We start from the raw sequence: 72,089 nt of genomic DNA, 5'->3' as shown, positions 1-72,089 counted from the left end.
CTTGCTTTTTCAATGCAAGAAACGTATGCATACCCAGAGACCAAGAATTTCCACAAGCTGCATTTTATCAAATAAAACGTTTGTACAAATATAAAGACTTTTGGATTTCGGGGTGAAGTTTCCTACTCCTACCCATATAACATTGCAAAAGAGATCAAGTTTGACTTTGAAAGCAACAGCATTTTTCTCCCATTTTGTGTAATATCTAATTTGATTCTTTGTCATTTTTTTTCTATTTGAGAAAGAAGGAAAGAAAGAAAGAAAGAAAGAAAGAAAGAAAGAAAGAAAGAAAAAGAAATCACAGTGGAAGAAAGTCAGACCAGAGATTATATTAGGCTGAAGCAAATGGTATTCACCTTTTATAGTCCCTATGTTTTATAATGAAGATACTTCATTGAAACAATGATGCATACTTCAAGGGTTCCCTGGAGAGCAGTGAATCCTGTTTGGAGAGATTCATGAATATGTGCATTAGCACAATCCAACTGGAACTTGCCCTTAAAAACGAACCACAAGAGAAGCTGATCAGTTTCTGCTTATGTATATAATCAGAAGGTTATCATATTATCTCCCTCTCCACGGGAAAAGCAGATGCGTGTTTTTCTACCACCTTAAGATGAGAAATGCCAAAAGAAACAACAATTTTCCCCCCTGTGTGATGTTCATTATGTGAAACCCCATAGAGACCTTTTAATACCGGGTAAAAAGAGCAGAAAATGAATACCGGCTCAATTTTTCAAAATGAACTTTAGTTGTTGCATAAGACGAATTGTAGAACACACCTTCAAAATACCCATTTCTGCTTGAATTTGCTGAAGGTCATTAACAAATCTGCGTTGAGTTCAAATATTGCTAGAAATTGCGTGTATGAGACAACTTTCAGGGTCAAACCTCCCACAAAGGTACATGACACTCTGTGTTTTAAGGATGAATGACGGGCATATGGCAGATTTTGAAGGAATAGTTTGTTGAAAGTACCACGAATTCCATGAAAGATACTAACCAGCAGCTGGTGACCAAGGTTCAATAAAAATGGCAGACCGCCACTAAGTTAGCAACAATGATAAAGAGTATCCAGGTATATGTGCACATTTATCTTTGGGGTTTTTAAGAGTATTTAAAAATGCGGGGAAAGCCCCCAAACTTTGATCATCTTGTAGAAACAATAGAGAAAAAATTGTTGTTACCTAAAGACGGAATGCTGTTAAATTATCATCTTCTATGCTGTGCCAAGCAGAGATATCATTAGCAAACGGAGATAAATTTGAAGTTTTTCTCCAGATTTGGGGGAAATGTTACTTAGAGAAGACCTTTCGTAATTTTTTTTAACGTTTATTTATTTTTGAGACAGAGAGAGACAGAGCATGAACGGGGGAGGGTCAGAGAGAGAGGGAGACACAGAATCTGAAACAGGCTCCAGGCTCTGAGCTGTCAGCACAGAGCCCGACGCGGGGCTCGAACTCACGGACCGTGAGATCATGACCTGGGCTGAAGTCGGCCGCTTAACCAACTGAGCCACCCAGGCGCCCCTGTAGTTTTTAATGGTGGTTATTCCTACTTTAAGTTCTGTGTTTTAAGCTCACCCATCACCCATGCCAGTGTTTGCAGCATGTTGTACAAACATACAGCAGAGTAGTAACTGTCTCAAAAAGAAGAGTACAATCATATCAATGTTAAAAACTACTTAATTCCTGCCTGGCAATTTCTTTTTTAACTTGTCAGTTAGTCATTACTTAGGCATCTGGTGATGAATTGCCAGAGATGGTTTCCATTTATCATTTCTAGCCCCTGTGTTCGTGGAGAAAACAGTATTTGGACATGTCCAGTATTGTCCTCAAATCTCTGGATTCAAAGCTTCCTGGACACCTTCAGCTCTCCAAATGTGATTTGAGAGTCTGCGTCGTTCTCAGTGTGCAGCATAGGGCTGAGGGAACATTGTCAGTTTGAGAGGGTACACTGGTGTAGTCATGCATTTAAATTATTTCTAACTTTTCACCAGAAGTCGTATTCATGTTTTGGAAAATTAGTACTTAGCCAGGCTCCAAGGAAAGAAGCATTTGATTTAGTAATAGTTCAAATAATGCAGTAAAAATGTCTCTCTGTGCATTTGAACTGGCCCTGGTGGCCTGATTCAGTATTTTGCCCATTTTCTTGGCTTTTCGAGCTTCACACACACAAAAAGAAATTGTACAAAACACTTAGCACTATTTTTTCATGGCTGGTAATGGGGCTTTCACTGCACAAAGGCGAGGAAAAATTATTTGGAAAGGTGAACAGGTTTTTAGAAAAACTGAAAAACTCTCCTCATATGCTTTAGACTCGGCTTTCTGTCCCTTGCCTGCATGTTTTAAATCTAGTCACTAGAATCCCTGAAAGAATTATGCTTCCTAATGTTAAATGCTGGATATGATCATCCACCACGGCCTTAAAAAAGCAAATTTCGTAAAGAATGATGTTAAAAGAAAGACTGCTGTTTACCTACAGTTTTCCTTTTGTGCCTATGCATATACAATCTATTTATATCTATCTACCTCTCTATTCCCAAACTACCTCGGAATTCACATATGCAGCGCAGGAAATGTGGCTTTGAGCTCCTTTTGCAAATAGGTCCTATCATAGGCTCTCAGAAGTTTTATCTTGTCCAAAAAGGCAGTTTTCACCAGCGACACAGCCATCTGTTTAGTGAAAACAGCTAGCTAGTGAATTGCAGCTTCTGTGTGTGTGTGTGTGTGTGTGTGTGTGTGTGTGTGGGCGAGGTGGTGGTGAGGGAGTAGGAGGTCAAAGGGTAAATTCCAATTGCTGTGACATATTTTTATGAGCTGAATCATACCCAGCTTTTAGCCTTGAAAGGGGAAGAGGATCTTAGAAAGGGAAGTAACATGAATGGGCAGGTCAGGAAAATCCTCAAGAAGTGCTCTTCCAAATTAGCAGTTAATTGCTCCCCAACCTGCCATATTCATCCATTTGAATTTTATTTTATTGTCCCAAGATTTGAAAGGATCCGTTTCTCTTGAATGAATCCCAGGAAAACTGGGATTGCAAAAGACGAAGTTCTCTTGGAGAATTTACTTCCCTTTTATACCTTTGGTATTTTTCTCCTTGTTGGAGGGGTGAGGGGTGAAGCATCCTTGAAAGTCAGAGAGGAGGAGGAGACTATGCAGGGAGTTCGTTCCCAGCCCAGGGCTGACAAAGCATTGCTGCAGCAGGAAGGAAAATGCTAACCAGAGCGGGGAGAAAAGACAGGAGGGGCCCCAGGAACCAAGCTTTGTTAGAAGCATTAACTACCCCACCCCAGCCTCCTTTCCCTGCGCCCTTGCTCTCTGGCAAATGTGGAGGCTATTTTCTGCTTTTTACAAGAGGTATTGCCAGGAGAAAAACAGAAAAAAAAAAAAAAATGGTGGGGGGGGAGGTGGGGACGCTGATGCTGAAATCAAGGAGGAAACGGCAGAAGGGTCAGGGGCAACAGTCAAGGCAGCAGCAGCTGCCGCGGCCGGCCCCGCACCGGCCATCGCCGTCCCGGCGGCGCGGCGACAGCCCGAGTGGCAACAGCTGTGGGGAGGCCCGGCTTCGCGCCCGCGCCGCCCGCACCGGGGCTCGGGGTGGGGGGTCCCTATCGCTCCCATCTTCTGAGCAAGCACATTCCTCTCATTCCTTCACTGCGTCAGCTGACCGGCTGCTCCCTCCCTTGCTCTGGGCACTGGCGAGGCCGGTTTTGCTTCTCCGCGATGCCCGAGACTGACACCCGGTTTCTTCTGGTGGGTGTCCCTGCGGTCTCACGAGGGACTTCGCTGAGCCGGTGGGACCCGGGCCTCTCCCGCAGCCGGCTCCCCGCAGGCTCCGCACCCCCTGGGGCATTTCATTGGTGAGGCTGCCAGGGACGAAACAGGATCTTGATTTTCAAAGTTGATGGGGAGACCCCCAGCACAACTTGCGAGGGTGCCCAGCTCCAAGGCGTTGAACGAAGAGGAACAAATTAGGCAATTTCAGTAATATCAGAGACAGCATTCTGACCCTTTTTGTTGTAAAAGGAACATAAATGTAGCTACAGATTGAATGAAGTTATAGGCCATAAAAGGGCAGGAGAGAAAAAGGAAGAGATAATAGGCACTGTCCATTTGAGCCTGTTACACTTACTGTTTGTTTCAAATCTATTCAGACAGTGTTGGTGGCAGATACATAGTTTACCGGCGGTAATAAACGAGGGAAGGAGTGGAGATAAATACCACGGAGCGTCGCGGTGCGTTTAGAGTAGTGACAATTGCTGTTTATTTGCTTTGCATTTATGAAAATGACACAGGGCAAGGTTATATGTGAGACACATCTTTATATTATTTTTTCTCATTTTTGGAAGTCTGGGTGAGTGGAAGCATGCCAGTTCATTTTCCTTATTTAGATAAACTAAACCAAAAAATCAATAAACCTTTTTGAGGATGGATTTCTGCCTTCTATTAAACACTCGAGCAAAACTAATTGTACATTTTTGGGGCATTTTTAGCCAATCTGTTTGTCTTCATGAAGCGTACCCATAGGATCATTATATGCTGCCTAAAAGTTTAAAGTATTTCACATATATGAACTTTAACTCTGCCACGTAATAACGTGTTTCTTTATACACTTGGGAAGTTACCCATTGAAGACTTCAGGCACACTGTTCATGTGATGGAGAATTAAAGAAATTTATTTTGTGTTTTTAAATAGAAGCTCCTTATGGGCAAAACTGGGGATTTCTCCATAGTCTGGAAAGTACCAGACTCACAATTAGCCTGAGGTTAGGTGCATTTTCTTTTGCAAAGAACAAATAAGCCAAACTTCAAATTTCAACTTGTATACTTATGGTAAGTGGTTTCAACTAAATGGAGAAAGGACTTTTTTTTTTTTTTTTTTTTTTTGAGTGAAAGAACTTAGTGCCTTAAATTAGAAGATATAATTATTTGATGTGGAGACAAAAGTATATAAAAGTATATAATTACCTATTTTGAAATTTTAAAATGCATTACATTTTTTTGTTGTTATTTGAAATGGAGTGGAATAATTACAAGTAAGCTCACATTTGTCACATAAATGAATGTGATCAAAATATCCATTTGTATTACAAAAACAATTATACTACATTTAGATAACTTATTTTACATAAATTTCAAGAACATGACATAGCATTTTACAAATACCTGAAAAGAATTTTCTTAAGGACAACTAAGAGAAATGACTATCAGAATACTATTTCTCTATGTGGAATTGAGGGAACGTTTTTCAAAATGATATGTGAGATTACATGAAAACTAGCATTCCATTAAGAATATTCCTTAAGTAGCTTTAAAGAGAGAAAGAAAGATGAAGCGTTACTATTTCTGTGGGGAGCTGAGTTAAATAGAATTTTTATGACTCTGATTTCATTTGAACATTTTATATTTTTATAGTGTGGTTTTCGGATTTTGATGTATTTTTTGATGTGCTACTTAATCTGTACTTGGGGGTTTGTTCTCCATTGGCTCTTTTAAGTAGAGAAAAATCAATGATTTCTTCATTCATAGATTGATCCTGATTTGTTTGTTATATTATCGTATCACTGATCTTTTCTAGACACAGTGATATTGCATGATATTTCTATTTCAGTATTTTTATAAAATAATATAAAATGAGGAGCAGATTTCACATAATAAAAACAAACTTTTGCACCACGTATTATTAAAAAAAAAGTGTCATTTAAAATGTACACTGAAATTGCATTTTATTTCTTTATAGTCAAACAAAAGCTCTCTGAATGAAGATTCAGGGATTTCTTCGGCTTTGTCTAAATTCAAAGTGCCCTCTACTGTCAGAAACGTGTACTGCTCAGGAAGGGAAAATTTGACAAGTCTGAAATCCAAATCTAGAGAGTGAGAGACAGATGGAAGACAACCAGGATAGGTAACAGCACCGCCACTCAGCCCTGGGGCAATTCAATTTGGAATGTTCCATCAGTCAATAGGCTCCCATTCCAAGTTAAAAGTTACATTTACATTATTTGTAATTTTACAACTGTTGCTTCATATTTCTTTTCTTTTTTCTTCACTTTGGTTTTAAAACTGAAATTGCACTTTGGTGCCATTGCCTGCTTTACTAGAATGATCTGAACAATGTATGTTATGACCGCCAGACTAAACTTTAAAACTACCCATGCCCCCGCTATTTTTATTCTACTCTTGGGGAACATTATTTAGAGGTTCTTCTCATATTTTTCTGTTACAATATTTTCACTTTGGTTGTGGATTATGTATACTTAGAAAGGCAAAATATTTATCATGACTCTGACAGAATAGAGCTAAGTAATCAGTTGAACCAGACTTTTAAAAATCATGCAAATAAAGGGTTGCCCATTTTGTTCACTGTTAAGAAGGTGTTTAAACATTATCAAGACAGTTGTAGCATGCTCTGTGTGTTTGTGTAAGCTTATTATAATCTTTCAATTAAATTCAGTGACCCAAAGAAAATTTCGCTATAAGAAATTCAGGCTATTCCATAATGTTAAGTTGTGTTTTATAATATACTGCAAAGCAGTGAAACTTGAGGTATGTGATAAATATAGGTGAAAAATGTTAGAAATCATTACTGAGATGCTTTATTAAAGCTATAGATGGTATTACAATATATTTAAAAGGAGAGTATTCTGATTGAATTTACTATTTTTTTAAATGAAATCAATAATTTGAAGTTAAAGAGGCATTGCCATCATTGAGAGATGGGGAAGCTCACAATTTAAGTGTCCAATCTGTAGAACAGACCTTGGTTAACCAGCTCTTTGAAGTATTTGGTCTATATTTCAAGCTGTAGCAAACTAGAGATTTAGATAATTTGGGGGAGGATTTTGTATAAAAATCAACAGCTACCACTTTTCTGTCAAATCCATTTAGAAATAGCTTTTCAGTGTTTAATCAAACACTAAGGATTTTAAGAGTGACTGTTGGTGGAGAAAGCCAGAGAGCTACTGTTTCCAGTAGAACGGGCCTCAGGCAGCAGCCCTGTTTCCAGTGTTTTCTTTCTCTGTGCTTCTCATCTGGTTTCTGACTTTGCCACATCCCAGATGTCCATGCTGCCTTCTGGGAGTAAGAAGGACATTTAACTAGCACGTATCATTGATGTTTTCCTGATATATGGAAGGTTATATCTATCAGGAATATTTGGGTGCCACAAACAAACGAATGAACAAATGACTAAATGAACACAGGAATAAAAAGAGAGGCAGAATTCATCCCCAAGAAGTGCTTCTCCGGGGTTAGAACTTAGAGGTGATTCAGAGAAGGACAAGGACTTGAGGGCAAATCTCTTAACCCAAGTGTGTACTTAAACCTAGTTTTTGTGGAATACCATTTCTCTTAATCAGTGCTCAGTTATTTTCTACTCCTTGGAAAAGAACTGCATTTGTAATATTAATCCTAAATCCTATAAAATGTGCCCACATAAAAAAGTCAAATGCTATGATATACTAGATGACCAACTAAATGTTCCATGCCTCTGTTTCCTTTGCTTTTTAGAATCAACTCCCCTCTTCTGAATTCAATTTCAGAAGGTCATTGAATTTCTAGGTAACCTAATCTAATCTGATAAATAATGGATCCCTTTTCTTTGGCGGAAGTACTATTCATCATTAGGAGTCAGTTGAGGAAAACTTTAAATTAAGGGACTTGACATCCTTTAGCCAATGATGAGCTAAAGTAGACACGTGGAACTCTTTCTTCTGGCAAAATGGATTTGGAAGTAAATGTGACAAAGAGAAACAAACAAACAAACACACATTGGCTCCCTGAAGAGATTGCTCTTTATTTCCTAGTTGGAACCTGGACGCTGCTCCTTTTCTTGACTTTTTAATTTTTTTTATGTCATTATTATTATTTAGCCTGGTTGTTCAACTGTCTCATTGTGCTCTATGGGCTGCACAACATCCTTCTGATAAACTCCATTTCCCTGCAAGGTGGCCAGTCAGCTTCTTTTCTTTGCAGCCAGTCTAATTGAGACGACTCACATCTTTCTCAGTGAGCAACTCAGATTCATAGTGATATTTACGGACATTTCACAAACTTTCATTTCATGATCTGGAAGCTTGGGTGCATAGGGAACTTAGCCAATGTCGCATAGCATGTTTGTGCAAGAGACTGGGACTCAGTCCCAAGCCTCCTGACAGCTACAGCACTCTACTGAAGCACTGACTGATCACTTCCAGGTTCATGATCTGCTGGATTTTATATATGGCTTTGTTGACAGAAATTCTCATCTTTCACATCCTTATAATCTAATACTGAGAGCATTGGTTTAGGTACAGAAGTAAAAGCAGCGTAGGTAGTGGAGATTAAACAGTTTTGGGAAATGGAATATTATGACAAATTGAAATATTTGTAGTATATGTAGGGCTCTAATGTTACACAGTGTGGTACAAGGATTATCCTCCCTAAGAAAAAAAAGTAAAATCGAGTGCATTGAAACAGTGGACAGAACATGTTTGGATTGTATATGTTTATGTAACTGTATAAATAACAACTGTCTATTTCCAATTTGGTAAGATGCACGGTGAAACCCTTCTCTTTTTCTTATGAGAAATATTACAGACAGAAGCAAATATAAATTGTGGAAAATAGTCTTTCTTTAACACATCAGTAGTGACAAAGCATGCCACAAGCATTTAATAAAGGGATTATTGTGGACTTTCTTCATTCCTGGGAACCAACAGAAAAATCTCAAGGGACAGATCATTAAATCTTCTTCCTCAGTGTTAACTTGGACAACAGCTCAGGAGACATCTCTGAGGGTGCAAGGCACTTATTAGAAGCATGTTTAGGAATCTCTGACTGTTTTTCAAAAACCACTTCCGCAGCAAACAAGAGGATAGTTACCAAGCATTTCTGGAAACCATGTATAACTGAGGAGATTCAATTCATTAGAAATATGATAAATTATAAATGGTAAAGGCTGAAAAAGGGTAAGTTGTGGGGGAAATATAAATTAAATATGAGAAGTATAATGTAACCATGAGAGATCACTTGGTATATAGTGCTTTATTATATTTCATAGTATACTTTTTGAGATAAGGCAATTTACCACAGTATTATTTTATGCTTCACTTACTTCACAGGAGAAAAAGCAAAGAAAAAAAATTAGAAACAAAAATGTACAAAGTGTGTTTTTCTCTTACTGCTATTTTTTTCCTCTTACGTTATCAAATATTCTCATATTCACAACTGTAATTAATTCCCAACACTTTTTTCTTCCTGAAAGGGATTATTATTAAAACCATGATTTTTCTCCCAAATCTTCATCTTTCCTTGACCCAGCACTTTGCATTTTTTTTAAATGGATTTCAAGTAATAACTACAGTGTCTTTCAGTTGTGTACTGATTCAGACTTAGTAAGTATTCTGTAGTCAAAGTTTTATTTGCTTCTCCTAAAGGCTCTCTTTCATAGTTGGCAGGTACTTTATTGATTGGTAATTTATTTGTTTGACTTTTTAAAAAACGAGGTTCAGTGATTATCTCAAGATAGCCCACATATTAGGAGATTAAAAGAGGTTTAAAGTTTAGACCTTGGGAATCACAGCCTTCACTCATTCACTCACTCATTTATGTATTTATGTAGTTTTCAACAAGGATTGGTTGAGCACCTAGTTTTATTAGATGCTCTTGCGAACACTGTTCATTGCTGCACTCTGCCTGAATCAGCTTTTCCTTGTCTACAAGGAAGACCAGCGAGTTTATGTGGACAGGTTACTCCTCAGGCCTCAGGGGATCCACTGAGGCTCTATGTTTGGACAGCCATTTTATGACTAATTACTTTTTTTGTTTTAATGTTTATTTTTGAGAAAGAGAGACAGAGACAGAGAGAGTGGGGGGGGGCGGGGCAGAAAGAGAGGGAGACACAGAATGTGAAGCAGACTTCAGGCTCTGAGCTGTCAGCACAGAGCCCGATGCGGGGCTGGAACCCACCGACCGTGAGATCATGACCTGAGCCGAAGTCGGAGCCTTAACCGACTGAGCCACCCAGGTGCCCCAATGACTAATCACTTTTAAATAATTTCCATAAAAGATCATTTTTATTTAGTCCCTTTTTAGTTTTGAAAAATACTGTTTTGGACTCTCCACTTCAGAATCGATGTTTAATATCATTGCTAACATCTAGGCCCAACTTTGCTCCAGTCCCTCCTAGATTTCCGCATCCGGCTCTCGGGAACCGGGGGGTTTGGTCACTCCCACCCATCCTTCTTCTCCACTTGTCCTCATATCGCCCCCACACCAACCTCATGCATCTTGTGTGGGAGGGGAGTTGTCTAGCTAAAGTCAGACCTTATGGAAATCCATAATTCTGAACTCCAGAGCATGTCAGCTTCATTTTATTTCGCTTTTTTCCCCTTTTTCCTCTGTGCTTTTCTGCTTCAGTTGCCCTTTTATTTCCTTATTTATAATCGCTTCTTCTACTCACCTCTGCCATTAATTATACCACTTCTATGTGGCATTGGACAAGTCACTTAACCTCAGTGAATCTGGTTTTGTTATCTGGATACATAGAAATAACTTTACTGATAGAGCTATGGAGATGATTAAATAATGCATTTAAGAGCATTGAACTAAATCCTTTTTACATAGTAATTGTGATTGGTGAGAGACTTATGAACATTTGTCTTCCGTGGATTTGTGGATAAAACTCGTAGACAAAATTTAAACCAGTATCTGAGGTTATTATAACACAATCAAGAGTTCAGTGTATGTAGATAATTTCTCTATTCTATTACATTATTATTTATACCTCTCTTCTGGGATATCCCTATGAATATTTGCTATTATTATTGTTGTTTTTGTGATTTCTAATTGGCCATTTCCCTTACATCTTAACAACATTCAGTAACCAAGTAAAAAGTTGTATTTTTTCCCTGTAAACTAAATCTCTAAATTAAGGGGGCTAAGCCTCAGTACTCTCTATTTATTAGTCACTGGATTGGAGATCTTACCCTTTGCTCTAAATTCCTTTTATATGCTGATCATTACAAAATTTGTATCCCTGGTTTGATGTATTCCTGAAACTCCACACTCATATATCCACTTGCCTTTGTGATATCTTTACTTCTCTACTTGCATGTCTAATGAGCATTCCGAACCTGTCTGTATAAATCTGAATTATTGATACTTCCCAGAAATCTTCTCCAAGGTTTGTTTTGTTTTGTTTTGTTGGGCCTAGTTATGCAAACATGTTGGACCAATTCTTAGACTTTTTTCTCATACCCCAATCTAATCTACACGTAAATGCTGTCAGACTCAGTCTTCAGCTATGTCCCAAACCAAACCCTCCCATGCTACAAGCCTGGTCCCATCCACCAAGTGGAGGCCTGACCTCCACCCCTACAATACTCCCACCTGTTATCCTTTTGCCCCAGTGCAGTCTGTTTTTCATCTAGCAGCCTGAGAGATATACTTAAATTGTAAATTAAATCATGCCCCTCCCCTACATAAAACTTTTTCAAAAGATTCCTCTTACATTTAAAATAAAATCCAAAGTTTTTATGATGGCTTAAAAGGATCTGTCTACTGAACAGATATTCTAAATTCATGAGAAAAACTCCTGGCTGCCTCTTCTAACTTATTTCTTACTGCTTTTTCCACTTTTTCCCACTGATTTCCTTACAGTTCTTCAAAAACATTCCAACTAGGTCCATTGTTCTTATTATTCCCTCTGCCTAAAATGCATTTCACCTGGATGTTTACATGGCACCTTTGCTTCATTACAGCTTCTGCTCGAATATCACTAGCTTAAAGAAATATTCTTTGACTGCCCTGACAGTCAAAGTCCTGACATATATCTTATTTACAAAAATAGTCACCTTTTTTGTCTTTCTTGCTTCAATCTTGATGTTTAAGTTTTCCCTCTTTTTATCTCCTTTCCACTTGAAGAACTTTCCTTAGCATTTCTCTTAAGGAAGGTCTTTGGTGACAAATTCTCTTACTTTTCCTTCATCTGAAAATGCTTTTATTTTGTTTTCATTTCTGAAGGATATTTTTAAAGGGTATGGAATTCTGGGTTGACAGATTTATGACTCTCACTACTTTCTCAATGTGCCATGGCCTGATGGCTTCCATGCTTTCTGATGAGAAACCCACCATTATTTAAATCACCATTCCCTTCTTTGTGTTCTGCTCTGGCTGCTTTTAAGGTTGTTGTTTTGCTTTGTTTTGTTTTGGTTTGGTTTGGTTTGGTTTGGTTTAAGTTTATCTTGTTTGGAGTTTAGGGTTTACCGAGCTTTTGGATCTGCGATTGGATGCTTTCACCAAATTTGGAAAATTCTCAGCCATTATTCTCTCAAACACATTTTTATTCCAATCTATTTCTCCTTTCCTCTCCCTCTGGGACTCTTATGACACAGTTATGTCATAAGACATAAACCTTTTGCTATTGTCTCACAGGTCCCCAAGACTCTGCTCACTTTTTTTTAAATTCTTTTTTCTCTATACATTTCAATATTTGATAATTTTTATTATTCTATCTTCAGGTGTAGTAATTCTGGTATTGAGCTCCTCAATGAATTTTTAATTTTCATTATTACATTTTTCAGTTATAAAATTTGCATTTGGTTCTTTGTATGGTTTCTGTTTCTTTGCTAAGAACATTTTTACCCATTTGTTTCAAGAGTACTTCTTCTTACCTCTTAAATCATTGTTATAAAGGCTGCTTTACAGTCTATATCTGATGATTCCAATGTATAAGTCATCCTATGTTTGGCATTGGTTGATTGCCTTTTCCTTGGGAGTTAGTTAGGTTTTCTTAGTTCTTTGTATATTGAGTAATTTTGGATTGTATCATGAAATTTGGATATTTCTTTTTTTTTTAAAGTTTATTTATTTATTTTGACAGACCGCGCGCGAGAGAAAGCGTGCAAGCAGGACAGGGGTAGAGAGAGAGGGAGAAAGAGAATCCCAAGCAAGCTCTGTACTGTCAATGCAGAGCCTGATGTGGGGTTCAAAGTCATAAACCACAAGATCATGACCTGAGCAGAAGTTGGCTGCTTAACAGACTGAGCCATCCAGGCACCCCACAAGTTTGGATATTTCAAGTAGTGATTTCTATTATGTTATGAGATTCTAGATTCTGTTAAAATCTGGATAAGACTGATCACTATTTTTTTTTTAAGAAGTCTATCTTGTTAGATACAAACCACAATTCCTGACCTTTCCTCTGTGGGCCATGGTCTCCATGTCAGCTCAGTTTTCAAAACCTTTGTAGTGCTGTTCTGGTCTTCCCCAATTACACGTCAACCAGGACCAGTCTGGAGCCTGTGCCGTGATTTACCCTGTGGTTTGGTTTTTAAGTCTTTGCTGTATTGATTCTAATTGGTTTCATTCACGTACAGCTTATCTTGGGAGTCACCTGAGAACTTAATGAACAGATTCAAAAGTCCCTTTCTCTAGCTCCCTCCTCTTAGTGATCCCACCCTTACACTGTTGCCTAGAGTTTCCCCTTCCTGGTGTCCTGATTAGAAAGTTGGGTGGTAGGGTCCCCCTGCTATTGTGCGTGACCCGCCAGTCGGCCTGCTTTGTGGCAAAACGGCAGGACAGAAGAGTCTGAGGGTCTTCAGTGTTGTCCCTGCTGCTCCTGTTGCTACTACAGGAGTTCACTTGTGTTCTTGGCTTTTACCTGGAGGTGGACAGAGAGACTCAAAAGAACTTTACCCTTCAGGTGATGCTGCCACAGGTGGGAGTTGGGGACATCACCTCTTTGTGGTTGGCATTTACCTAGAGTAAGACACACTCCAGAGTGCTATTCTGCTGCCCTGGTGGGAGGAGGGAGGGTGCTGCTTTGTCATTAGTTCTCACCAAGTGCAGGGCGGGGGGAGGCGGTCGAAAGGGGTTGCCATTGCTGCGACCACAGCCACGTGCCAGTGAGAATGTGGAGGGGTGCATGACTGTCCTTGTCCTACCTAAAGCCTCTCTGTAGTTGTCCTCTATCTGCTTATTCTCTGCTTCACAGTGTTTATTACTACCAGGTGTGTGTGTGTGTGTGTGTGTGTGTGTGTGTGTGTGTGTGTGTTTTATTTTATAGAAGCAACTAGATACTAAACAATAAAGGTACACAAGGCCTACCAAACAAACAACAACAAAAAAAACCTGCAGGCAGTGCAATGGCTGGCTGTAGCTCATGTCACCGCCATGTGAGGAGAGGGAATAAAGAATACATAAATAAAAGAGAATACAAAGTCTGCCTGAGTGTCCTGACAGGAAGGTTGGGAGACTCTGCTCTCTCATTTTTTGCCTGTGTATTTGGGAATCTAGTAGGGAGGCGCCCCCTGTTTCCTTTGGGAATTCTGAACAACTGTTTTCCTCTCCACTGAGAATTTAGGACACTAGTAAGTGGGGATTATGGATTTGGAGTCCAACAAGAGAATTAAAACATAAGGTCTGGCTGTACTGGTAGATCCAAATGGTCTGTTTGGAAGACAATTAAAAAGAATGGATTTTCTTTCTTTTTTCATTTCTTTAATTTAAAAAAAAAGTGTTTATTAATTTTGAGAAGGTGCATGCACAAGCAGGGGAGAGGCAGAAGGAGAGAGAAAGAATCCCAAACAAGCTCCACGCCCAGTACGGAAACCCCGCGCGTGGGGGCTCGATCCCGCCACCTTAAGATCGTGACACCTCAGCCAAAATCAAGCGTTGGGTGCTTAACTGACTGACCCACCCAGGCCCCCCAAAAGGTGGATTTTCTACACAACAAGAGTGCTCAGGTTAGTGAATGGAGGCATTAAGCAGGATAACGTTGCTGAGGAGAGGTGTGCGTGACCGAAAGCACCACAATACACGTGTAAAGCACAAAGGGCCACCATGGTCCATATGTGGGCACCCAGACTGAGACTTTTCCACAAGTCTTTCTCTTTTCTGTGAAAATGGAAACTTATAAAGTTAAATAAGCATTTTCCCCTATAGGAGGATGTTGAGGTGGTCCCCATATCATAAGAGCATGCATATCTAGTTTTTAGCATGTAAATGATGGCAAAAATGCATTTTTAAACATGCACGTGGGGGATCGGTTGCCCTTTTGTTTTCTTCCACTCTTTGCTGTCCATTTCTGAAGCTGTGCTGGTTTCCTAGGAGACTATTAAGGAATGAAACTCGATTGGCTATATTGGCAGAAAGATTGTTGGTGGACATTTGGAGAAACATTTACATATCAGCTACGCACACAAAAAAGAAATGCTTGACACGTGGAAGATTTTTCTTTTAATTGCACTATGAAAAACCTCCTTGATAAACTAAAATTAGAGATGGGAACAGTAAGCTAGCGGGTCATCTTGTCAATCGCCCCTCCAATTATTCCTTTAAATATTCTCCTCCTTGTCCAGCACAGTTACAGTAAGGTCTTTATTCTTTTAGCATAATTTCTCCACTAGACCATTCCTTTTACCAGTTTGCTGCATATTCTGTATCTTTCCTTTTTCAACCAGTTCCTTGCAAGACTATCAAAGGGTGAAGAAGATGTACAAAGAGTGTCTCCATCAGGATCTCTCTGAGCAAGAAGGATACACAAAACAGAGTAAAAGCAAACAAATAACAAACACAACTCTACTATTCATGTTATACCACGTTCTGCAAGACTAGAGGCACTAGTCTTGCAATTTATTTATAGGAAAGTTGAGTGAAGCAAAGGAGAGCATCAAGAGATTACCAAGTAGGAACCGCCTTTATTTAAAGCTCACAGATGGGACTGAGGATGCAGTTCTAGCTGGCCCTTAATTTGAAAATATATATAAATAAGTGGGCTTTGTTTCTGCAACTTTATTCCAAGATTTTGGTACAATATTTTTTTTACTGCTATCTGTATCTATCCACTTCATTCCAAAACACATTTTCAGTTAACAAGAAAAGATCAGCACGTTTTTCTTGAGTAAAGAACTGTGCCATGTGTTGGTAGGTATAGTTTTTTTCAAGGGGAAAAATGCAAAACAAAAAACCTAGTGAAGGAAAAATTTCCCTATGGCTTGATCTTGAAATTGGATTCTGTAAAAGATTTGAGGAATGTTTTCTGCTGTGTACATTTTCCTCGCTTCAATCAGGTTTTAAATTTAGTTCAGCAATTATTCGAGAGAAGTTGATGTTTCTTGCCGTGATCTAAGTGCAAAGAAAGAAAAAGGCGAGGGGGACGGTGGTTGGTGATGCTCTAAGAGAGCATCTGAACCAAAGGAGATTGTTACCTTGTTGGTAAATAAAAAAGACAGGGACAGATAGAAAGCAGCAAATGATTACTAGAAAAAACAACCTGGCTGTATGAGAATATCATTGTAGCCAAACTGCAGTACAGTTACAAGTCACATTATGTAGTGGCACCTGAGTGGCTCTGGCGGTTGAATGTCAGACTTTGGCTCAGGTCGTGATCTCACGGTTCGTAGGTTCGAGCCCCGTGTCACGCTCTGTGCTGTCAGTCTAGAGCCTGTTGCAGACTCTGTGTCTCCCTCTTTCTCTGCCACTCCTCTCTCTCTCTCTCTCTCTCTTTCTCTCAAAAATACATAAACATTAAAAAAAAGTCACATTATGTAATATTAAAAAAAACTAACAAAAATAGACAAATTTCTGACTGCAAAAACTACCCCAAAGGACTTTTTTTGAACAAAATTTACTTTGGTATCTATACAGGGGTAATGATTTTTGTATATTTTGGTGGCTTTGTTTTTATCAGCAAGTTATATTATAAATTCTGTCTGAGAAAATATTCTGTTTCTTGGATGTTACTCTTAATGTGGAAATATGAGTTAGAGGAAGACTGTTCTAGAGTTGATGGTGAGTTGTAAGACATAAAAGTTTATGTTGCAGTCTTGGAGCTGTTCATAAAATAGAATGGGCATGAGCTAGTGAATTCTTCATCACTGCAGGTATGGAGGCAGGGAACGAAAGACCACTTGTTGAGAATGTTGTAAAGGTATTTCATGCCTTTGATAATGGTTGGAATGGATGATCCCTGATGTCCTTTCAAAATTTATGACCTTATGAATCTATGATAGTCTATGACATCTCATATATATATATATATATATATATATATATATATATATGTATATACACATACATATATATACATATATGGCATTTAAATAGGGATTTTTTACTGTGGACTGAAATAGTCTAGGAAATCTTAGGCAAATATAAAACATAGGCTAGGTTTTGAATCATGGGTAGGATTTAGGTAAGGCAAAGAGAAGAGTAATCTCATTATAGTGAGAAAAAAAGAAAGGAAAAGAAAAAAGAGAGAGACAGAGACAGAGAGAGAGGCATAAGTGAGCTTGGTATCTTTGGGAAAAATGAAACAAAATTGGCCTGACTAGAATATAGGATTGCACAGATAACAAAGGTATAGAGCAGGTCTAATTGCAAAGGGCTTTCAAGTACTAATCATATCGAATTAATAGCTCCACAGCAACATTTAGACATTTGGCCAAACAAACTTGGCACCATAGTTAACATATAAAATTAACTATCACAGCACACAACATTATACGTAAGAAGTGAATTGCTACTTTGGCATTGATGGACAACAATATTTGTACAGATCTACACACATACAAACAAAGAGTGCTTACTAAAAGGAGCTGTAGAGAAGACATATGACTGATGGGACAGTCTGATTTCTTTAACCTTCCACCATTCTAGTTCACTAGATGTAACTTCTGATAACTAGGTTAGTCGTTAGCAGTATCACCTGAAGCCCAAAATAACCACTCATTCTTGCATTTTACAGAATGTGCAATAACAGGAACTTAATACACACCTCACAAGAAAGGAAACAGCTACATTCTCCCTTCTGATAGCTTTCTCTAGACCCTGTATCTTGGAGAGGGGGAAGGGGAAAGAAGATAGCATTGGTCTCTCCAGTGACCTACAAGCCATGTTAATAGTGCTTTTTTTCCATTGTGTCTGATTATTTCTCCTTTCTTTATTGAATTCCATCTCTATTGCATACCCTCAAAAACCCTCTCTTATATAGAGATGAAAGCGAAGGAAATAATTTTTTTTCCCCAGAAGACCCTTTTATTAAAACTGGGTGACATGGATAAGGGGACAGTACAAAAAAAACTTTTTGGTCCATGAAAAATACCGTAATAATTCAGTTAACAAAAGCAGTTATCTTCAACAGGGGCTATGGAAGAGCCCTGAGCTTCCTTCTCATGTTTCCAGCCCCAAGAACAGAGGTGGTCCAGTGTCTCTTTTAAGGGAGGGGTGGGATAAGGCCAGAGGAAGGGGACGATGGGGAGAAAATTCTGCTGTCCCCATTGTGGAACAGGTAGGGATATGTGGCTGGAGGATGTGCTCATAGGAGCTTGAGGAGGAGGTGGGGAAGCAGGGGTGTTGTGAGTTCTGTGCATTCAGAGCCCAGGCTGAATGGAATCCCCGCTCTGTGCCCGGCTTTCTCCGACCCTGCTATGTTGAGTCTGGGAACCTGGAATGTGCTAACTTGGGGTGATACATCCTGAAAGAAGAATCTGAGGCTCCTGGAAAGAACTTTTTTTTTTTTTTAGTTCTCTCCAAGTTTCTTTACCTTTACAATTATATGATTGAGTGCAATTAACAATGTATTGATAGCGAAAGGTTTGGAATGGCTTGCGCTGATTATTCAAAAAAGGGGGAAAAAACAAAAGAAAGTCTTATTTGGCTAAAAGTTAAATTCATTTGTAATTCTTCTCCAGGGACCGCTTTAGAGAAGAAATTGAGAAGAAAAATAGAGAATGAGTTTGACATATGAAGGAGTAATCAGAGTATTTCAGCTGGAAAAAAAATCAAATTGGCATGCTAGTGGACTAGCGGGTTATGCTCTAAAGGCACATCTTAGGCAAATGGTTTGGGGCAGATGATTTCTCCTTAAATGTAACCTGAATGAGTTTTCACAAGAAAAAAATAGGAGATAGGGAACAGAAGTGGCAGTATTAAATTTCGTGACCTCTGAGCAGAGACAATAATTTAATTTTAAAGTAAAATTAGCCGATATGGAATAAAATTTGATATTACCTAATAAGATACACAGCCTTGAAGGAAGCATTCAATTTGTAATAATACTAACAGAAAGCGTTCAGCGGGGAAGAATGTCCAAGGAGAAAATTTTGGCAATGGGGTGACCCAGAAAGAAGCCCAATAAACAAGTTATGAAAGAAATATTGCTGACAGAGTAAGAAGGGAAGCAAGATATAGTCTGCTAAAAAACCAACAAACAGCTAAAAACAAAAAACGTCGGTCAATTTCACTTTCTCAGAAATTCATTCACGAGTAGTAAAACGGTCTTGGTAAGGACTGAAGAACCAAAAATTGCTAGTCTCCTCACCCCCAAACACAACAAGAATGCCAAGTCATTTTACAATGATCTTTTAAAAAATCAGCAAAACAAAGTTAATCAGATTATTTATACCACAGAGAGGATGTAAGGATTAATGAGTTAATTATTGTGAATATTAAAACACTTAGGGATATCTGAGTGAAAAGTGGAAATAGTTTTTTATGGCTTTGCAAGAATGTCTCCATAATCATAATTACTTTTTAGAATGGAGTCTTTCCTTTGTAGTTACCTTCTATTTTCCAGTAAAAATTAAACTTGTGGCATACTTCGGCCCCAGAACAAATATTTGGTAGAACAAAACTACTCAGGTAAATAACGCTACAAACAATATGCCATTGATTCTCTCCTGATAAATGATCATTTTCTACTATTAACCTAATAATTTTCTTGTCTAGGATTGCATTTAGATGATTAGACAGGGAATATATAGACTGGTACGTGCTTCTTGAAATGGGATACATTTGTGGGCATTTGGCTAGTTCATCCTTCAGGCATGCTCCAAAACACTTTGAGACAATTTGACGAAAAAAAAAATAATTGAACGAAAATGAGTAACAATTACTAAACTTAACAAAAATGCAGTATGCTTGGTATTTGTTGAGTTGAATGCAATAGGAAAAGACAAGTTAAGCCTTGACAGATAAAAGGAGAAATAGAAGAGTGTACAGCCATAAAATTTGAGGGTTGGAAAAGACGTGGAGAGGTCAGGCAGGTTACCACCTTTCTGGCAGGACCACACTAAAAACTACGAAGCCCGTGAGAATTCAGCTGAATGTTGCAAACAAAACAAAACAAAGTTAAAAACTAAAGTCCTCTAGCTTAAGAGATAGATTTGGCTCTCTTGAATTCACTTACTTTTTTCCTGGAAATTTTTAAAGATTCTACTCTTGATTTTAACAGGACTTAGGACGTACTGACCACTTTCTCGCAAATATACCAATTATATCCTGTTGTAGCATTCATTGCACTGATGAAATAAAATAAAAGCTTTGGGTATTGAAGAACAGCCTTCGTGTCTCTCTAGTTCACATTGGTTCTTTGATACTAAACTCTGGCAGGTTCTAATATATTAAAAAAATCATTTGATAATATTTTCTAAATAGGGGAGGGGTAGGCATAGGGAGCTTATTAGAAATGCAAAGTCTGGGGCCCTACCCCAGGGCTTCAAAAGCAGAATCTACCTTGTAACAAGATCCACAAATGATTCACATTAGCACGTTGCAGTTTATGAGGTGCTGGTCTAGAGTACCTCGATATGCAAGAGATAGGGCAAACCTCACACTCTCCTCCTTAGGTAGGACTGTCTTTTCTCTGTATTCACTGCTCAAGTGAGGAAACCATATACTTATGAGAGAACTCAAGTCAGAAACCCAGGGAATCTATCTTGGTCGCTTTCTCTTTTCATCACCCATACACAATATGTCCCCAATCTTATCCTTTCTATTTTCTAAATATCTCTTCAATATATCTTCAGTATACCCCCTACCAACTGTTACTTCCATCGGCCCCATATTTCTCACATGGATTTGAGCATCATCTTTTAACTAGTCTCATTGCTTCTAACTTCACCTTTCTCCAGTCCCATCTCATTGATCATTCAAGGTCTCTCTCTCTCTTTTCTTTGTGTGTGTATATATATATATATATATATATACACACACACATATATATACATATACATATATACACATATATATGTATATGTGTATATGTATGTATGTATGTATGTGTATATGTATGTATATACACCTATATACACATATATACATATGTGTATATATGTATATGTATATATATGTATATATATAGGGAGGGAGGGAGAGAGAGAGAGAGAGAGAGAGAATGAGTGGGGGAGCGGGGCAGAGGCGGGGAGAGAGAGAGAGAATCTTAATCAGGCTCCGTGCTCGGTTCAGTGCCTGAAAGGGTGCTCCACCTCACAAATGTGGGATCATGACTGGAGCTGAAATCAAGAGTCTGACATTCAACAGAAAACTCTGGTTCATGTAGAACCTTTTAATCAATTTCATCTTCCACAATAGCCAACTTACTCCTTTTGCTGTAAGGAGTCATACCAAAGACTTGCAGTTTCCTAAATATTTCATAATATTTGGTGCCTCTACACTTTGATATATATATATATATATATATATATATATATATATATATATGGTTATTTTGAGAGAGCAAGTGGGTTTGGGGCAGAGAGAGAGAGAGGGAGAGAGAAAGAGAATCTCAAACAGGTTTCGTACACTGTCAGCTCAGAGCCCAAAGTGGGGCTCGATGTCACAAACCGTGAGATCGTGAACTGAGCCGAAATCAAGAGTTGGCTGCTGCACAATATACTTTTTCCTGGGACTGAAATGCTAACTTCTCAACCAGATGCATTGCCATGCTGTATCTCAAGATCAGTAGTGCATTCCCTGGTCACCCCTCCAGGCATTGCTAATTTCTCCCTTCAGAACCTCCAGCCTTATTCTACCTCACTGCAGTGCTTTGTTTCCATCTCTACTCTGATATGGACTAAGTAGCTAAAAGATATCATGTATTAGACTGTTCTTTGGTATCTTTGGTATTGCACTTAGTAGATGCTTAATCAACATTGTTGAATGGATATCAAATATAGTCATTATTTTTGAAATAAATGCCGTTTGATCAAAATTATTCTCCATGTGACCATAAATCACACATTACTCAAACCAAATCTTTTATGAAATATATTTTGACCTCACTGAATTTCATATGACAACTGTTTTTTCCCCCTTGGGAGGATTCAGATGATTGATAAAAATGATGAAAAAGCCATATAAGAACTGGGTGAGATTGTTTTTGGACTTAGGTTCTAGGGGTGGGGGGGGGGGGAACACATTAAATCTATTCTAATTTCTGATTTTCCTCAAGACCAGAAAAATACAAATACAATAAATCTTTTATGAAAATATGCATACAAGTTTTGTGTAAGCATATGGTTTCATCACTCTCACAGAAATGCTTAAGTGTGCAAAAGGAAAGATTGATAAATTGGATCTCATCTCAATGAAAAACTTTTGCTTTGCAAAATCCCATGTGAAGAAGATGAAATGACAAGCTACAGAGTAGGAGAAAAATATTTGTAACCACATACCGGATAAAAGACTTGTGTGCAAAATACAAGAGGAGCTCTCAAAACTGAACATTAAAAATCAAACAATCCAATTAGAATATGGGCAAAAGACATGAATAGACATTTCACCCAAAAGAATATACAGATGATGCAAATAAGCACATGAAACGATGTTTAACATCATTAACCATTAGGGAAATGCCAATTAAAACCTTAAAGAGAGATGACTATACACCTGTCAGAATGGCTAAAAGAAAGAAAGAAAGAAAGAAAGAAAGAAAGAAAGAAAGAAAGAAAGAAAAATAGTAACAACATCAAAAGCTGGTGAGGATGAGGGGAAGTTGCATCACTCATACATCGTTCGTGGAAGTGTAAAATCATGCAGCCATTCTGGAAAAGAGTTTGGCGGTTTCTTATAAAGCTATCTGTATTAGTTTTTAGAAATTGACTGCAATCATCATCACGAGAACACTCTTGTCAAAAATGCTGTAGCTAAAAATAATCTAACTTAATGGATTGACATTGAATATCTGTGCACTGTAGATGATAAACCACGTTCAGTAAAATAAATCTGATGCACTGGTATTGGAAATATATTTCAGTTAGCAGAGAAACCCCATAACTGAGCAATACGATGACTGATGGAAATATGGGCACCAGTAATGTAAGTGATTGTGTTATGCAATCTGCAAAGTGCTAGAAATATGCTGGATATCACTACAATAATTTATCTCACAGAATCAATTGTGAGAATCAATTAGGTAATATACGTAAAGTCACTTTGAAAACTGGGGAAGTATTGTAAACATAGTAAATATTAAGAATTATTTTGACACCACTAAGTTAAATATCAGTGCATAGACGTACATTTAAACATCTTAATTTTCCTTAGTATACTCATTAATCTTTCGATATTTTGTAAACTGATCATTTTAATTAATTTCTTTTACCTTGATTGGATAAATATATTAGTATCTATTTTAAAAATATGATCGGGGCACCTGGGTGACTCAGTCAGTCAGTAAGCGTCTGGCTTCGGCTCAGGTCATGATCTCGCGGTTTGTGAGTTCAAGCCCAGCGTTGGGCTCTGTGCTGACAGCTCAGAGCCTGGAGCTGTTTGGCATCCTGTGTCTCCCTTTCTCTCTGTGCCCCTCCCCCGCTCATGCTCTGTCTCTCAAAAATGAATAAATGTTAATTTTTTTAATACGATCAAGTTTCTGGTTATAGTAAATTAGAGTTATCATGAAGATTTGAGATTTTGGAGAATATTAAATTTTTCCAACATCACTAAGGCCAAGCAATTTTTATTCAAATAAGCTCCTTTTTTTTTTTGAATGCTTAGCTCCTGCCCTTGTCCTGACCATCATCCTATCAGAATAACATTTTAGCTACTCACTTTCCTTCTAGCCTCTTTTTCTCAAGTCCATCCTTCCCCAAACTGCAGAAAAACTCACTGTTCTAATGGCTTCACACAATTTTAAAAGAATCACTATAACAGCAACTATGATAACACATGAAAAATACATAAGTGGTTAAAAAATCTTTATCATTTGTGGATTAAAGAATTTATACCAAGAAAACCTAAAATAAATAACTATAAATAACTAAAAGGAAAAAAAAGAAAGAAAAATCTCCAATTCACTTCTTTTCTATAGGACATATAGTATTTAAAAAAAGAAAGAAAGGAAAGAAAAAGAGAGATGCCATGTAAAATGGCCTATCACCACCAAGGTGCTGGAGCAGAGGAGGAAAGACTAAACATTTCTTTCCTTAATTCCGTGCTTCGCTTCAGAGGCTGTACTTTGAAGAAGTTCTACTTCTGTCTAAAGTCTCACAAAATCTCTTATGATGACAGATCCATCAACTTCTGGCCCTCACCCTTCTTAAATCCTGTTCAATAATGTCATGACATCTCCTCAACACTTTCGTGCCTCCTAGATAAGACATATTTCCTCTAAAGTTCCTTTGGTCTCAAATAGACAATATTTATATTCTCATACCTGAAGGAGTTCTTGTTTCCATGTCAGCAGATGGTGTTTGGTTTTTGTTTGTATCTCTAAAAGAACCATTTGGGTGGATTTCTCAGAATGAATCTGCCCTGGAACCTTTATCTCTTGTCAGATAAGAACTTTTTGAAGTTTTAAAGTGAATTTTAAAAACTTTTTTTGGTTTATACCTACCAAATTTCCAAAAATTATATAGACTCCCGGCTTCAACTAGGGTATCCCAGATGTTTCTGTGGGACCCAGTGTAATTTACAAATTGAATACATTGCTTGCTTTCATGACAGAAACTAGAGTGCGGGATTCGTGTGTGAACTTCTCCTCATCAGCATGCCTATAAACCTGATCCTAGGGGCGCCTGGGTGGCGCAGTCGGTTAAGCGTCCGACTTCAGCCAGGTCACGATCTCGCGGTCCGGGAGTTCGAGCCCCGCGTCAGGCTCTGGGCTGATGGCTCGGAGCCTGGAGCCTGTTTCCGATGCTGTGTCTCCCTCTCTCTCTGCCCCTGCCCCGTTCATGCTCTGTCTCTCTCTGTTCCAAAAATAAATAAAAAAAAAAAACAAAAAAACAAACTGATCCTAAGGAATAGGGTCTATTCCTGGGATGTCAGCCTAATGGTATTAGAAAGATTTTTCTTTCCTTTTTATCTTTTCTTTTCTTTTCTTTTTTCTTTTCTTTTCTCTTTTCTTTTCTTTTCTTTGTTTCTTTCTTTGTTTCTTTTTTCTTTTTCTTTTCTTTTCTTTTCTCTTTTCTTTCTTTCTTTGTTTCTTTTTTTTCTTTTCTTTTCTTTTTTTTTTTTTTTTTTCTTTTTTTTTTTTTTTGTAGTCTAGTCGAAGCAGTAGTGCATAATGAAAAAGAGAAAGGGTTTAAAGTCAACAGATCCAGTTTGGCTTTCTAACTCTACCACTCGTGAGCTGTGTAGCCCGACTTAACCTCTCTGAGCTTCAATTTTTTTCATTGGTAAAATAGAGATAATAGACATATCTACCTCATAGTTTACTGTGAAGTACAAATGAGATATACAAAGCACTTTGCACGTAGTGTCTGGCAAGTAGTAAATTCTAGGTAGCTTTATTAATATTTATATTAGGCCTGGGAGTCAGAGCTGGTATATCGAGAAAACTATTTTTAGCAACTTAAAATTTGAAGGTCAAAGAGAAGAGTTGTAAATATGACATAGAAGGCCTAAGGGGTGATCAAAAATGACCCCTCTTCCTCCAAATAAACAAATTAAAAAGTAAGTGTGTTAATGGCTGGCTCAGAAACAATTCCGTTAACTTCAGCTCCTTTTATGTACAATTTTGTGTACTGGGCTGATCCTGGGACTTGTTTATAAAATACTAGCATAAGATCAGGCACAGATGACAGATGAGAGGTAACAGATGATAGAGAGGAATCAACTTGACTGTTGGTATATTTCTAGTATGTTTATTCCGAATTTTGGCATAAAGCTTTAACAATTAATTCTGAACTTACTGAAGTGCTTAGTGCATTGAGTCCTCTATTTAAACATCTGGGGGCTCCTGGGTGGCTCCGTCTGTGCTGACGGCTCAGAGCCTGGAGGCTGCTTCAGAGTCTGTGTCTGCCGCTTTCTCTCTGCCCCTCCCTCGCTCACGTTCTGACTCTTAAAAATAAATAAATGTTAAAAAATATTTAAACATCCGTGCAATCTGTGACTATCTGCAGCAATGATATCTTTCTCCACTTGGATTAGAGAAGGGTAGAACAACATTGTAATGAAGGGCTAGATAACCACATAGAGAATGCATCTACCCAGTGATTATCTGGTTACCTTATTTCTTAAAATACCAGTTATTTACCTTACGGGAAACAAGCTTTTTAATTATAATCATTATAATCCTACAATGTATTGCCATATGCTCCAAGATCTAGCATTATTGTATTAACTCTATTATCCTGGACTCTGCTGTCATGAATAGCTCATCTTATGCCAAAACATAGAGATCAGTTTGAGGTTTCCATAGAAAAACCCTAAAGAGGTCCTACCTTGTGACTGGAGGACTTCTTTTGATTCAATTTTATACAGTACTCTGATAATCAATATATGCCACTGGTTTTATAAAATTTAGAGCAATTGTTACTATTGTTACTATAAACAACAAATGTGCTATTAAAACATGGTACATTAAAAAATTAACATGCTGTTGGGGCGCCTGGGTGGTGCAGTCGGTTAAGCGTCCGACTTCAGCCAGGTCACGATCTTGCGGTCCGTGGGTTCGAGCCCCGCATCAGGCTCTGGGCTGATGGCTCAGAGCCTGGAGCCTGTTTCCGATTCTGTGTCTCCCTCTCTCTCTGCCCTTCCCCTGTTCATGCTCTGTCTCTCTCTGTCCCAAAAATAAATAAACGTTGAAAAAAAAATTTAAAAAAAATTAAAAAAAAAATTAACATGCTGTTTAAAGTAAGTTCTCATAGTAACATTTAGGGTTTAGCATTCCTATTTTGCAAATGATAAATCAGTATCTTTCCATGTATTTAACATTAAGGGCAGGGGTATTGATTAATAGCCAAAGTAACAGTTATGTATATCACTCAGTGGATTTTGGATTTCTAATTAAGCACATCTACTGCACAGCTATATGCTTAACAGTGAATTCACAGTGATGCTAGTTCATCTATCTGTTTTTTCAGAAACTCAAATCCTGTAATTGTTACAGTTCTGATAAATTCAACTATCGACATACAGTACTCAGAAAACTATTTTGGTTATTTGAGCTGTATGAATTTTGAATTAATTTGAATTGAAAATGTGGCTTAAGGAAGATGTCTATGTGAAACTCTTAAATTTTGTTTATGCCTTTTATAAATTCTTTCATAATCAAAGTGAAATACTAGAGAATGCCTGCAATTTTGGAGTCAGATAGGCCAGGGTCTTAGATCTGAGCTCCCTAATTTGTCAGCCACGTGACCTTGGAAAAGTCACTTGACCTCCTGAACTGCAAGTTTTTCATCTCTCAAATAAGAATAATTTGATTCAGTGATGTGTAGAAGCTTGGAGATAATGCATGTAAAGCGTCTGGCACAAAGCCTGGCTTACAGCAGGTATTCACAATTGGGCGCTACTGATATTAACAATAATAACATTAATAAAGAACCTAATGCAACATAACAATACTAAAACTGTTAATTAAACTAATCATAATATGTCAAGATTAAATAGTTTAGCGTCAGTAGGTAATAACTACTCCTAGACCAACACTCAATCTCACCATAGAAAATAAATGGAACCCTTTTTCTTTCTGTCAACCTAAAAGTATTTTCTTGCATCGAGAGTCCCATGTTTAACAACAAGGTTGTATCATTTATCCACTCATTCACTTGCGCACCCTGGCATTTGCAGCCCTCCATAATTGATGTTACTCTCTCTTCCACTTCTCTGAGTTTGATTTTCCTCTCCAAAGGGATGAAAAGGATTGCACGTGAGATTCTTATTTAGTAGATGCTTATCTATCTCTTTTATACATTCAAAGAATACTCAGTAAAAATAACAAGTTTTAAGATATGGGAGATTTCCAGGAGGATAGAGGGAAAAAAATATGATGTGTTTAGGACAGTCTACTGAAGGGAGTGCAATTCTTACAGCTATATGCAGAGAGAATGATTAAATCTTATCAATTATCCTCATTTTTGAAATGGAGACAAAATATTAATCTCTTGAGATTATTTGAAGAATTAAACTTCTAAGTAATATAGGCGATGTTTAGTTCCTGGCAAGTAAAAAGTACTTATGAACTATTAGCAATTACAATAATTATAGTGGTGGTAATGATGATGATGATGAGAAGTACCAGGAAAGCTGTGAGATGAGAGAGGGGTGATTTGATAGGATATATTTAGGGCTTTATAAAAATTTTCCTAAATAAATGGTGTCACGTTCTGGTATTCCTACATAGAACAGATATCCAAGATAAACATTCTGTCTCCAGAAGATACATATTTTAACATCTAATTATTTAGATGTACCACATAATTAGGAAGCAAGAAGAACAGATCCATAAGTGTGTAAAAATATAAGGCAAATTATCTTCTGAGATGCAGCACATATAATACTCATACAATTGAAACGGCATAAAGTATGATGTAAATCATTTTACTAAGTCAGATTAAAGGTGCTATTACTCATGGTTATGTAATACTATCTGTAATTTCTGTGTTAAACTTGACATTATAAATCCTTTAATCTGCGTATTTAAAAGCCATTCTATGGCTCATTTTTCAAACAGATTCCCGTTAACACATTTACTGCTAATGAACCACTAACATGTTCTCTCTTTCTTAGATAAACGCTGTTGACCAACATTATTATTTGCTCCTCATATAATTATTTTTTTGGCTTTTTAATTTAATTGCTTCAATAAAAAATACACCAATAATGCATTTTTAATTACACTTCCCAGGTGACCTATGTAAAAAGAGGTTTTCTAATGAAGCCACAATAATTAGCCTGTCACAGTCCAGTTTGGGGCTATTGTCTGGTTGTCCTTTCCATGGCTTGTTGTGGCATGACTAGAATTCTAAAGACCTTGTGTATTATCTCCCATAATACTTAGGAAGGTATTAAAAATGTGTGCAATACTGGCAGAAGCAGGCTTTCTAATTATTGTCAGCTATTTCTAGTGTGACGTGGTAAATTCCCTCGAGAACAGAAACAACAACCCACTCCAGGGTTTGTAATAGGCCCTAGAGCCTAAGTAGTTGTAGACAGAGCTGTTTCCCTCCGGATAGATAATTGGTTTACACAGCAGCTCAACATCTGAACCAAATCCATTTTTTTTTCCTATTGTGATTTCACTGTTTACTCTAATATACATAAACTATTTTGATATATTAAATAGCATATGACTCATTCTTTAATAGCTGAGTAAATTTGCATGTTCTGCCTCACCTGGAATACTAATGGCTATTATGTCGGCCTATTTTTCATGCATGAAATATTAAATATTTGGTTTGTTAAGCATACACGCTTACTGTAAATAATGTGTTCTGGCAACTTGTTAAGTACGATTATCCTTTAGTTTCGTTTTTTCATGGATGAAATGTGGCTTTAACTTAAAGGGAAATGCAGATGATTTCCGAGAAATTTAAGGACGGTTGTCCTTATTAGTGCAGTACAACCAATTATTGAGAAGCATTTGTTAATGTTTACATAGTACTATTAATAGCAACCTAGTGACACTTTTCTGCGCAAACAAAGATAGTATATCGGGTTCTCCTGGGTATGCGGATACCTTGCTTCACAGCAATAAGTAAATGGATTGTGGCATTTCCAAGTTTCAGCTCGACTTGTTTTTAATATTTCTCATCTCTAGCAGGTAAACTGCTATTGATATGTGTTGTGAGCAAATCCTACTGTAAATGCTTTTCTTTTAAAATTATATCAGATCTTTAAGTCACCACTTTCCCCCTCAATCCCAAAGTGGCTAGATGTAAAGAGCATTATGACCCATAAGAAGGCCAGCAGAATCTGGAGCAGACTTTCTACTGTTTTATACAATCCTTTCCTCCAACCCCTTTTCTCTTCCCTCCCACAGGACAGTATCATAATCATCTGATGCTTTCTGTCTTGCCCTGAATATGAGCCTTTTCCGTGTGTGCCCAATGGAATTGTCTGTGAGGCATCTGTTACTGCTCAATAGGATAGATCCACTAGCCTTCACTATTTGCTTCTCTGCTACTAAGGAGACCCCGTTAGATAATTCTGGGGACTCAGAATGATAGGGTTATTTGCGAACTGGTGTTTAATGTCACGTGAAGGGGCACAGAGATGATATGTTACGACATTCTGGTTTCTATTTTCACAGAAATAAACAGATTGAGAACTAAAATACTATGTTGTATCCCAGCAAATTAATTGTTTTCCCTGTGTTTTACCGTCATGTCTCACAGAAAGGTACTCTTCCCCACCTCAGAGCAAATGGTACAAAGTAGTTCCAAGACTTCAGGCAAGCTCCTAATCGCTCCGAGCCTCAGTTCTGTCACCTGTAAAAGAAGAAGAAATGACATTGACTTCATAAAGAGGTAACAAAAGGTATTGAAAGGGCATAGCATAGTGCTCGAAAACAGGACACTCAATAAATGTTTGGTTCTTTCTCCTTCAATTCATATTTTTTTAATGTTCAATTCTTTTTAATGAGGTTAAGACAAAACATTACATAAATTGATATATGAGTATGATTTTAATCAGAGATGCAGAATTTGCCCTTTGGAAAAAAAAATGTTCCAAATGCTTTACCTCTACTGTATGCGTTTGACATTGTATGAAATGTACATACCTACTTGCCACTTTGAATTTTTAAATACCTGTTTGTATTTTAAGAAATGTTCAATGAGGATTGACCCAAAAGTGTTTTAGCAGTTGACAAATATCTAGAAAATGGCAAAAAACACACTGAGATTAAAGCACTTTGCTCCATTAAAAAGACGAATTTCTTAGAAAAACAGAAAAACACAGTAAAAAAAATCAGTCATGTGAGTGGTCAAATATCACCTTTTGGCATTCTAATAAACTGTTGCTTAGATAGAAATATCAAGCTATTACTAATGGCTATTAATGTGTACATGCTTCATGTAATTTTATAGTATCTTATTTTAATATCTGTAATTTTAATGAATTGCAATTTAGGAAAGAAACAATTTTCATTTACTTTATATAACATAATTATGGATCAAATTAACCCCACACTAGTCTTAATTACATTTAGTTTCATTTGGCTGATCAAGCAATTAACATGCCACTGTATTTTGGAAGTGAAAACCCAGTTGTTATGGTCTTTCCTCCAAAAAACATGGACTTGCTAAAGTGGAGCCACCATGTGAAATTATTTCGGAGAGAGAGAGAGAGAGAGAAAGAGAGAGTATATATATATACATATATATGAAAATTTGTTTTTGGTTTGCTCACGCTCAATACTTAGTATGTCCCTGCTCAAGAATAGGTATAATGAGGACATACGGCACCTGGGGTCCTGTTACATGCTACTGCTTAATAATCTCTCCTTCATGCCACCCTTTATCTGCTACATTTACACTGGTTTTCATGCATTTCTTTTTTAATTGGAACTAATTTTAGGTTTGCCATTACTTGTGATTAAACATCCTCTTTACCACACATATATTTCCTTCCATTTATCTATTGTTACCTTCACAATCTTCTTCAGAAGAGAATGATTGGTCAGGAAGAGACCATCTTTTTACTCCATTAGCTAAGTTATATCTGTAAGGAGCGTAATTTTAACAGCAATAAAAAATATTGGGTTTAATAATAATAGCATTCAGGACCATATGAGTATCACTGCAACTAATCCTTTTCAACTAATTGAAAATGAAAATGGCCCTTTGCAATATGTGTGTATTGTGAATAATCCTAATTAGGATAATGCAAGGTTATTTTAGCACAGTTCAGAGGCAGGGTACAGTCTCAGAAAAACAGCTGAACTGAAGCGTAGTCCATTTAGAGTTGCCTTGGAGCCTATGAGAAGGCACAAACTTGGGGCCATGAACACCACGGAAGAGAGGTCCTTAAAAGCATCCGTTCCCAGCTGTATTTAAACAGGCTTAAAAATGGAAAAGGGCCCCACATTGTGATGTTTCTAATACTTTCCAGTAGGAAAAAAGAAATTCTGAAGTCTCTGACACCAGCCTAATATCCATGATAAAATAGATCTCCAAAGGGCTGTATAGAAGATATTTGAGCAAGCTCCATGCTGGTGTATTATTGGCTTATGTTCCAAAAGCTTTGTTTTTATATTTCATGGTAAGTATTTTTTTTTTTTTCCTCTTCAGTCTGGATAAAGATAGTAGCTTTCCCTTCTTTTCCTGTGACATTTCATATTGTGACTGGATTTGTCAGATTGCATCAGTCACATTTGATTACATTATATCATGTCAAGAAACAATGAAAAATAACGTATGTTTCTACTTTTTACTGAAAGAAGCAGGATTCATGGTCCACCGGATTTCTTACATAAATATTTCCATTCACATAAATGATAAAAACAAAAATATATTAGTGTGGGAAAAAATGAAAGAAACTAATAATGATTGACAATTTAAGTAAGACACGCTCATTGTAACTAATTTATTTCACTTGTATGACAAAATATTATAGTTCTATGCGTGTCTAAATCTATTCGTGATTTGTTGCTTTTTAAAAATTATGGTTAGAGTTTGGGTGTTTGCAATCAGTAGTGACTAAGGATCAATATTTTTGTTATTAATTTGAACAAACATTTTTGAGAAGTTACGTCATATTCACAATAAGATTTTCTACTCTTTCCACTATTCTCATTTTGCTTTTATAGTAATCATCCAAATAGATATTCCATCAGTGAAAAGGATGTTTGGCTAATTAGTGCATACTATTTTAAATCAAGTCAAACAACAGTAGTGATGTAAAATGTTCGCTGATTTCAACTTCTTAAGACAAAACAAAACAGATAAAAGATGGGGAAAACAAACCTCTAGGAATTCTCTCTTCTCTCAGTGACCGCCAGCCAAAGACCTCCAGGAACACAACTGTGCTTTACGAGTTCTGGTTGTTACTTGTTTTGACAGGAGAAAACCTTTGCGTGTATGTATGTGGAAAGGCTAGGGTGGGGGTGCTGAGCCTCGTATATAGGCTGTTTCTGCTCAGCTCTTCCCTCCAGGCCATGGTAGGGAGGGGTCAACACTACGGCCTAAGGGCTTACATGTGCCAGCTGACTTCTTTACCATTTTCTGAAGTCTTATTTTAAACTCTAAACAACCCTCTGAAGTTGAAGCTGAGAGGTCAGGCCTGTTGCCCGGGGTCACACAGTCAGTAAGTGGCTCAAAGGGTGCTCAGGTGATTAATCAGAAAGCAGCACTTAGGGAAGTCTTGGACGGGACGTGGGGCATGGAACTCTCCAGGGTGAGGGTCCTGAAAGGGAAGTTGGCAGAGAAGTACCGGAGAGGAGGGGGCACCTTGGACATTTGTTCCAAGCATCAGACCTGGGCTTCGCAGACACAAAGGCATGGCATCTGTGCCTAGCCCATGAGACGTTTCTGGAGCTCCATCTTCCTGCAGGGCTGCCCCGAGACCCCATCCTTCCAAACTTGGCTTCAATGCGCTTGCGGGTGATTCCGCGGCTTTCTGTGATCAACTCTTTCTGGGAGTAGGCTGGGACCTTTTTGGGCAGGGCAGGGACACACAGATTGGCAAGCCCCAAGTCCCCCATTAGCCAAGGAGGAACTCAGGCCTGGGGTGAAGTATCTCAGTAAGAAGTGTTAGAAAGGTCTTATTATGTATAAGGTTCAGGCTTTGGCTGTGTGATTTCTGGGTGGTCCCAAGTAAGGGGTAGTTTTCTATGGATTGGGTGCTGTCAGTAAGAGGGGACAGTTCTATGTTTGGGTATTCTAATTCCTGGTTTATCAGGGGAGAGACTACAGTGAAGCTAAAGCTGTAATGGTAAAGAAACAGCAATCACTCATAATAGCCAGGAAGAGGAATGTTTGAGCATTTTTACGATTTGAAAATGTTCATCTTTTGTCTGTGTTTGGGTGTGATTACAGAGCAGTCCCGTTTTTGTCTTGTCTGTCATGATCACAGAGTTGCCTTGGCTGATGTTGATGTCCTGTGAAATCCTGTATTTTCAACAGAGGAAACCAAAGCCTGGCTGATGGTACCAGGCCAGCTCCTAGCAACACCAAGGCCCAGCTATTAAACAGGCTACCAACTCCTGGATGTCAAGGCTGCTTTGTCCTTTTTCAGTTCTATGCCCTTTCATCTCAACTACCCAGTTGGTCTTTTTCTGCCCAGAAGAGCAAGAAAATTCCATTTCTTTGTCTCTACATATTCTTCCTGGGATAACGCACCCACTCCTGTGTAATTTCTGTGTTGGAAATTTCAAAATCTATGAAACCATTGTGACTCTTATCCAAAGTCTAAGCCTTTAATTTCTTTTAGTCGGCTGCCTACTTCTCATCACCCACTCAGAATGAAATGATCTGACATGAATTTCCCAACCTACCTGCTTAGATCTGCCCCTCCACAGAGCCATTCTGTGCTCCTATCTCTGGCTTCCACATCGCATCACTAGGACCTGTTGATTCTGCTTCCAGAACTAAAATCTGTACCTTCATTTTTTAGATCTTCTCTGATTTTCCTAGGCAACGTGAATCGCTACTTTCTTTACAGTAGATATATCTTTACAAGTGTGTTTATCGCATTTCTTCTGGTTCTCCATTTTCCACCACCTAGACTCTGATCTCCCTGCCTGTCTTATTTCTTTTTGTTTCTCCAGCTTCCTCTACATGAGAAAATGGTTAAGACCATGGGCTGTAGAGCCTACATAGGTTCTCTCCTTGGCTCTGCCGGCTCCCACCTGTGAGATCTTGGCCATGCCACTTAACCACCCTGGGCCTCAGTTACATTGTGGTAAAATGAGGTCGTTAATAATAGCACCCACCTGATAGAGTCGTTCTGAGAATTAATGAAGCATATAGTATGCATGTGAAATGGCACCCAGTACCCGGTAAGTCCTTGATAACTGTGTTAACTCTCATTATCCCATGCCCGCCACACATATGAGGTTCAATAAATCTTTGTTGAATTGGGTTAATATTGGATTGCCAATAAGTACATATGAAAAATGAAGTCAGTATACGGTATGGAGATAATGTTTCATCTTTACCTGAGTTGAATCACTGCTGGGAGATTTCCAGTCAGGCTGGTGTCTGTGACCCGGTGCTCCACCCAAAATACTAAATCTGTAAATGCATAGATTTTGAAATCAGGTAGAACTAGGTTTGAATCTGAGCTCTGATTAGAGTAAATTCCTTCAGTTTGCTGAACTTCTTCTGTTAAATGGGAATAATATATCTAATGCATGGGGTTATTTGGAAAATTAAATGAATTAGTGTGTGCAAACTAATGAGTAAGTTACCAACCAGTTAATATATTTTTGTTGTTTCCCCTTAATCTCTCCCCCACCATTCAAGGACATATTATCCCACATAAACCTTCCAAACGTGAGGGGCGAGAAAGGGCTACAAAGCAATTTTCTGATAAATGTCTTTGGAAGTCCCCATAAGATGTTTCCATACCTAGATCAGAAATGAAATCCATCAAGCTCAAGGTAATATGGCTTTTGATAGAAACAGAGGATCTAAAGTAGGATTAACTAGGGGCGCCTGGGTGGCGCAGTCGGTTAAGCGTCCGACTTCAGCCAGGTCACGATCTCGTGGTCCATGAGTTCGAGCCCCGCGTCGGGCTCTGGGCTGATGGCTCAGAGCCTGGATCCTGTTTCTGATTCTGTGTCTCCCTCTCTCTCTGCCCCTCCCCCGTTCATGCTCTGTCTCTCTCTATCCCAAAAATAAATAAACGTTGAAAAAAAAAATTTAAAAAAAAAAAAAAAAAAAAAAAAAAAAAAATAAAGTAGGATTAACTAGTAATGGAGACAAGCAAGTCAACATCAGGCATAGGTTAGGAGAACTGGTCAGGATCCAGACTGAGGTAGAGAGGACTTTTTAAGGCAAGCAGGGTAGCTTTAGTCACAGTGACCAAACAGGGCTTGCCCCATCCAGTGTTAGAGTCTTTGGAATTTAGACAGGCAGAGGAGGTCTAGCAAAGCCTGTCCCTGTGGGAAAGGGAAACCAATGAAAATTTCAAATAGAGAACTGGTTGTACTGGTATTGGAGAACTGATAAGATGACAGGATGACATAGAGGAAACACAGAGAGAATAAGTGTGGGAAGCAGCTACTTCCTTAGGGGTGGGACGGGAAGGGGAAAGAGGTTGGAGGCAAAATACCCTCAAAGTGAGCTGTTACTTTTCTAACCCTCAGGTCCTTGCTCTTTGGTTTCCCAGTGCTAATTTTGAAGCTCTTCTCTTTTAGCTACAAACCCACTCTTCTACATTATGCTTTGTAATACTGGGGCTAGGACCCTACAGACTTCACCTCTCTTTTGCTTACTTTCTCCATTAAGTTCTGCTAATAGGGGACTCTACAGGGGGACCGTATTGCTGGAGGAGGAAGAGTAGACTTTCTCCTCTCTGTTTTGTATAATGTTTCTATTAATGGTACTTCAGCCTTTCCTGAGTATTGGTAATTGATTCCAGTTTCTGTCCTTTTCTCCAGGCTCTGAGAACCATGCTCCTAGACCCACTCAGAGGTCTCAACTCTGGCTGTAGAGTGTTCCTTCATCAGAAGGAGTCAAACTGTAGGATTCCTGATCTGAACTTCTAGGGTCTGATACCCGCAACCTCTTCCCCCTGCTGTCCCATCCCTAGGGAGGTAGCTTCGCCCTGCAGTTACTATCTCTGTGCTAACCCTATGTATTCTCGTTGCCTCTCAAGTCCCTCAATGTGTATTTAACCAAGTCTCTACTTGAAGTTCTCTTTGCCTCCATTTCTCTGACTAGACTCTGACTGACACACTCTCTCACAGCCTTATGAGATCTACACAAAATGTAGATGAGGCATCCTTTGTGAACCAGGTGTTCCAGAGAGTCAGGAAATCTGGGAGTTTGGGGGTGTTATGTTTCTGATGCCATCTTGGAGGAAATCATCCGAGCTTCTCATGCTTAACCTTATCGTGGCTGGTATTCTTTGTTCACTGTCCATCTTTCTATGTAGTACATTCTAGGAAGACGTAGATAACATGGAGCATCTAGCCTGGCACGCAAGCAGGATAGAATAGAAATATATTCAACAGAAAATTCAAATCTAAATGGAAAAATCACTACTTATTTTACCAAAAAATAAAATTGACACCAGACTCTTTTTAAAATTTAACTGATACTTTGTAAATTTTTTTTAAGGTTTATTTATTTTTGAAAGAGAGACAGAGCGCGAGCAGCGGAGGGGCAGAGAGAGAGCGAGACACAGAATCCAAAGCAGAGTCCAGGCTCTGAGCTATCAGCACAGAGCCCCACCTGGGACTCAAACTCACAAACCACAAGATCATGACCTGAGCTGAAGTTGGACACTTAACCAACTGAGCCACCCAGGTACCCCTAACTGATACTATTTTAGAACAACAGTATAGAAAGTGGGTTTGACTGTAAAATTGTTAAATATGAAGTTCATGATTTGAGAATTTGTTAAACTTCAGGAGCATGCCTTGAAGAGAATTATGCTATCGGTGATATATGAGTTAAAAGCACATATTGCATATACTGTGTGAAGGTTTTTCCTCTAGTGACTTACAGACTGAGAGAGAGGTTAAATTATTGGTCCCACTCAGGGCTTCTAACTCTCAATTCCAATTCCAGATTTTTTTCTTATATCACATACCCCATCAGAGGAAAAAACTGCTAGTAATCCACCCTTATTAGTACTCACATGAATAATAGAATAGGTTAAGTGATTGTGCATAACAACATACATACATAGGCACATACACTGTTTTTAAGCCTTGTTGTGTCACTAAACGAGGTAACATGACAGGATGAAAAATGTTATCCAGAACTTGAGGAATAAATGCTCTGGGACTGAGTCTAAAGACATGATTCTGGAGTGAGGGACATCGTGGGAGAATGAGGAACTATCAAAGATGTAGTTAGGATATTTACAGGGATTAAACACAAAACATGAAAGAGTAAAGGCATCATTGATTTGGAGGAGATAGGCTAACAATCCCTCCCCCTCACACTGCAGACTAAGGGACGGCAAGAAATTCGTTCTGCAGTGACAGCCTGCACCCAGTACTGAGCTTGTTTTCCCGGTCACCCCTTGACCAGAGCAGGTGGATTAGTGAATCCTTTAACAATCCTAACATTAGGACCTGGGCATAGAAAAGCAGAATGGTTCGGGCTCCTGGGGGGCTCAGTCGGTTAAGTGTCCGACTTCAGCTCAGGTCATGATCTCACACTCCGTGAGTTCGAGCCTCCATGGGGCTCTGGGCTGACAGCTCAGAGCCTGGAGCCTGCTTCAGATTCTGTGTCTCCCCCTCTCTCTCTGCCCCTCCCCTGCTCATGCTCTGTCTCTCTCTGTCTCAAAAATAAATAAAAACATTAAAAAAGAAAAAGAAAAACGGAATGGTTGAGGGAATAGAGATGCTGTCATACGAAATGGTTTTACCAGATAGTCAAAAAGCGTAAAAATGTAACAAGTTCACATTGATAATTTATAAATATTTAAAAAATAAATTGCAAGGTTCATAAGGTCATTAGGGTGATGGTGGTATTTTCATCTTCAAAAATATATGTGTATTTATAGTTATATGATATCTTATAAAGGTCCATGACTTTATTTGCAGTAGAATTGAGGACACTATTTTCAATTCTCTTATTTGTGGAGACAAATGAAGCTCTTTCAGACTTTTAGGGTGAAGCATTATTGAGATTTTCTACACAATACAAGAAACATAGATAAGAATCTATCCTTGTTAATCTGCATGGGTAGATGTGCTCTGTGAATGCCTTCTGCATTCCTAGTGTTCACCTTGTGAAAGCCACTAAACCATTTTTGAAGAAGATACAAAATAATCCAATTTGATACTTTCTTAACAATCTCTAAGAGAAAAATGTACGACTAGTTTGGCATGGCGATTCTGAGCAAGAACAGATTGTTATAACCTATAATCTTAAAACAAAAGACTGTCAAATTTGGAAGAGTTCTTTAAAGTATTTACCCAACCAATAGTACCCTTACCTTGCTATAAGGTAGTCATTCAGTTTATGTTTTTTGTTTTTTGTTTTTTTTTATTTAAAAAAAATTTTTTTTAACGTTTATTTATTTTTGGGGCAGAGAGAGACAGAGCATGAACGGGGGAGGGGCAGAGAGAGAGGGAGACACAGAATCAGAAGCAGGCTCCAGGCTCTGAGCCATCAGCCCAGAGCCCCACGCAGGGCTCGAACTCATGAACCGCAAGATCGTGACCCGAGCTGAAGTCAGATGCTTAACCGACTGAGCCACCCAGGCGCCCCTAGTTTATGTTTAAATATCTAGAGTGACACGGAGCGCCTGCGTGGCTCAGTCGGTTAAGCGTCCAACTTTGGCTCAGGTCACCATCTTGCAGTTTGTGGGTTTGAGCCCCACGTCAGGCTCTGTGTTGACAGCTCAGAGCCTGGAGCCTGCTTCGGATTCTGTGTCTCCCCTGTCTCTGGCCCTCCCCCATTCGCATTCTGTCTCTTTCTCAAAAGTAAACATTAAAAAAATTTTTTTTTTAAGTGACAGGAATTTCATCACCTTTTAAGACAGTTTATACACTAACCATAATTATTGTGACTAGTTTGACGTCCTGAGGTTAGAATGAGGCTAAGGCATCTCTATGAAGAGATTGGCATATTGTATCACCTTGGAGTTAGCATTTCCAGGAAAAATGCCCACTTTTCTATTAATTGTTGGTCCTGTGACAGTTTCAAGTTCCTTTCTCATCCTAGCCAATTGTGTCAGAAGTAGAATAGGTAAGCTTTCCACTTACCAACCCCTCTGCTGGCCTCCCCTTTTTAAAGATGCACCCAGCAATGACTTTGCAGTTGCTTGCTTCAGTGTTTCCCAACATGGGTTCTGTGGAACATTATTCTCCTAAGCATACTGTATGAAAAAAGTTTCAAAGGACAAACACATTCAAGAAACGTTGCAAATCTATATGCTTCTCATTGTAATTCACAGTGAATAGTAACATACTAAAAGCTCTAAGAAGCCCTTGAGAAAAGAAACCTGTTTAACTTTCCATAGTTTAGTATTCCCCAAACTTCTTTGATCTTAGAACCCTTTTTCAAGTAACATCTGCTAGCATTTCTTCGAGCCAACTGTTCTTTAGAAATGCATGTTGAGAAATGCTGGCCGTAAATTTACTGAGATGTCAAATCATAGGAGGAGGACGGAACAAATATTTGGTCAAATAAGCTTTTAGTAAGAGGGGATGTCATGTAATAAGAAGAAAAGGCAACATCATAACTGCAGGATCATTGTTTTCCGCCTTTGCTCTCCCTGGTTTTGCCCAAGCCCTCCCCCGGGTCTCACTATTTGGCCCGTTTGTTTTGGTCTATATGTGAGCGTTATAGCGTTATACAGAACTACAAGTCAGAGAACATTCATAAGAGTTACATGAAGCCTTAAACCATCATAAATAAGACTACAACTATAAGGTACTTTTTAAAAGAAGGGCAATGGATTGGGAAGAATTAGTCAGAGAAACAATTACAAGCATTCACCTTTCTGCATTATGGAGACAAGTGATTAGATGGCACAAAATTCCTTGCCAGACAAAAAATGAAATGACCAAAACCCTCTATGAATATTTAATGACTAAAGATAACTTATTCTCAAGTGGAAAGACCAAAAAAGTTCCTAGAAACAGCTATTCATTTGTTAGTTTGTTTTAATTTGGATGGCAAGATATGGAAGCAATATAAAATCTTAACAAACCACGGCAAGAAGGAAAAAAAGGGTCCTGTTATTTAAACTATATTTTATAGGTAAATGCTAGGAATTGTGGCTTTCAGTTGATATTTCCTTGTTATGATTTGGTGGTATTTGCAACAAGGGCTTAATACTGTGACCTGTGTTTTATTACTTATCAGTAATTTTATAGCTAACAACCAAACTAAAGTAAAATCAGAAAATGGACACAATTGCAGTAGAATTTACAGAAAATACAATTCATCTCCTCTGACAAGGCAATATAAAATCCCTCCATTGCTAGAAGGGTCACTCACTTAAACAGGGGTCTCTAGATAGTTTGATTAGGCAATATTTTAAAAATTAAGAGAAAACATTCCTATTATAACGTAGTGGTTTCGTGACAAGAAAATAAGGTTTCCTTTTTTAAATCTCCTTTTTTTGGCATATGATAATTTGATAATTACTATATTTCTAAGTTGAGGAAACTGGTAGAAAATAAAATCTCCTTTGTTGGCAGTCAGTAAATCTTAAAAAAACAAAAAACAAAAACCAGTCCTGAAAACAGAATCAGCAGGGCTCTTCTGAATGTAAAACTGAGAAAATGAAATTGATTGATATGTTGCCCAACAATAATTTATGAATTATAGTGTTGTATGTACATAATGTATACATGTAATATATACATACATATATTTCACACACACACATGCAAACACATACGCATACATACAAGAACCACTTCCAAGAATGCATATGAAAATTTGATAGGACAAAAAAATAAACGGGGTCTTCCTTTATTTCATGGTTTTTAAACTTGGAATGTATAAGAAATGAGTTCATATAAAATACTAAGAAAAGCAAAGGAGAATGTCTCTGTCTTTCTTTCAGTGCTTTTTGATTATGAAATTAGCAAGTATTGATTAAAAGATGTCATTATGCTGATAGGCATTCAATAAATCACGTGGAAAGAGTTAGTATTTTTAGATCGTGGAATATTTCTGTAAGTTTTCCCGAACATAAACACTACCTCATTACAGCCACCACCTTCCTGGGGAGGTCCTGAGAGACACAGAGTGGGGTGTTGAACCCCGGTTCTGCCACTTATGTGACCATAGGCAAGTTATATACACCTCTGAGCCGCAAGCATTGGTTACTGTATGCAAAACGTACGGTGCATCCTCACTGCGCCGTGATCATGATTTCTACAAGACCCCAGAGTGTCTTCACTTTAGTAAGTATGCAATAAGTCTTATATGTCTTTTTGTCTCCTTCTCTTTCTGCTCCTCTTGTCTTCCTTCTACTTTTCATTTTCCTCCTCCATCCTCTTATTATTATTAAGCTCTCTGCTCCTGATATCTCATTTATGATTACCGTATTTCAGCCCTCCAATGAATCAGACTTCACTCGGTTAAAGGCCAATGTGCCACAACTGCAGTAACCAAAAATCCAGTTACCTTGATAGATTAATGAGAAGGAAACATAGGGAAGAGACCTGTGGGGCCTCCGCTCCCCAGACTAATTCCTTCCATTAACTCCACCTTAAAATGTGTCCAGTGATGCAATGGAATGATTCCTAAGGAGGCTCCGAGAGCGGCTGGCTTGAGCATAAAGATGGGAAATGTGTCTCAGTCTGCATTGGCCCTGCCCTAGCAGAGCTACATGCCTCCAGCTTCTCTCTCCAGCCTCCCCACCCTCACAGGCTTGGGGGTGGGGGGGGTGGGGAGAGGTGGAATGGGGGGGTAATGTGTGGGGAGGATTTAAGAATTCAGTAGCAAAAGTTGAAGAAATTATGAGGATTCTGACATTTAAGAATTTCTTTTTGCAGTGCCTTATAATTTTTAAATGTCAGAGAGAATTGGAGTGGCTATTAAGTCTGAGATCTTAGCACAGAGTTAGGTCAGTTTTATTTTACTAAAATTGGCTTGTTTACCTCTCACAAGTAAACATTGCACTCCAACGTGACCACCTCTTTTTCTCATCTGTAACTACTCTCTCACTGGTTTTAAGATTAAGGGCCACAATTTCAAAGACAAAGCAATAAAAACAAAAGCAGATTCACTTTATTGGCTACATTTTTTTTTTTTTTTTTGTCTATTAGGGCAATAAACTAAGAAAGAAGCTAACATGTTTGATGTGTTTCACATCCAAATAGTTTTATTATCAAGAGTCTTATCAATAAACAGCATAAGAGCACCTATTCAGAGACCCCAGAGTCACCTTTAGAGTAGTATTGATATTTAGATTTTCTATAGAAATCAATTAGGGTGTAAAATAGCGTTCTTTCAAAAGTAAACCCAAAGAAAAAAATCCAGGAAATTACATTCTTACTTAATTTACTGTCAATAAAAGGCAAGAAAGTTTTAAAACCTATAACAAACACCAAGTTACTTAGTGTGTGACTAGCCAGTAAGAGGAGGAAATTCTGGATGTATAATTGATTCCACTCTTGATTTTCTTTCTGTGATTTCATTTGTATACAAATAATCTTGGAATGATTGGATCCCTATCCTTTTTAAAAATTTTTTTTTCAACGTTTATTTTATTTTTGGGACAGAGAGAGACAGAGCATGAACGGGGGAGGGCCACAGAGAGAGGGAGACACAGAATCGGAAACAGGCTCCAGGCTCTGAGCCATCAGCCCAGAGCCTGACGCGGGGCTCGAACTCCCGGACCGCGAGATCGTGACCTGGCTGAAGTCGGACGCTTAACCGACTGCGCCACCCAGGTGCCCCTGGATCCCTATCTTTAAAAGTTGGTTCAAAAGCCCTACTCTTAATGAAATTTCTAGGACTCCTCCAGATGGGAGTATTTTCTTTGTACCCTGAATTTCCAAAATGTTTTTTATTTTTCTATTCTTCTTTTTCATTGCTCATTAGTTTTTACTTTATGTTGTCCTTATTTCATATAATTTGTGTCTTTCCTATTTAAATATTAGTCCAGGAAAGCAGGGCTTTTGTCTTATTTACTTTTATATTCACCACACTGCCTTACATGAAATAAATACTTGGATTATTAAATATATGAATGAAAGAATGAATGAAAGACTCCCCACTTCAGGTCCATTACTTTAAGGCAGACTGCCAAAGTGATACACTCACACACACACACACACACATTCAGTCAAGTGTGATCCCAGAGATCATTTTCTTTCACTATCTTCCCATATTTTACTCATTAAGTTGCTGAAGCTCAGAGAAACCAAATGCTAAAAGAAGATAAACAATATGTCCAAGAACACGGGTGAAAGTGTTTTTCAGCTGGAAGAAAACTTAGAGATTATATTGTTTGATACCTTTATTATGTTCTCAATTATTTATATATGTTCATACTTACGTATGAATGTATGTATGTCTGCATCTGTGTATGTATGTGTTTCCTATTTTTTTTTTTTATTTTTTTATTGTTTAGTTATTTTTGAGAGAGAAAGAGACAGAATTCAAGTGGGTTGGGGCAGAGAGAGAGGGAGACACAGAATCTGAAGCAGGCTCCAGGCTCTGAGCTGTAAGTACAGAGCCTGATGCGGGGCTCGAACTCACGAGCTGCGAGATCATGACCTGAGCCGAAGTCGGATGCTCAACCGACTGAGCCACCCAGGAGCCCCATTTGTCTATTATTTTTAACCAGATACCTGGCTTAGAAAGGAAAGTGACTAGTAAAGGCCATATCAGGAATTGCTGCAGAACCTGGACTGGATACTATTTTCCCAGTTACACATTGTACTGCCTAGAAATGACATTGCTTCTGTGATACGTGACCCCACTAGTAGCTTCTCCATTGGGCTTGACCTAACCAGCTCATACGTGTTATGTGGGAACTAGACCTGTATGAGAATGCCCCATACAGATAGGTCTGGAAGACTTAGGTGAGGCCACACAAATCTGTAAATGGCAAAAAAAACAAAAAACAAACAAACAAAAAAAAAAACAAAACCATTGAATCATATAGCTACTTTTTATCTTTTTTTTAAATATGAAATTTATTGTCAGATTGGTTTCCATACAACACCCAGTGCTCCTCCCAACAGGTGCCCTCCTCAATACCCATCACCCACCCGCCCCCTCCCTCCCACCCCCCATCAACCCTCAGTTTGTTCTCAGTTTTTAAGAGTCTCCTATGGTTTGGCTCTCTCTCTCTCTAACTTTTTTTTTTTTTCCTTCCCCTCCCCCATCATCTTCTGTTAAGTTTCTCAGGATCCACATAAGAGTGAAAACATATGGTATCTGTCTTTCTCTGTATGACTTATTTCACTTAGCATCACACTCTCCAGTTCCATCCACGTTGCTACAAAGGGCCATATTTCATTCTTTCTCATTGCCACGTAGTACTCCATTGTATATATAAACCACAATTTCTTTATCCATTCATCAGTTGATGGGCATTTAGGCTCTTTCCATAATTTGGCTATGTTGAAAGTGCTGCTATAAACATTGGGGTACAAGTGCCCCTATGCATCAGTACTCCTGTATCCCTTGGGTAAATTCCTAGCAGTGCTATTGCTGGGTCATAGGGTAGGTCTATTTTTAATGTTTTGAGGAACCTCCACACTGTTTTCCAGAGCGGCTGCACCAGTTTGCATCCCCACCAACAGTGCAAAAGGCTTCCCGTTTCTCCACATCCTCTCCAGCATCTATCGTCTCCTGATTTGTTCATTTTAGTCACTCTGACCGGCGTGAGGTGGTATATGAGTGTGGTTTTGATTTGCATTTCCCTGATGAGGAGCGATGTTGAGCATCTTTTCATGTGCCATCCGGATGTCTTCTTTGGAGAAGTGTCTATTCTTGTTTTCTGCTCATTTCTTCACTAGATTATCTGTTCTTCAGGTGCGGAGTTTGGTGAGCTCTTTATAGAGCTAATATATGACTAGAAGAATGCTGGTGCAATTTTGATTGGGATTGCATTGAATGTATAGATAGCTTTGGGTAGTATTGACATTTTAACAATATTTATTCTTCCAATCCATGAGCACGGAATGTTTTTCCATTTCTTTATGTCTTCTTCAGTTTCCTTCATAAGCTCTCTCTAGTTTTCAGCATACAAATCATTTACATCTTTGGTTAGGTTTATTCCTAGGTATTTTATGCTTCTTGGTCCAATTGTGAATGGAATCAGTTTCTTTATTTTCTTTCTGTTGCTTCATTATTAGTGTATAAAAATGCAACTGATTTCTGTACATTGATTTTGTATCCTGTAACTTTGCTAAATTCATGTATCAGTTCTAGCAGACTTTTGGTAGAGTCTATCAGGTTTTCCATGTATAATATCATGTCATCTGCTAAAACTGAAAGCTTGACTTCATCTTTGCCAATTTTGATGCCTTTGATTCCCTTTTGTTGTCTGCTGATGCTAGAACTTCCAACACTATGTTAAACAACAGCAGTGAGAGTGGGCATCCCTGTCATGTTCCTGATCTCAGGGAAAAAGCTCTCAGTTTTTCCCCATTGAGGATGATGTTAGCTGTGGGCTTTTCATAAATGGCTTTTATGATCTTTAAGTATGTTCCTTCTATCCCGACTTTCTCAAGGGTTTTTATTAAGAAAGGATGCTGAATTTTGTCAAATGTTTATTCTGCATCGATTGACAGGATCATATGGTTCTTATCTTTTCTTTTATTAATGTGGTGTATCACATTGATTGATTCGCGAATGTTGAACCAGCCCTGCATCCCAGGAATGAATCCCACCTGATCATGGTGAATAATTCTTTTTATATGCCATTGAATTCGATTTGCTAGTATCTTATTGAGAATTTTTTCATCCATATTCATCAGGGATATTGGTCTGTAGTTCTCTTTTGCTGGGTCTCTGTCTGGTTTAGGAATCAACGTAATGCTGGCTTCATAGAATGAGTCTGGAAGTTTTCCTTCCCTTTCTATGTTTTGAGAAGGATAGGTATTATCTCTGCTTTAAATGTCTGGTAGAATTCCCCTGGGAAGCCATCTGGTCCTGGACTCTTATTTGCTGGGAGATTTTTGATGACTGATTTAATTTCTTCACTGGTTATGGGTCCGTTCAAGTTTTCTATTTCTTCCTGTTTGAGTTTTGAAAATGTGTGGGTGTTTAGGAATTTGTCCATTTCTTCCAGATTGTCCAGTTTGTTGGCATATAGTTTTTCATAGTATTCACTGATAATTGCTTGTATTTCTGAGGGATTAGTTGTAATAATTCCATTTTCATTCATGATTTTATCTATTTGGGTCATCTCCCTTTTCTTTTTGAGAAGCCTGGCTAGAAGTTTATCAATTTTGTTTATTTTTTCAAAAAACCAACTCTTGGTTTCATTGATCTGCTCTACAGTTTTTTTAGGTTCTATGTTGTTTATTTCTGCTCTGATCTTTATTATTTCTCTTCTTCTGGTGGGTTTGGAGTGTCTTTGCTGTTCTGCTTCTATTTCCTTTAGGTGTGCTGTTAGATTTTGTATTTGGGATTTTTCTTGTTTCTTGAGATAGGCCTGGATTGCAATGTATTTTCCTCTCAGGACTGCCTTCGCTGCGTCCCAAAGCGTTTGTATTGTTGTATTTTCATTTTCATTTGTTTCCATATATTTTTAAATTTTTTCTCTAATTGCCTGGTTGACCCATTCATTCTTTAGTAGGGTGTTCTTTAACTTCATGCTTTTGAAGGTTTTCCAGACTTTTTCCTGTGGTTGATTTCAAGCTTCATAGCATTGTGGTCTGAAAGTATGCATGGTATGATTTCAATTCTTGTATACTTATGAAGGGCTGTTTTGTGACCCAGTATGTGATCTATCTTGGAGAATGTTCCATGTGCACTAGAGAAGAAAGTATATTCTGTTGCTTTGGGATGCAGAGTTCTAAATATATCTGTCAAGTCCATCTGATCCAATGTATCATTCGGGGCCCTTGTTTCTTTATTGATCCTATGTCTAGATGATCTATCCATTGTTGTAAGTGGAGTATTAAAATCCCCTGCAATTACCACATTCTTATTAATAAGGTTGCTTATGTTTGTGATTAATTGTTTTATATATTTGGGGGCTCCCATATTCAGTGCATAGATATTTATAATCGTTAGCTCTTCCTGATGGATAGATCCTGTAATTATTATATAATGCCCTTCTTCATCTCTTGTTACATCCTTTAATTTAAAGTCCAGTTTGTCTGATATAAGTATGGCTACTCCAGCTTTTCTTTTGACTTCCAGTAGCATGATACATAGTTCTTCAACACCTCACTTTCAATCTGAAGGGGTCCTCAAGTCTAAAATGAGTCTCTTGTAGACAGTAAATAGATGAGTCTTGTTTTTTTTCTTTTTATCCATTCTAATACCCTATGTCTTTTGGTTGGCACATTTAGTCCATTTACATTCAGTGTTATTATAGAAAGATATGGGTTTAGAGTCATTGTGATGTCTGTAGGTTTCATGCTTGTAGTGATGTCTCTGGTATTTTGTGGTCCTTGCAACATTTCACTCACAGAATCCCCCTTAGGATCTCTTGTAGGGCTGATTTAGTGGTGATGTATTCCTTCAGTTTTTGTTTGTTTGGGAAGACCTTTATCTCTCCTTCTATTCTAAATGACAGACTTGCTGGATAAAGGATTCTCAGCTGCATATTTTTTCTGTTCATCACATTGAAGATTTCCTGCCATTCCTTTCTGGCCTGCCAAGTTTCCGTAGATAGGTCTGTCACTAGTCTTATCGGTCTCCCTTTATATGTTAGAGTGTGTTTATCCCTAGCTGCCCTCAGAATTTTCTCTTTATCCTTGTATTTTGCCAGTTTCACTCTGATATGTCGTACAGAAGATTGATTCAAGTTACATCTGAAGGGAGTTCTCTGTGCCTCTTGGATTTCAATGCCTTTTTCCTTCCCCAGATCAGGGAAGTTCTCCGCTCTGATTTGTTCAAGTATACCTTCAGTCCCTTTCTCTCTCTCTTCCTCTTCTGGAATTCCTATTATATGGATATTGTTGTGTTTTGATTGTAGCACTTAGTTCTCTAATTCTCCTCTCATACTCCTGGATATTTTTATCTTTCTTTTTCTCAGCTTCCTCTTTTTCCATAATTTTATCTTCTAATTCACCCATTCTCTCCTCTGCCTCTTCAATCTGAGCTGTGGTTGCCTCCATTTTATTTTGCACCTTATTTATAGTATTTTTTAGATCCTCATGAGTATTTCTTAGTCCCTTGATCTCTGTAGCAATAGATTATCTGCTATCCTCTATACTTTTTTTCAAGCCCAGCAATTAATTTTGTGACTATTATTTTAAATTAATTTTGTTATATTGCTTAAATCATTTTTGATCAGTTCATTAGCTGTCGCTACTTCCTGGAGTTACTTTTGAGCAGAATTCTTCCATTTCATCATTTTGGATAGTCCCTGGAGTGGCGCGGAACTCTTCCTCTGTGCTGTCTGTAGTACCCTATGTTGGTGGGCAGAGCTGCAGTCAGACCTGATGTCTGCCCTAGCCCACCGCTAGGGCCACATCAGGTGTGTACCTTATCTTCCCCTCTCCCAGGGGCAGGACTCACTGTAGAGTGGTGTGGCCCCTGTCTGGACTACTTGCACACTGCCAGGCTTCTGGTGCTGCTTCTGTGGGATCTGGCGTATTAGCCAGAGTAGATCTGTAAGGTGCACAGGGGCAGGAGGGGCAGGCTCAGCTTGCTTTGCCTTCAGTGGTCCACTTCTGGAGGGGCCTTGTGGCACAGGCACCAGGACGGAGGCAGACCCGTCAGAGGGATGGGTCCACAGAAGCACAGCATTGGGTGTTTGCCCGGTGCAAGCAAGTTCCATGATGAGAACCGGTTCCCTTTGGGATTTTGGCTGGGGGATGGGTGAGGGAGATGGCGCTTCCCAGCGCCTTTGTTCCCCACCAAGCTGAGCTCTGTCCTCCGGGGCTCAATAACTCTCCTTCCTGTTGTCCTTTAGCCCTCCCGCTCTCTGGTCTCCAAGCAGAGCTGTTGACTTATAACATTCCAGATGTTAAGTCCCGCTGGCTGTCAGAACACACTCTGTCCGGCCCCTCCACTTTTGCAAGCCAGACTCAGGGGCTCTGCCTTGCTGGGCGGGCTTCCCCTCCACCACCCTGGCTCCCTCCCGCCAGTCCATGAAGTGCGCACCGCCTCTCCGCCCTTCCTACTCTCTTCCATGGGCCTCTTCCTTGTCTACGCTTGGCTCTGGAGAGTCCATTCTGCTAGTCTTCCGGCGGTTTTCTGGGTTATTTAGGCAGATGTGGGTGGAAACTAAGTGGTCAGCAGGATGAGGTGAGCCCAGCATCCTCCTATGCTGCCATCTTCCCCCTTGTCGATATCTTACCTTTATCTTAGTATATCACTTTTCTCTGTTTTGAATGAAAAAATCTTTCTAGATGCCATTGCATCTGGTTCTCAGAACTATGACAAAGGTATGCACTGTCCCATTTCTCCTCTCACCTTTGATGAGGAAAAAGAAGTGCTTAAGGTTATAAACTGAATTGGAGATAGAACCAAGGCTTGAATCTAAACATGTAAAGTCATAGCTTATTGTCCTTTTTTCATCTTCTGCTGTGGTACCCACACATATGTGAGTAAAGGGCATATAAAACAAAAAATAATTGTGTTTCTATGGAAATGTTAACCATTGTCCTAATAAAATACTTTTCAATCAAGGAAATCAAAATATTTTGTGAACTTGCAATATGTAGGGTCTTTTCTAACTTTCCTGACATGTAAAGTTTGGCCACTGGGGTCCTTTATCCATACAGAGACTCAAGCCTAAACCTTTAGCCCATCTTTGTTTAGTGATCCTGGTTTTGTTGGTTACTTGGGTTTTGTTTATGATTTTATTTGACATATCAATCAAAATCAAACAGAGAAAGATGGTACATAAACACCTAGATAAATATGGTCGAGGGTTTGAGGTATCCTTCAAATGTTTTTATGTAATATATAAATATATGATCTAAACATATCATATAGGTAGATTTAAAAAATGAACCATATGCGTGTCATTCCATAGCTGGCTTTTTAACTTTTTAAACTGTATTTAACCATACTCTTATTAAGGATAATTAGCTTACTGTTTGTTTGTTTTTATTGCTTTGTTCTGCTTATAGAGTCATTTGCCATGGGTATTCTGCCCCTTACACCTTCATATGCCTATGTTGCCATTTTCTTATGATAAAATCTTAGATGTAGAATAGATGGGTAGTGGTTGAGGTCTCCCAATAGCAGACTGTGAGATGAAGATTGCATTTAGGCATCTTATGATGTGTCTGTGGGGTCAATACCTGTGGAATGGAAGGGAAGGAAGCAGGACCGTGAGAAGCTGACTGTCATGCAGTCTCAGGGAAACCCTCAGCAGATCCTCCAGGGAGATTTTAAGCTGGGGTGGCCTCTTAGAGTTGCCTGGAGCTGGACTGAGGTGGACGGTCCCAAAACTGATTAGTCACTGGATGTAGGCTGCCCCAGGAAGGAGGCTGGCTTGCCCTTGAGCAAGGTGGTTCTCTTCAGCCAGAGTGATTCCTGAAGCCTGTTGACAGCTCAGGGCTGTCTGCCGGCAGCACTCCCAGCAGCTGGGGGAACTAGTCCTGCATTTCTGAAAGGGGGTCTGGGTGGTGCATCATGGCACTGTGTCAAAGGCGATGCACATGATATACATTGATATATTTATAAATCGACAAATTGTGCCAGATTACATTCCAAAAGTTTGTTAAAATGTACTAATTTTACTAGCAGTATGTGAGAATGCTGGTTGCCCTAAATCCTTAATACTAACAACTATCACTCTTTATAATATTTGCCAGCCTGATAGACAAAAATCCTCATTGTTGTTTTCATTTGCATTCATTTATTAGTGAGATTAATATCTTTTCATACATTTAAAGGCCATGCATCTTTCTTCTTTAGTGACTTGCCTGTTTATGCCTCTTTTGCCATTTTCTATTGTGCTAATCTTTATGCAGTAATGATATTAACCATTTATTTGTCACATATGTTGTCACATATGCATTTTCTGAGTTTGCAATGTGCTTTTTAATACAGTTTATATAACCTTCAATGTAGTCTTTTATATAGTCAAATCAGTTGTTCTTTTCTTAATTTCTACTCTTTATTGTAAGCACCTTTCTTATTCAAGATTATTAATATATCTTAATATAAACTTTAATTCTAATCCTTCATAGTATATTGAATCCATTTTGAATTGTTCAAATAAACACGCATACCGTGATACCACAACTGAAGTTTGTGTTGAGGCACCAAGAAACGATACCTTAGTCTAAAGTATCTAGAACAAGATGCAGCCATTACGGTTTTATATCACGAGGGTTGCAGGACTCTTAAACCTCTCAACTCTATCAAGGATAGAGGAAGGTCAGCAGCCATTGATTAAAGGGGTGGATGTTGTTGAGATAAAGCTCTCAGTGTCCCGTGAATCTCGCTATCATCTTCAGGGGGAGGAGTGGCATGGTGGGACTCCCTTCATTTTACGGAGACCACTTAACTAGTACTTCAACTGTCCTCTGAAGTTTCAGGGCACAGTGGGTAGGTGTCTGGTGCAGGATGGAGAACTGAAGGGGCAAGTGACTAGCTTCCTAGCTTCTTTGATGTTAGAATGAAGGGCAGATTGCTACTGAGTGGCTGATCTGCATTCCCAGAATTTCTCAGTACAGAGGTTTCTGAGTGTTACCTATGATCAGAAGCTCCTTACCCCGTGCCCCTCAACACAGAAGCATAGAACGTGGGGTCAGCTTAGGTCCTGTCCCAAAGGGTCACCAATGGGGGTGAGCAGATATCAGCAGAACTCAGATTATATTTAAAGGAAAAAAAGAGACAAGACAATGTTTATAATTATAGCCTACAAGCCCTGCTTCTTCAACCTAATAGCTATAGTGGCATGAGGTAAGGATCTAATTTTTTTTTCCACAAAAGTAGCCAATTCTTCCAATATCATTTATAAAACAATGCACCCTTTCATTCATGGATTTGAAACACCACCATTTGTTTGTATGTTAAATTTAAATATGTATCTACTTGTTCTTGTATTCCACAATGTTCCAAAAATATGATCATTCCTCTGCAGCATCATATTCTTTTAATAAAATGAGTTTATAAAATATTTCAATATCTGGTCAGAAAAATTTATTATCATTTTGGTCTAAACATTTTTTTTTGTTTATACTTTAGCATTTATTGTTTTTACATGAACAAAATAAACTTTAAGCAACCTCTCAAATTGTAGCTATTTTATTGGAATTGCCACGTACAAAATGATTTTGGGGGAGACATCTTTTATAAAATGTAGATTTCCCAACAAATATTTGGTATGTCTTCCCTTATGTCCTTCAGTAACTTTTTATGGCTTTTTTCTATATGTCCATACACTGCTTATTATATCCGATCTTAGATATCTTATATTTTATTAATTATGCTGAATTGGGTCACTTATTCTCATTCTTTCAAACATCATAAAATTATATATATAATAAATATATTATATATAATATGTATAATTATAATTATATGTACTGATAAATGTTTAATAGCTCACTCTCTGGAAAAATAACAAAATCCTTGACTTTTAGAATTTGTCACTTTTCATTGTGCAAATATTTCTGCCATGGCCATGTTTAAGCTATGGACATCAATGCCACCAGGTGTGTAATTAGGAAAATAATGCCAAATTTACTCTAGCAAGCTGTTATAGGCCAATTCTAGTATATCATTGTTCCTTACATCTTTTCTAGTCAAATAATTTTAAAAGATTATAATCAACTGTGAAGTTCAAAGTAAACTTTATGAATAAGAATTTAGAAGCTAATAATTAGAATCTAAGAACTTAGAAATTAAAATTTAGAAAACAATATGATATATGATCCTTAAATGTATTTTTTTCCTTGCATTTACTACTACTCATCACTGCTTCTGTTATGCATTAATTGGGGAAAGATTTCTGATGATTTCTCTTGGTCTCCCTCTCAGGGGCTATTGATCGTGTGGTTTTTCTTTTCCTTTTGGTGCTTGGTCTACACTTGGACTTGTAGATGTGAGAAGTGCACTGAATCCGATATGTGAGTCTACCACACTCAACAGGCTTGAAGTCTCCCCTTGACTATGTCAGTTTTCTGTGCCAAGTAGACTTCGAGAGAAGCAACTTTAAGCACAGGGTTCTTATGAAATTCCCAAAGCTTTTCAACGTGTTCTTTGTTGGGGCAGCTCCCCAAAGTTTCTTCTGCATCTGCCGGTTGGATTTTACAAGTGCCTGTGCCAGGTCAGAGTTGAAATTCGCAGTTAGAATGCAATGGACTGCTGTGGAAATTAACTGGACTTCTGCAACTTTTTTTTTTTTTGTCTGTTTAAAGTCATTTTTTGTTTCGAGTCACATTTATCCATTAAGATGCTAGCCTCATTCTCGCATGTCTTTATCTCTCAGTCAGGAGCCATCAATGTTTACTTTAAATTAAATGTAGGACAAAGGCTGCATTCGGTTGCTTGGGGTTCAACTAAATTTGACTTCTCCATCATCTCTCTCTGCTTCCACTCTCCCAAGCTGGGATTATAGGCATTTTTCCAGCCACTATTTTGTGCTTGAGAGTTTTCCAGACCTTTTTGGGGAATATACTTCCAATTACTTTTGAAGTAGCTCCTTTCTTTGTCAGATTAATCTATTAGGGCCCCCATAACAAGCTACCACACGCTGAATGACTTTAACAAGGAAATTCATTTCATCCCATTTCTGGAGATGAAGAGTCTTTTCTTGGCTTGTAAATGAGCATCTTCTCCCTGTGTCTTCACATGGTCTTTTCTGTGTGTGTGTGTGTGTGTATGTGTGTGTCCTCATTTTCTCTTCTTATAAGGACACAAGTCATCATATTCTGTTAGGTCCCATGCAAATTATCTCATTTAACTTGAATTACATCTTTAAAGACACTGTCTCTAAATACAGTGACATTGGCAGGATTAAGGGTTGAACTTCAACATATGAATTTTAGGGGGACACAACTCAACCCATAACATGCCAGGGTTGACGTTTAATATTGTATATCCGTTGGGACTTTACTTAATCTGCTTATTTGATGATACCTAATCTGGTTTCCCATCCTAATTCTATCTTTCTTATTTTCATATTTTCTTGGACTTTTCAATAGGATATGGAGAAAAGAGGAAGATAAATACTCAAATTGGCATCTTTATATTGAAGTCTTCTGATTTTTTTCCAATGTTTGTGGAGGAAACAAAGAAGAGAAAACATATCATTAGTGATGACTATAGTGTACTCTTTCACCCTAACCGCGAAGGGCATGAGCTATTTGTGTGCCAGTACATGAACCTTCAGTGAAGAATAAAACTGAAATGCTATCTCACTTAGTATTACTTTGAATTGCTCCAAAATGTTTACAAACCACATTTTAAAGTTGTTGATTAAAATATAATTAAACATTAACATGACTTATAAAGATAAAATGAAAATATTTGTGAATTTTCTGAGACGAAAGCCAGTAAGGCTTATTTTCTTGGAATAATTTATATATATATATATATTACTATAATGTATATAACGTATTAATTTACAATATTTCTGCCTACTTGTATCTAATTGTGATCTTATTTTCCAGTCATATCAAGACATGAGTCTTTATAAACTACACAAGCATTGTTAACAAGGATGGTTACAAATGATTTTTAAGGTTTCATGTTGTAAGAACATTTCTTATGAATGCATTCCATTCTACCCTCTTGAAGCCTCAGCCCACACAACTAATACAACTGCTCGCTTTAATTAAAATGAGAAAATATATTACTTACAAAGCTTGGTCTTAAGCAGAGCTAGATACAAAATCTATAGTTCCCATAATGGGAGAGGCACTATAAAATGGGATAAAATGATAAATTGATAAATACATTGTATAATTATTTGTTCCCCATTGCTATCTATCTTTTATCACTGGCAAAATGTGAAAAAGAATTATAAAGCCTCTGTTTAATAAAAGAAAAACTAAGAATTATATAACTTATGAGATCTTACAGTTTAAAAAGGTTTTGAAATTAAAACTCTCCTTAGATCTTTCTACGCTTCACATAATTTTTTTCTCTTCTTTTTATAATAATTTAAAAAATCCTTCCAGATAATTTCTCCAGTCATTTATGTCAAAGGAGCCAAATGATTGAGGGGAAAATAGTTTTTAGTGGCATGTCTTATTTTGTATTTGTCATGGATGCTTTGATCATACATTGGGAAAATGAGAACAAATGCAGCTATCTTATGAGATGAACTTAGATACCAAATAAGTATTTCCTACAGGGGAAGAAACATAACTATGAGCTGCTTACTCTGGGAGCTTTTCAAGTCCTCTAACTTGTTTGAAATTATTTTGATGTGATTAATTAAAGACTAGAATTTTCTTGTTTTTGCAAGTAAACCTCAATTTGACATTTTGTACCTGTGCTATCTTAACAGTTAGGATTCTGGAAACAGAATTTCCCTTTATTGTGCCTGAGGCACAGTTGGGTGTTTTTACTTACCATTACATTTTGACTGAAATTAAATTTTCACATTTCTGGTCATAAAATAGATATTTCCTGAGAGGGGGAGGAAGGAACGTGCAGATTGGGGGAATCAACCCAAATGGGCTACTATGCTCACATATATTTGGTCATACAGATTGATGAAAATACTCTATGCCTCTATAGCCTTTGCTTATAAGTTCCATATTAAGTGAAAGAGACACAGTAATGCAGAGCTATATTTAGAAAACTATTCACACTCAAAGCATTTTCAAGATGTTTCTATAATAAAATAAAAACAGAAAAATTGCACCATTGTCTTCTCGTGTTTATCCATAGGCTAGTGTGTAGGAATATAAAATCGAATGGCTGCCCCTTAGGGAAGTAGAGAATATAATATGTATTTCATTTTAACTCTGTTTAAAATAAAGTCTCAAGGTGCTACTCGGCTTTACTGGACTCTCAGGTTATGCCTCACCTTTTAAGGCAGTTTTTAGAACTCCAAGATCTCCAAGTTAGGTCCAGGGAAACAAAGAGACTAGGTTGAATTCATCATAACTATCCAGTAATGAGAAGCAAGGTAACCAGAATAGCACTTAACTATTAAATGTCAGATACATTTCTCTATTTCTTATAACTCTCAACTATTCTGTAAAGTAGTGGTTATTTTAACCACACTTGCACAGGAAAAAAAAAAAACAGAGCTCAGAGAGTAATCATAGTACCCAGGTTTGAAACACACAACCGTCTTACTCAAGAAGCTACATGGGTTCCAAGTCATGAAGTTGCTTCCAAAATATTCAAACTCCTGTACTGATTCCAAGGTTTATAGTTACGGCAGTGCCTATGAAGTCACAAGAATGGAGGTGAAGGATAGCTGAGGTGAATCACAATTCACAAATTTTTTTGCTTCCACCCAAGAGGTACAACCAAGGAGGTACAACCAAACTAATGATGAATGTGTATATGTATATTTATACATTTATATAGACACACACATAACTTCTATAATCCATTGCTCAATGACTTCGAACCAAGGTGCCTTGGAAGTACCTTGGATGAATTACAAACACACTGAGATTCATAGATATGGAATATCTGAGTTCTTGAGGTAGTGTGTATACTCCCCCACACCCACCCCCTTGTCCAAGCTACTTGTCTGTTCTCCTCCCCAACTACCCTGCCATGTTTGTCAGTACAGGAATCTTTTCCATTTCAAGAACATCCATTGCCTAACTGGTGCAGTTCTGTGTTCTGCCACTCTTCATTTGGCACAGCTATATTGAGATGCTGGCATTTCCAGAATACACCATCTTCTTCCAAACAGCTATGTCTTTGCTCAAACTGAACTTACCATTTGAAATGCTAACACCACTACCGCCTATTTCCTAAATCCAGCTTGTCTACCTGGGGTTCAGATCAAAGGCAATTGTTTCTGTGGGTCACCCTGTAAGTCTCCCCCCTCCCCACCAAACAAAAGTGATCATCCTAGCCTCCTATACAACTTACATATATCTTCATTATAAAGGTAATTATTCAGATTAAAATGTTTTTTTTTTAACTTTCATCACTATCCCATTGTACTCTAAAACTCATTTTGACAGAAACAATGCTCTCCATGTCTAAATTGGTGATAGGATCAGCGTAGACCCTCAGTAAAATTCGTTTCATTAATCGCTTAGTAACTGATATAGAAAAGACCACAGGGTCCCCTGCCTCTTAGCTTCTCTTTTATCAGAGAAGCCAGTATATATCCCAATTCTATAATACTTAATGATGAAAATCCATTCTCAGAATTATGCATACTATGTATATAAAAAGGGTACACCACAGTTTCAAGTTTCCATTTGATAAGAAAATTAAAGAAGAAATTCTACTATCAAAGAATCACCTTTTTTTAAGTTAAAAATTAAAAAAATTCTAAATTCATCAAAAAAATTGTACCGATTGTTTCCCTTTCAATATTTAGTTTCAGTGCTCTTGCTAAGTACTTGGAATTAAGTGACAACATGAATATAAGGTAAATGGACAGGATTTTTTCCTACTTTATATTTAACAGTAGAATCTACCAAAGATAATTACCAAAGAGCTAAGCCAATTTCCATGAATTACCACCAAAGGGTCTTTTGTATACTACTTTCGATTACAGTTTTAAAATGCATATTCAGGAAATACTGATGCACCCTTTACTTTTTTCAATAAGTTAAAACTTGAATTTATTTAAAATAACATAATCACGATGAAACATTATGAATGTGCCTCAAAAGATATTCATTCAGTGACTATATCATATGCATCTGAACATAAATATTTTCTTGAAATGTCTTGGAGAAACAAAGCCCTTTTAAGAATTATTTCATAATGGCCAATTATACAGCGTTTACTACATTGTACATAAACTTTCTCTTTCATTATTTTTATTTTTTTTTTAATTTTTTTTTTAACATTTATTTATTATTTTTGGGACAGAGAGAGAGCATGAACGGGGGAGGGGCAGAGAGAGAGGGAGACACAGAATTGGAAACAGGCTCCAGGCTCTGAGCCATCAGCCCAGAGCCCGACGCGGGGCTCGAACTCACGGACCGCGAGATCGTGACCTGGCTGAAGTCGGATGCTTAACCGACTGCGCCACCCAGGCGCCCCACTCTTTCGTTATTTTTAAAGATAACATGAGAGTCTGACAACATAAAATTAATCTTATAAAATTAAGAGAGAGAGTTTCATACTCAAGATTGTAAGTCTAGAAGTGTTACTGGATGATTTATGTAGAAATAGAGAAGTACTCGGAGCCATCAAGAAGTCACTGGGAAAAATTCATCAAAGTTACCTCACTTTGCTTTTACATAAATGGTACTGGAATAAATATCCTTGTATCTTCATTTTTTTTTCAATCATAATTGCTTTCTTTAGAAAATTAATGGGGCACCTGGGTGGCTCTGTCAGTTAAGCCTCCGACCCTGGATTTTCAATATTATTCATACTGCTTCCTAACAAATAGAAAGTAAAAATTTTAATGTAATAAAAAGCAACATTATTTCCTATTATCATTTCTAGGTTTGATTTCCTGCTTAGCTTTTTTGAGTAGTAAGATACTGTTATTGTTCACCTGTATTTTCTTGGAGTCTGTTTTAGCTCATTACTACATGGATAAGGGTTTGGGTGTTCGTGTTCTCATATTTGCCTTAGCATTGAGCATGAAGAAGCCCATGCTACTGTTTTTCAACCACATGAAGCTTTATGCTTAAGGATCTCTAAAATTTCTTCCAATTGAAACATTCTGATTTTATGACTCTGCTTTGTGACATTATTCCTGCCAGCATAAATCTTCACAGGTTACTAAATGCATTGGATATTTGTTCTGACTCTATACACGTTTTTGTAAAAGCTCCTTTTTTGGGGCGTCCATTCCATGATGAGACCATAAAAACTCAAAGGCAGACTGTGCTGTTACAGATTAGAAAAAAAAAATTCTAAAAAAATCTTAATGCTTTTGACAGAATGGCACGTGTCTTGCCATTGCTTCCCTAGACAGAGGCAGCAAAATGTACCAGCAGAATGCTATTTAGTAATATTTTTCAGCTAAAAAAGATTTGCTTTCTTCTGTGCTACCATGTAAGTTCTAGTAGCCCTGTTTTATTTTGTCTCATGAGTTTTCCCCCTTTGATGTTCACCTTACCTCTATTTGCTCTCATGATTATTTTACGTGAATCATAGACATAGGGACTATGGGGAAAATGACAGGTCATTGTATTCAGACCTCTGTACCTAGTACATGTTATTGCCAGACACTTATATTATTCCCTTTAGAATTATATTTAATCTCTTTCTGAATGTCTTATTGATGTTTCTTCAATGACCTCTTTGGGTGGCTATTCCATTGTTAAATTGCTCTTGCCTTTAGGACACTTTCTCTTAGAAGTAATTTAAACATGCCCTTCTTATTTCTTGTAAAACATTCTAAGTCAACCACAAATGATTCTTCCCTCTACTGTATATTATTTCTTTCTTCTCCAGTAAAATACCACATGTCATGGGAGGCAAGCTTTCCATTCAACATGTAAGCCATTCAGAAGAAACCTCAGATTTATGACATTTCCTCATCTCTAAATTTTTTTCCAGCTCTAGTATTCCATGATTCTATGATTCCTACATTTGGTTGTGGAATTTCTAAATCTCTATCCCATTGTTTGTTATGCCTGTGAACTTTTAAGTTTTGTGTTCTTAAGTCTATTATTTTTAACTTTTAATCATCTAAAAATATCAACTGTATCTTATAAAATTAATATCTGATTTTATTTAGTACTTATGTACTACTTTATATTACTGAAAGATGTATATATTTAAAATTTCTCTCCTAATGATATTAGTTTTTTGTTCGAGTTAAATATATGTTCATACACATACTCACATATTCATAATGTATATTTAAATTTATTTCACTGGAACCATTACATCCAACACATCTTTTTTTTCTATACTTTTCTTTTTGTGCCTTCACATAATTTTTCATTTTTCATTATAAAGAATTTCTGAGGACATTTATCCCAGGAAGACACTTGCTAGAACTCGTCCTATTCTCTACAACACTATTTTTCCTTTTTTTAAAATTTTTCTGTGGCTACCGCAGAAGTTCTCATCCATATATTTTTAAGAACTCTAGAGCTAGCTAATATTTTCAAAAATATATATATTTTTTATTCCTTTTAAAACTCAGTTTGGAAAATGAATTGTTTGGTTGATAATCTCATACTGAATACTTTCTTTGTTGTATGAAGTTTTCTAGTGCAGACCACATGTTAGGCCACAAAACAAATTTCAACAAATTCAAGAAGATTGAAATCATGCCAAGCATCTTTTCTGCCCACAATGGCATGAAAGTAGAAACCAATCACAAAAGGAAAACTGGAAAATTCATGAATATATGGAAATTATTATATCTAATGAGTGAATTCAATAAAGTTTCAGGATATGAAATCAACATACAGAAATCAGTAACATTTCTATATTTTTTTTACTGTGTATAAAATGCTTTATTATTATCATCACTGTACACCTAACAAGTATTGATTGTTATCTCAAGCTCTTTATATAGATGATACATCTTCATATATGTCAAGCAGGAAGTTTGGTCAATATTCACTTGGTTTCCCAGTGATATTTCCAGATTATTATCTTTTACACTGTTGAGTAGAAACTAAAGCTCTCCTGAGGAGAAACTTAGGTTCTCCTGAGCCTCTGTTGAGGGTCATGGCACATTCTTACACCACCTCTATTTTCCTGTTCAACATCAACTGCAGAACTCTTGGGTGTTCCCATTTAGTCAGTGAACACTTTGATATCTCACCAATTGTTATATTTCCAAATGAAGTCCTGCCTTCATCCTAAATGATTTTAATATGCAAATGACCCCTCTAGAATCTATTTGTTAAAAGAATTCTCTTTCCATTGAATTGTCTTAGCATGTCTATACATTAACAATAGAATTTCTGAAAAGGAAATAAAGAGATTGATCCCATTTATAATAACATCAAAAGCAATAAAATATTTAGGAACAAATTTAACTAAGGAGGTGAAAGATCTTCAGCATGGACGTAGAAAACTACAAGACATTGATGAAAGAAATTGAAAAAGACTCAAATAAATGGAAAGGTATCTCATGTTCATGGATTGGAAGAATTAATATTGTTAAAATGTCAATACTACTGAAAGTCATCTATAGAATCAATGGCAATCTCTATCAAGATTGCAATGGAAATTTTTTACAGAAGTTAAAAAAAAGAAAAACATCTTAAAATTTATATAGACTCATAAAAGATCCCAAATAGCTAAGGAATTCCTGAGAAAGAAAATCAAAGCAGGAGGTTATCAGATTTCTTGATTTCAAGCTATACTATAAGCTATAGTCATCAAAACAGTATGGTACTGGCATAAAAATAGACAAATCAATGAAACAGTATCAAGAGTCCAGTAATAACCCCAAGCATATACAGTCAACTAACACTTGACAAGGGAGCCAAAGATACTCAATAAAGAAAAGATAGTCTCCTCAATAAATGTTGCTGGGATAATGTGATATTCACAAATAAAGGAATGAAATCAGACCCACATCTTACACCACTCACAAAAATTAACTCAAAATGGATCAAAGACTTGAATGCAACATATAAAAACATGAAACTCCTAGAAGAAAACTTATGAACAAAGTTTCTTGACATGGGTCTTGGTATTGATTTTTTGGATATGACACCGAAAGCACAAGTAACAAACTAAAAAATAGACAAGTGGAGCTAAATCAAACTAAAAAGCTCAGCCAAGCAAAAGAAATCATTAACAACATGAAAAGATAGCCTATAGAATGGGAAAAAATACTTGCAAACCTATATCTGATAATGAATCCCAAAATATAAATAACTCTTACAATTCAATAGCAAAAAACAAAAAAATCCAAATAACCCAATTAACAGATGAGCAAAGGCCTGAATAGATATTTCTCCAAAAAAGATATGCAAAAGGCCAACATGTACATAAGAAGAAGCTCAACATCACTAGTCATTAGGAAAATGCAAATTAAAACCACAATGAGATATCACCTCATTTCTGTTAGAATGACCATCATCAAAAAGACAAGAGATAAATGCTGGCTTGGAAGTGGAGAAAAGGGAACACTTGTGTATTGTTGGTCAGAATGTAAACTGGGGTAGTTACTATGTCAAACAGAATGGACAATTGTTAACAAATTAAAAATAGAACTACCATATGATCGAGCAAGAAAAACACTAACTTGAAAATATATCTTTACCCCCTTTTTCACAGCAGCATTATATATAATAGCCAAGCCATGGAAATGACCTAAGTGTCTAACAGTGGATGAATGGGTAAAAATGTTGTGGTTAGACATACAATGGAATATTATTCAGTCATAATACAATAAGGAAATCCTACCATTTGTGACAACATTGATGGAGCTTAAGGGCATTATGCTAAGTGAAATAAGTTAGACAGAGAAAAACAAATGTATGATCTCACTTATATATGGAATCTAAAAGAAAAAAAAAACAATAAATCTCATGAAAAAAGAGATTAGACTTGTGGTTACCAGTAGCAGAGGGTGGGAGGAGGGGGAACTGGAAGAAGGTGGTCAAAAAGTACAAACTTCCAGTTATAAGATAAATAAGCGCTAGGGATATAGGGTTCAACATGATAACTATGTTATCAATATGATAACTGCTATATAATATACAGAAATATTGTTGAGAGAGTAAATCTTAAGGGTTTTCACCACACAGAGATTATTATTCTTCATTGTTTTCTTTTCTATTTCTTTTTATTGTATCTATATAAGAAGATAGATGTTACCTGAAACTATTGTAATCATGTCATGACATATGTAATTCAAATTATCCTGCCGTATGCCTTACACTTATGCAGTAATGTATGCCAATTATTTCTCCATAAAATGGGGAAAAAAGTTACTTTCACCAAGATCAGTTTTCCATGTATGTACTCAATCATCTTTTGCGTTGTTAGGAAGATGAATATTAGGATATAACCAACAAACTGCAAGAATGGGTCAAAGATAATGAAGAAAAACGTTTCAGTCATTGGTGAAGTGTTTCCAAAGTTTAATTAAACTTCTGGAATTTGTACTTACTAGGGGTTATGGGGAAATGAAACACACTAGTTAGATAGTTCCCCACAAGATGATTTTTATAGCACCTACAAAATACAGCTGTGGGTTCTTTCTCAAGGTAACGTACGTTTCTGTGTTCCTGAACTGATGACCTGCTTTACACTTCTCAAATAGCAGCAAAACAAAATTCTCTTAGAATCGAAGAAATTTTAAGCATGTCAAATAGCATGTGAAGCTGAGAATCCTCTAAGGCAGAGGAATCTAGTTTTTAAGAGAGTAGAGAAATAAGCAAAATGACCCAGACAGAAAGCTTACCCTAAGAGAGAAAATAGCTGGGAGTGGAAAACCAATTCTTCAGAGGACAAAGATAGGAGGATAATTGGTTCAGAAGAAAACTTCTACCTGAAGTAGAGAAAAAGCAGGTTGATAACCCTTGTGGAACTATGAAGGAAGAGAACCAGAACTGTCTTCATAATCATGGAGGCTGGGATGGCCCCCAGTATTAGAGATTCTATTGTGGAAGTTAAAAGATAGAAGAAAGGAAGTCATTGTTCACTTGGAAAGGAACTAAAATGTTTTCAGGCCAAAGAAAATTCAATGCTGGGATTGAAACTATGAGGAAGCAAAAAGATAAATGAAACACTAGATGGAAAACTAAAAATCAATAACTTTTAGAAGGTTACTGAAAAAAGGATAATGTATATTCCCCCGAATTATTGAATTCATTCACATTTCTGTTTTTATTAAGCCTGTGTATCATTCCAAAATAAATGAAGCCAGTGATAATTTTTCACTTTCCTACCCATCAGTTTATAGGTACGTATTGGATATTTACACATATCAAACATGATGCCTGCAAAGACTACTCAGTGCTGTGTAACATGACTATGCAGTTAATCTTTGAGCAAGTAGCATTGGAGTAGGGAGTGTGCTTATTTTTAGTATAACATATAAATATGTTTAATATAACATATAAATATGTTTAATATAACATATAAATATGTTTAATATAAATATGTTTAGTATAACATATAAATATGTTATACTGACAACGGAATGGTTTCTACATTTCTTTGTAATTCTGGGAAGCTTTTCTGTTCAGGATGCATCTGGAATTTTGTACCTTCTTTCCAAAAAGAAAGGTGAATAAAATCCTAATATTGCAGATTATGAAACTACAGAAATGGAAACAGAACTAAAAGCACTACAAACTGGGCCACTTCTTTGGCAATATAGATGCCTTTAAATACATTTATTAAAGACCAGGTCTTAAATGTTGGAGAGTGGACGTTTTACACTAATTTTAATGACATTACAGAAAGGAGAAACCATCCCAATATAGAAAAACTTTGGACACAGAATGTGGACATTTTAAGAGAATCATTATCAGCTGAATGATTTAGAAGAAAAGTACAGGACAAGCTCTCACATAACGCATTTCCTAGGCATATCTTTATAAAGACTTTCTTAAAAAGAATCAATCCTTTTTGAGTGTAAATTTAAAACAAAATAAAATACCACCATGCAAGTCAAAGACAACGGGGAGTCATTCTGACCTTCAGAAATCTAGTGAACTTCTCCTAACACTCCTGTCAACTCCAGAGCCGATGGAAATGAAAACCATTAGAGTAGATGATGTTTGTGCCCTGCCAACATGCCCTTACTCAGCATTCAACTTCCAGCACCAATATATACACCTCTATTTCTTGGGGACAGAGGTGCCAAGGAGTACCCCCTGGGAATAATAGCTCTCTACCAATAATTGGCAGGAATGATATGTTAATACCCCCTCAGCCCGGGATACCTCTGAGGTATCACACTGGTTCCCCTTCCCCCAACGGGATTATGCTCAGTCACTCACAGTGTTAGAATAGCTTCATCAGGAACATTATGGGGGCCACCATCCCTTCCTTTTCTCATTTCCTCCCTGCTGGACTGGTGGTTTCTTCTCCTCGGAGATAAACTACCTGCCCTAGAATCCTTGTCTCAGCATTGGCTTCTGGGGGCATATATGCTATGGCACGCTCTCTGAGATCTCTATGTACTCCCAGGGTGATAACATTTCTAGAGACGCTGTGTTCTCATAAGCTAACCATGGGTGAAATTCAGCTGCTTCTTCAGTTCTCAGAATAAATAGTAACTTCCATGACTTTTACAAATTTAAATGACTCTACTGAGAATTTGCAACGGTCTCTGGGAGGAGTCACTGTGCACAACATGCAGCTCGTCTCTCTCTCTCTTTTTTGTCCTCTACATCTTTTTTGCAGATTGTGGAGCCTCAACTTCCTCTCCCTTCTTTTACATAGAGAAAACTCTTCTAATTTCTTTCTTCTTTCATGGAGTAGTGATAGCCAGCCAGCATCTGGGAGTCCCACTGCAACCCCAAGAACTTGTCTTTTCTCAGAGATAACTCTCTTCGGGGGATTTTAGAGTCAGCAGTTAAATTAACATTTTCTACACTTTGTTACGGTCGCGATGACCATACTAAATGACACTTACATTCTGGAAGTTACTATTAGTTATTCTTGTAGAGAATAAGAATAAAGTAGTTATTCTTAAAATACTGTGTAAAATAAACTGAACAGATTCCTCTAACCAAATTAGTGCCCAATCATTGTCAACCCTTCTTTCTGTCATCTTGCTAGAAGTCTGAGTTAAAGAAATCCTCCTAGTACAGTTATGAATAACTATGTGGATTGGGTCCACTCTACTTGACCAGGGGTGGAATTAAGTTCTATTGGGTTTGACATCTATACCATTTGGAATATGCTTTAAGAAAAAAAAAAAAGCAAAGATAGGTAGATGAGCCTTGGAAAGTCAAGAACTCAGAAAATTAACTTTAATTAACTTCACAGTCAATCAGCCTTAGTCCGAGACTTGTTTTTTTTAAATGTTTATTTCATTTTGAGAGAGAAAGAGACAGAATGCGAGCAGGGGAGAGTCAGAGAGAGAGGGAGACACAGAATCTGAAGCAGGCTCCAGGCTCTGAGCTGTCAACATAGAGCCCGAGGTAGGGCTCAAACTCACGGACCACGAGATCATGACCTGAGCTGAAGTTGGATGCTTAACCAACTGAGCCATCCAGGTGCCCCTATTTGTTTAATCTATATTTAATCCCAGATTCACAGATGAGGAAACTGCTGAACAGCTAGGTTAAGTAATCTGATGGAGGCCACACAACGACTAAATGACAAAGCTTTTGCCTTGGACAGTGATGATGTGTCTCTAAAACCAGTATTTCTATGCTATAATGCTTCTGAAAATTGTGTGCTCTAAATAGCTCACTATCCGTGAAAGGAAGTACACGCCAAAGATAAATCCAGCATAAACAATAAAACTCTAGTTGTTACTTCCCTACGACCTTCACAGGTAATTGGATCAGCCATATAGTCAGGCAGGGGAGTACCAAAGGTGCACTTGTCTCATGAATCTTTCCCACAGGGCAGTCACTACAGTAGGAAACTCACTACTTGATTCCCTTCAAAATAAAATTCAACTGCCCTATTAAGCCCAAAGCATATACATTAGTATAGATGTGTTGATCTGGACAGTGTCGTAACGGTACAATTACTACAGCAAAGTAGGTTTAATTATAGAGCTCCTGAGGCAATCCAAATTCCTGAATTTGGATTCAGGAATGGGACCTGCTTGCATTATAATAAATACTCCATAGAGTATTTTCCATTGTGCAAACAGCCGCTACCTCAATTGCCTTTTGTCAGTTGAACTTGAGGGGCTAATCAATCTTTCTATTTTACTCAATTGAACCAAAAGGGGAAAAAAAAAAACCTCTCCAAACTGACAAGAAAGAAGAATTTTCTTTCCAGGGAATTCATAATTGATACTGATATATCCTTGTTCAGTTAGGAGCAACTGTAAACTTAGACGTGTGGGGCGACTCTCTTCTACCCACTGTATGGTGGTGACTGAGAGGCAGAGAAAGCCAGTTACCAGAGAGAAACTGCCAGCAAAATTTGCCATTCACGGAGATGAGCTGATAATTTCTCCTTTGGGGTTGTAATATGCCTGTGTATCATTTATAAAGTTTGGATTTTTCTGTTTTTTCCTTTATATTTTAACCTAGTTTGAATTCATTTTCATTAATTACAATTTACAGAGTCCTAATTAATACAGATGTAACCGAAAACTTATGTTCATTTTATTAAAAATAAAAACCTTTTTAAAAGTTTGACCTCCTTCAGAATTTTAACCACAAGTTGCTACAACAGTTTTCAATTACTATTAACAAGAGCGAGAATGTTCACATTCCTCTATGACCAGGGATATATCGCAGTGTAAGTGGCCAGGACCGGTAATTTCTGAAGGCAACAGTTATTTCTCAGGGTATGTGGTATTAGATGGGTCTTTACCAGATCCTTCCTTAATTCTATGTTCTCCTTTTAAAGATTGAGGTCATTTTATTTTTAGTCGTTCATGTCATTGATATATTTCTGTTTTTCCTCTTCATAGAAACTATTTTTTTTTCTTTTTTCATAGAAACTTTTGATAATGAATCCTTGCTTTATTAGGGCTTGGGGCTTTTTAAAAGTTCAGTTGCACTGTGAAGTCAAGGTCTTAGAATTCTTTACAAGCACATGATTTTTGCTTTATGTTCATCTCAACTACTAGATTAGTTATAGCCTTACCTAAACTTTTATTTGACAGTTCATATGTATTTGTGTATGTATTCATGCATTTCTATATGCATGTATGCATGCAATAGGAACTAAAGTAAATTATCATGCTGGAAATAAGAGGCAGGGGAAGACCATCAGTATTAACTCATTAAATAAAAGTAATTTCATTACTTAGTCAAATATAATCCTTATCTGGATATTGGGTTTTTTTGTGACTCCAATGTAATTTGAGTATTTACTGGGGTACAGGATGTTTCCTTTACTATTTTGGTTGTCTTTCTGATTCTGTTAGATTTTCTATTCATGAGGAAATTTTAAAAGAAGCCGAAAAATATTTTAAAAGGAAAACTGTCACTTGTTAATTGTTCCAAGCAGATGGTAATGTATTTTAGTAACAAAAATTGGAAACTGGCTTTATATTCTCTTCAAATTTTGTCTCACGAGTAGTTTAAAAGGTTTGGATTGTCATCTTTATACCTTCTAAAAAACAATAAAATAAAATGACAGAAAACAAAACATTGGTTTGATTATTGCAGGAAGGGCTAATAGTATGTGCATAGCATTACAGTCTCCGTTGTTATTTTTCTCTTTAAGCAGCTATTTAAATTTTGGAGTTATGTTTACTATTTAAAATAACATAATATAATACAAGCAGTGGGGACCCTCAAGCCACATCTTCTTACATCTCAAGTACATAAGTATTGTGTCCTCACATGACATTAGTAAGACTCATCAGAGAAAATGAAATGTTATGATAACCGATTACAATTTTCTTGCAGCAGGCTGAGCTGAAAGAATCATATGTAGAAATTCTACAGCTTAAAGAGCATGGCAGGCAGGATAGAATGATCATTATGCAATAAATATTTTACTTGCAGGGCATCCTTTTTTTTTGCATTGGTTTTGATTTTTGGTGTGAAACATAATCACACATAAAATACATACAATGTGTAGAAACCATTCACTTGTCTTACAGTTTTATCATATGTATAGTCACCATAAATGTTTTTGAGCTTTATATACATGAAATCATAATGTCTGTATCTTTTGATGAATTACTCTTTTTCATTCAACTTTATGACTTTTAAAGATTTATCAGTTTTTATATCATTCACTTTTGCTTCAAATAGTAGTCTGATTTTTAAGATATGTTGTTTCAAGATACATTATTTAATTTTTTATACTCTTGGCAAATATCATCTGGATTGTTTTCAGGTTTTAAAATTCTGTTTGTTTTTTGTATTACTGTATTGCTATGAACATTTTTGTGGATATCTCTAAGCTATATATCTAGAATTGAAATTGCTAAATCAAAGGATATGTATATATTCAAATTTATTAGATAACGCAACTTGTTTTTGCAAAGTTGTGTTTTTTAAAAATTCCATCCATATGTGAGAATTCATTACTCCAAATCAAGGTCAAGATTTAGAATGCACTAATGTTTTAATTATTATCAATACCATGGGTGAGATATCATTATGTTTAATTTGCCCTTATTGGATTACTACAGATGTTGAATAACTTTTTAGTGTATTTATATGCCACTTGTTTTTCATCTTCTTTGAAGTGCTTGTTTATGTCATTTATCCATTTTTTTCTATTGAGATGTTGATCTTTTTATTTATTATTGATTTGTAGGAATTTTTTATATATTATGAATGCTAATCCTTTGTCTTTTGTGTGTTTTACAATGATCTTTTCTCCAGCCCTAGTTGTAGTTTGTATTTTCTCTACCTTGTTGTGTCATTCATTGAATATAAAGTTTCAATTTTAACAAAGTCAAAACTTGTTTTCTTTATGTTTTGTGTTTGTATGTTTTACTTAAAACATGTTGCCTAACTAGATGATAGTTTCCTCTAAAAACATTTTGGCAATGTATGTCCTCCTGTCATTGACTTTGTGTATGGTTTAGAGTAGCATTTATTTTTCATTTTTATTTCTGAGAGGATAACCAATTATAACTGCACTGTTTACTAAAGAGTCCATTCTTTCTCTACCGATGTGAATATCCACCTCTCTCATTTTTTTAAGTCGCCACATATTCAGGAGATTTTTGAGTGCTCTCAAACTATTACCTTGGTCTATCTATTTATTCCTGCACCACTATGACATTGTTTTAAATATGTTAACCTTGTAATCAATGTTGGTATTTAATAATGAAGCCATTCAACTTGTTCTCTTAGAATACCTCTTGGGTATTCTTTGTCTTTAATCTTGTATCATAGAATCATATCACCAACATTCATTTAAAAATAAAATCCTGTTGTGATTTTGGCATTGACTCTATAGATCGATTTGGCAAGAATTCATATTTTTTATGGAATTTATTTTTTCTATCCATATACATGGTCCACTTCTTCAGTTAGTTGGGTGTTAAATACCTTTCAATCATATTTTATAGTTTTGTACATAAAGTCCTTGTACATTGTTTTTGGGTTAATTGATAGTACGTTATTTTTTAATGTTTTTATAAATTTATTTTTATATTAATGACATTTTCTAAGTCATTCTCTTATATATTTGTACTTCATATACCTTCATGCGGTTGGTTCAATAGCTCAGGGGTTAGAGCAGTGGTCTGTATACCTTCATGTATTGAATTGCCTAATATTTTTTAACCTAAGAAAATTCTTTCTTAAATCCCAATAATTTGTCTATAATGTGTCATGGATTTTTTTTGTAGAAAATCATATAATTTACAAATAATAACTTCAATATTGTCTCTACCAAATTGTAATATGTTATATTTTCATTAATTTAGGAATTTTAACATACATATAAAGTTTAACAAAATCTAAAGTTAATAAAAATCTTCCCCCTTCTCCCGAATAATGCTAGCATTTAGCATGTTGAAACTCTGATCACTCACTGCTTAATAGTCTATTGTGCACGATTTTTAGTCTGTCTTGATTTTATACCAACCCATGAGGTACCTACTATATTACAGCTTTACAAAATAAATCTGTCTAGTTTAACATTTTCTGCAATATTATTTATTTTTTCAACTCCTTTCTTCTTGAAACAAGTACATCCTGCAGGATTTCCTTTAATGAAAGTCTTTTAATTTTAAACTCTCTCAGGATTCTCTCTCTTTTTTTTTTTTTTATTTAAATTTTATATAGTTAACTTACAATGCAACATTGGTTTCTGGAGTCTTTCAGTTCTCTTAATGTAAAAAAAAAATCTTTATTTTTATCTTCTTTGAATTTTTTTTTAATTTTCTGAACATGCAATTTGTTACTTACAGTTTTTTACTGTTTGGAGAAATTATTTGACCTCTTTCTTTTCCTCTGTTGTTCTTGTTGAGAAGCCACTTATCTGTGCCATTATTATGTCTTGGTAGCTAGCTTCTGTTATCCCTGGCTTCTTTTAATATCAGTCAATTTAATGATTTTTCCTTTAGCTTTGTCTAAATGTTCTTCTTAGTTTTTTAATGAACTTCTAATAACATTTATTATTTTTATCTTTTCCAGAAATTCTACTTCATGCTTTTTCAAATTTCCCAGTCGTTAATTCCTCATCACTTAAATAATTCTGTGGTTTGTTTTTAAAAATGCTAAATATTTGTATTTTATATTCTATATCTATTAGTTCAAATATCTGCAGTCTTTATGAATATGATTCTGAAAGGGTTTTT

This window comes from Puma concolor, chromosome C1 (assembly GCF_028749965.1).
Source record: "Puma concolor isolate L17-30 chromosome C1, mPumCon1.1.hap2, whole genome shotgun sequence".
Lineage (NCBI taxonomy): Eukaryota > Metazoa > Chordata > Mammalia > Carnivora > Felidae > Puma > Puma concolor.
This window is presented reverse-complemented; position numbering follows the sequence as displayed.